This window comes from Oncorhynchus nerka, linkage group LG7, assembly GCF_034236695.1.
Source record: "Oncorhynchus nerka isolate Pitt River linkage group LG7, Oner_Uvic_2.0, whole genome shotgun sequence".
NCBI classification, from domain to species: domain Eukaryota; kingdom Metazoa; phylum Chordata; class Actinopteri; order Salmoniformes; family Salmonidae; genus Oncorhynchus; species Oncorhynchus nerka.
Window position 1 is genome coordinate 75,978,751 of NC_088402.1, and position 72,089 is coordinate 76,050,839.

The 72,089-nt window shown below is 42.1% G+C and overlaps 1 protein-coding gene across 1 annotated transcript; it reads right to left on the reverse strand.

Annotated features, from left to right (window-relative positions):
• Positions 1 to 2,662: 2,662 nt before the first annotated feature.
• On the reverse strand, positions 2,663 to 57,674 carry LOC115132411 (sushi, von Willebrand factor type A, EGF and pentraxin domain-containing protein 1-like). Its single transcript, XM_065021090.1, has 27 exons — positions 57,582 to 57,674; positions 55,358 to 55,443; positions 54,993 to 55,181; positions 54,670 to 54,769; positions 54,303 to 54,376; positions 54,018 to 54,200; positions 50,162 to 50,335; positions 47,322 to 47,510; positions 47,001 to 47,100; positions 46,636 to 46,709; positions 46,351 to 46,533; positions 45,402 to 45,691; positions 40,626 to 40,958; positions 40,047 to 40,108; positions 39,757 to 39,959; positions 17,620 to 17,703; positions 17,264 to 17,452; positions 16,941 to 17,040; positions 16,575 to 16,648; positions 16,290 to 16,472; positions 15,422 to 15,595; positions 14,748 to 14,798; positions 6,448 to 6,489; positions 5,769 to 5,810; positions 5,261 to 5,306; positions 4,803 to 4,877; positions 2,663 to 4,459 (listed from the first exon to the last, which is right to left on the reverse strand). The coding sequence occupies exons 2-26, from the start codon at positions 55,431 to 55,433 to the stop codon at positions 4,817 to 4,819; spliced, it is 3,276 nt and encodes a 1,091-aa protein (XP_064877162.1). The 5' UTR covers positions 55,434 to 55,443; positions 57,582 to 57,674; the 3' UTR covers positions 2,663 to 4,459; positions 4,803 to 4,816.
• Between the last annotated feature and the right edge of the window lie 14,415 nt (positions 57,675 to 72,089).

Genomic DNA, 72,089 nt, shown 5'->3' on the forward strand with positions numbered 1-72,089 from the left:
CTCACAATCTTTGTGTGTTTCTCTATAATCTGTTATTATCCTTAATCTATGTGTGTGTACTTGTACTTTCTATGATTAGAAATACAGGTACCTCCCGTTAATTTCCTCTAGGATCTTAGAATAATTATTTGACTTTTGATAGATTATTAGGTCTCACATGTATACAACACCAGAACTCTCACGTTCAATAAGCTATTTCCCAGGGGTTGTAAGGTCCTGGTTAACAGCCCATTTAACCGTTGTTTCTTATGACTTTCAACTGGTTAATATATCTGTCTTAGACGCAAGTAATTATCTTCTTATCCTCGTTGAAAACTGTCTGTGTGTGCGTTTTTATTTTCTAACTCTTATTACTAGTTATTTCCCAATGTGTATTCTCTCTGTGTGTGTACCTCCTTTCATGGAATAATCAGACCTCTTTTGCGCCCTTCCGGTAGATCTCGACTATCCCTACCAGAATTCTTACGTTCACCAGAACTCATACATTCGCAGCCTAATATATATTTTGACCAGGTTTCCTCTTAGTTCTCAATATTAGCTAGTTTAAATCGAGTGGCCACAGATGCCTAGGGTCATTAAGGACCCCCTCCCAGAACTATTATGTTCAATTTGGATCTATGTCCAATTCCTGCCTTCCATTTGCACAGAATACTTGGTTCCCTTTAAAACATTTTTCTCCACACAAAATTCTAAAGACAGGTCACCAGACATAGACACTGGAATATCAGAGTACATTAAAATCCTTTACATCATAATGCAATCATACAGATAATATCCCCTGTGAATACAGAGCAATGACCTTATTTTTTTGCAGCTGAGGTTTCAATGTTGGTTGGATCTCGTCACCGTTTCTGTCGTATACCAGTTCGCCACCGGCCTGTAAAGAACCCTCCGAATGGGGCCAGGTCTTTAATCTACGGATATTTCGTCCTCCCGTGCACTGATCAGCCCAGAACTACACGGAAGGACCTGGTCAATGACCTGAAGAGAGCTGGGACCACAGTCTCAAAGAAAACCATTAGTAACACACTACGCCGTCATGGATTAAAATCCTGCAGCGCACGCAAGTTCCCCCTGCTCAAGCCAGTGCATGTCCAGGCCCGTCTGAAGTTTGCTAATGACCATCTGGATGATCCAGAGGAGGAATGGGAGGTCATGTGGTCTGATGAGACAAAAAGAGAGCTTTTTGGTCTAAACTCCACTCGCCGTGTTTGGAGGAAGTAGTCCACAACCCCAAGAACACCATCCCAACCGTGAAGCATGGAGGTGGAAACATCATTCTTTGGGGATGCTTTTCTGCAAAGGGGACAGGACGACCGCACTGTATTGAGGGGAGGATGGATGGGGCCATGTATCGCGAGATCTTGGCCAACAACCTCCTTCCCTCAGTAAGAACATTGAAGATGGGTCGTGGCTGGATCTTCCAGCATGACAACGACCCAAAATACACAGCCAGGGAAAGTAAGGAGTGGCTCCGTAAGAAGCATCTCAAGGTCCTGGAGTGTCCTAGCTAGCCTCGAGACCTGAACCCAATAGAAAATCGGTGAAGGGAGGTGAAAGTCCGTATTGCCCAGCGACAACCCCGAAACCTGAAGGATCTGGAGAAGGTCTGTATGGAGGAGTGGGCCAAAATCCCTGCTGCAGTGTGTGCAAACCTGGTCAAGAACTACAGGAAACGTATGATCTCTGTAATGGCAAACAAAGGTTTCTGTGCAAATATTAAGTCCTGCTTTTCTGATGTATCAAATACTTATGTCATGTAATAAATTGCAAATTAAATACTTTAAAAAACATACTTGATTTTCTGGATTTTTGTTTTAGATTCTGTCTCTCAAAGTTGAAGTGTACCTATGATAAAAATTACAGACCTCTACATGCTTTGTAAGTGGGGAAAACCTGCAAAATCAGCAGTGTATCAAATACTCTCCCCACTGTATAAGTAGCATTCAGGATTAGACCCACCCGCTGTATAACAGATAACAGCTAGTAAGATATTCCGTGTGTGGAACCTAAACAAGCATTTCCACTCTAGGGCAGGAATTACGTCAAAATGGGGGTGGCATTTGCTTCTGGTGGGCAAATTTAAATTTCTATCAAGCATCACTGATAGATTGAATATTTGTCTTTAAGATCCCCATTACTCTTCCTGGGGTCCAAAGTTAAATCACATCATAAAACAATAGAACATACAAGACATCACTATATTAAATGTACAGTATAAAATCCACAATATTACAATGTGTGTAAAGTGAGTGAGTGTTTGTCTCCCAACAGTCCACGTTGTGCCATGAGGTGTTTTATCAGTTTTTTAAAATCTGATTTTACTGCACACTTGAGTTACTTGTTGTGGAAGACAGAGCCATGACTACATGGAACTATGTAGTAAGTGCTGTGTGTTTCCCAGAATCTGGGGGACTGTGGAAACCTCTGGTGGCATGTCTAGTAACATGTACATTCTTTTCATGATGTATGACCGCATTTCCTTCAGCAAAATAAAATATTCACAACCATAGTTTTGGCAAGATAACGCAGACCAATCTGAGATGTGTAAATATTAGGTCAAGAACCAACTGCCATGACCCAAATCACAGCATAATGTAACAGTAAATATAGATACTAGTTCAGTATCAAGAGTAAAGCATGGCCAAAGACAGGATGCCGGTTCATGTTAAAATGATTGCTGTTTAATTGATTAACTTCATGTACAAACAAGTGCTAAAAATATTTTTCATTACTGGCTAACCACAACATAACAGTTGTGGTCCCACACTGAATTTAACAGATTACAGGCACACTGACACCAAAGACAAGTACAGAGCATAGGAAGCGTGAATCAAATAAAGACATTGTTCCAGCTTTAGCAGCAACTGCATTCCCAGTAAACGCTGCATGTCAACCAATCAGAAATGACCTTTACATTGTGCAATCTGTAATGCTTCAGCAATACAGATTGAATAGAGCCACTACAGAATACATTTTACTCTGTTGGAAATAGTGGTTTCAAAGATCAAGTGAAAGACGACATTCTGGAACATGTATTTTCATTCCATTTTGAAAACATGGCAAGTGGGGTCGTCTTGTTTGGATATGTTGAACACCGCGCTGCTTAGTAGGGTACATTGATCAGAATAAAGCAAAGTCACTGTAGGCTATACAATAGACATCAAACTCCAAAATATTCTTCATTACAAGGCATAGTGAAGAATCCAGAGCACATTGAGCGTTCAAAATGCACTAAGCTGAGCCTGATATTACAGAGAGCTGCAGGTTTCTTTCCTATAGAACACCATGACCCAGATAGTCTTGCACTGTGGTTAATGTCACTATGTACATTTACTCAAGGCAGTAATTCAACTGTTGGGTATGGTGGATGTTATATTACAAGTGGTTGAATAGCAGATCTCCAATACATTTGCGCAATCTGCTTAAATCAGTTCCCAGTTATTCTTACACATGCAATGTGAGCCAATTACACACAAATCCAGAACAGTTTAGAGGGAAAATGTGTCACAGAAACATGACTCATCTCTGAAAATAGACATAACATTGTAAGCATTTATTTTCCCCATTTAACTTCATTAAAACAAGATGCATTTACATTCTTTTAAATACATCTTTCATTATCTTATCTACAATATAACTCCCAGACAATACAAATAGGCTATAAGTGCAAATAAAGATTCCAAAGCTGGATCATGAGTCCTTGATCCCTCAAAGAACTAGCACACTTTACAAAATAAGTATACTACATCAATTCCATGGTCTCCTTATAAAACCAACCTTTTTAAATTAACCTGACATTTACACAATTAAAGACCAAGGCCAATGATTAGAGCTAAAGTTAGTGAGCGCCCATTGATTCTCTGAACCAAATTTTGTTAATGAACTCCAGGTTACATTCAACACATCTGCAACCTAGTCTATGAAACCAGTGTTGACCTTTGGTGGTATGACTTTATCAAGACATTGGTGTCAAACTGCATGATATATTGTGAGGTTTTTTTATATTGCAAAGGATATCATTTCCTTAAATCTTATTTCAGAGGGGGTAAAACTGGCTTTGTGATGCATGGTCGCTCTAAAGAGCAGCTTCCATACATATGTGGGACTTTTAACATCAGAATGTAGGCAATGAGATGAGGCAGGCTTAGATTAAGAAAAAGTGATATGTGAAGTACTCTGGAAACATGAATAGTTATTAACTTATCAAGGCCACTCCTTATGCACAAGCTTCCAAATGGGAGAGAACCAATACATTCGTCATGAGGTTCCTAATCATCACGTAATAAAGCTTCCTTTGAAAGGATATGAACCATTCCCGGTAATTGGGAAGGGCTGCTGCGTTCATAAGCGGGAGGGTAGTAGATGATTCGGAGGCACCGTCACACAGCAGCCAGTTCTCTGTGACTCCTTTCTCAATGAAGCAGGAGACGACTAAGGAAAATTAGGCTACTTGGCACTAAAAATAAAAACAAAACATCAAAATAAAATTGTTAGACAACTCCTGAAAAAATATTTATTTATATACTGATAATAACTATCTACCCAGCTAAACAAAAACCAACATGGACGTGTGGAACACAAACTGGATAAAATCTGTTGGACTTTGACACATATCACTGAACAGCTGCCACAACATGTCAGCTTGAAGCCAAGTTTGAGATGATTGTTTCAGTTCAAGGTTCATGCTCACCCTTCAAAAAAACTAAACATTTTGCATTTCACTGCCAATTCATTCTCAAATCACATACCACCCACCTTTTCTTATTAAATAAAAACTGTGTGCTCAGAAGCCTTCTTACCATGACAGAGGATGCTACAACTCATTGTCTTCAGAGTTTTTAGCGGCCACATTTGATGAGTAGCCACTTCGAGAGCTGTAACCCAGAAGTCGAGCACCCGTCATCATCCGCTATTTCTCAACCTTAGAAAACCGCCACCATTGCCCACCACCTAAGTGACTACCCCTCTAGACCTCTTCAATGACACACACCAACCAGCTCAATGCTAAAAGAGCAATACACTTCTGACATGGCCATTGCTTTTCACTTTGCTCCACTACTGTGACTGGTGTATTGATATCAAAACACCAGAAAGCTTTACAAACGTAAATGATGCAGCTTTGGCAGAAACCGGCATCAGTGGTAACAGTGCAAGAACAGATGAAACTGAGCTCCAAACATTTATGAAGAAAAGAGGGAGGAGCCATGACGAAGCAAGCTTTGGTTGGATGTTAGTTAATGAAATGAGAACTTCTTACCTTTGTTTAACTTTGTAGACTGCAAATACTGCACCACAAATAATGGCTAGAAAGAAAGAAATATGAACCCATAAGGTATTATTCTGTTTAACATCAGAGGCAGTTCATTTTTACTTGGCATACATTTTAAAACAAAAACATTCCTGCTCCTTTTCCCTTATTGTGAATATAATGAAAAAAACAATATTGGTATGCCAGTAACAATAGCAAATTATTATTAAATAACTCAGTTCTGCACAAGAAACATAAAAAGTCTACACATTTGTGAGTATGTTAGAAAATTATTTAATAGTACAGCAACAAGTACACAATTGTTGAACGATAACTTGATTTGAAAAGAAAGTTGCCAATCCAATGAAACTCTTCAGAAGAATAGTTCTGTGAATTTGACCAAATTCCCACTTATTAGCATAACGCTAATGTTAGACTTCAATAGAGTACAGTATCTTCCATGATTGATGTTATCCACATAGCTCGTCATTCAAAAACAACATCTGCTGCAACTTACCAAGTCCACCTACAACACAGCCTGCTATTACCCCAGTGTTGTCTGTAAATAAATAAGCATACACAGAAGGAAGGTGACATGAATTTGCAGTGAAGATGACTCAATAGTCTAAATACTGCTTGAACCATCAAAAGATTCCATCCTGTTGTGCAACAATCGATAGATAACATTAGAAATGGACATGGTTATTCAAATATAAATGGAGTTGTAGATATCAGACAGGGAGCGCTGAAAAATAACCTCAATTAGTCAAGCTACTTTAGCTAGCTAGCTTAACCACAATTTGATGCAGTCAAGGCACTATCAGATGGTATGATAACTTAAGGCAGCAACAAGTTTGTCGAACTAGCGCGAGTCGGTTTGGCTACTTTCTCGGTCTTGCTCTCCCTTCTGTGCCACACAGACGGTCAGATCGCAGCACACAGGCTCTCTCTCGTCATGCGAGCATTGAAGTAAACAGAAATAACACCAACATTTTCTTTAAAACATCTATTTCGACTCTCCGGATATCTGAATATGATATTATTTGAATACTGAAATAATTTCAAATGCCCATCCTTACATCACCAACCGACTGCATTGTCGGGGGCTCATAAGTAAGCATTTCACTGTTGTAGTCGGCACGTGACTAATAAAATGTTATTTGATTTAGATAGATGGCAACTGGGGCACAGCTTACCGTTGGCCTTTGGGGTTAGATCAGTGGGACGGGGTACACGATCTGTAACATAAAGAAGTGACATTGGGGTTAACACACATACTAATACAACATTCTGATGTTGGATAAAACAAATCAAAACAATGTAGTGAAAGAATGGAGGTGGTGTTAAGTGTTAGAGCTCGGCGATATGGGAAGAAAATATCCATATTGCGATACATTTCCTGAATTGATGCGATACACATTATGAACTTATTGTTCTATTGTTAAATCTATATTTATTATCATCCTTTAAACTAAACTACCAGTGTGATGGTTGTAGCCATCAATTGTCCCATTAATCATCCATATTAGCAAAAATGTCAGTTCAAACCTTCTGTAGTATAGGCTACTTAACGTAATGAACGATATCAACAAAACGCGATATGGTCGCTGTAGAGAAGTTTATCATTCCAGCTCTAGTTAGTGGCATACTAGTCAACAAACTGGAGTTACATTTCAACACATTCAACACTTTATTTCCGTGTTAGAGGCCATGAGCTCACATAGCTCAAGGTAGGATTCAGCCGTTTGTGAGGACATAGTGAGGATTACTTCATGCATTTGATATGGGTTAAGATTTTCTCCATGACCACTTGACAGGTACATTGTTACATATATTCAGATCACAATCAATCCTTTGTTTCAGGTGAAGGAGAGTCTGGAGAAAAGACACCATAAACTACCACTGGATGCCGTCCAGATTACATTTGAACGTATAATTCAAGTGTCAATGGAAGTTTAGACAAATAACTAGGGGAATTTAGTGAGCATACTAGGCTGTGTATACCACACAGAACCAATGACGATTCTTTCCCTCAGCCAGACTCTGACATTAACTCGGTGTTAAGGTCATTCAAAAGCCTCAGACTATTACCACAAAGGATCAAAGGTTAGGCTAATACAATGAGTTAATGTGTTCGGTGACAAAGTCTTCTCTCTGTCAACACTAAAACAAATATGTGAAGGTCATTCAGCTGTACAACAGGCACTCTGATTTCCTGTAGGCTAGGTAACGATAGGGGTCAGAAGCTAAGCCATCGCAAGCACACATACATATGTGGACACCCCTTCAAATGAATGGGTTAAAAGGTGCGTAAAAATCGAGCCATGCAATCTCCATAGACGAACATTGGCTTACTGCATCACAAATGGCCATGATTGGGAGTCCCAGGGGGCCAGCATTGTCCGAGTTTGGCCAGTGCAGGCAGTCATTGTAAATAATTTGTTCCTAAATAGACTTGCCTAGTTAAATAAAAGGTTCAAATAAAATAAAAATACTGAAGGAGCTCAGTAACTTTCAATGTGGCACCGTCATAGGCTGTTATTGTGAAGTGGAAACATCTAAGAGCAACAGCTCAGCAGTTCACACAAGCTCACAGAACAGGACCGCCGAGTGCTGAAGTGTGTAAAACTCATCTGCCCTTGGTTGCAACACTCACTAAAAAGTTCCAAAATGCCTCTGGAAGCCACATCAGCTTCATGAAATGGGTTTCCATGGCCAAGCAGCCACACACAAGCCTAAGATCACCATGTGCAATGCCAAGCATTGGCTGGAGTGATGTAAAGCTTGCCGCCATTGGACTCTGGTTCAGTGGCAACACATTCTCTGGAGTGATGAAACATGCTTCACCATCTGGCAGTCTGACGGACGAATCTGGGTTTGACAGATGCCTGGAAAACACTACCTGTCCGAATGCATAGGGCCAACTGTAACATTTGGTGGAGGAGGAATAATGGTCTAGGACTGTTTTTCATGGTTCGGGCTAGGCCCCTTAGTTCCAGTGAAGGGAAATCTTAACGCCACAGCATAAAATTACATTCTAGACGATTCTGTGCTTCCAACTTTTGTGGCAACCGTTTGGGCATGGATCTTTCCTGTTTCAGCATGACAATGCACCAAGCGAAGCCCATACAGAAATAGTTTGTTGAGATCGGTGAGGAAGAACTTGACTGGCCTGCAAAGAGCCCTGACCTCAACCCCTTCGAACACCTTTGGGATGAATTGGAACACCGACTGCAAGCCAGGCCTAAATCGCCCAACATCAGTGCCTGAGCTCACTAACGCTATTGTACCTGAACAGAATTAAGTCCCCGCAACATTGTTCCAACATCTAGTGGAAAGCCTTCCCAGAAGAGTGAAAGCTGTTACAGCAGAAAGTGGGGGGGGGGGTTCAACACCATATAAATGCCCATGATTTTGGAATGAGATGTTTTTTTAAAATTTACCCCGTTTTCAGGGTATCCAATTGTTTTAGTAGCTACTATCTTGTCGCATCGCTACAACTCCCGTACGGGCTCGGGAGAGATGAAGTTTGAAAGTCATGCGTCAACCGATACACAACCCAACCAAGCCGCTTCTTAAAACAGCGCGCATCCAACCCGGAAGCCAGCCGCACCAATGTGTCGGAGGAAACACCGTGCACCTGGCAACCTTGGTTAGCGCGCACTGCGCCCGCCCGCCACAGGGGTTGCTGGTGCGCGATGAGACAAGGATATCCCTACCGGCCAACCCAGGACGACGCTAGGCCAATTGCGAGTCGCCACACAGACCTTCCGGTCGCGGCCGGTTACGACAGAGCCTGGGCGCCAACCCAGAGTCTCTGGTGGCACAGCTGGCGCTACAGTACAGCGCCCTTAACCACTGTGCCACCCGGGAGGCCCCAGAATGAGATGTTTGACGAGCAGTTGTCCACATACCTTTGGTCACACGCAAACATTAGGCCTGACCGCATTTAGTCGACTGTTGATTTGCCTAGTCGAGCAGTGGCAAATGTAGTAAAAAAAAAAAAAATATATATATCTTTTTTCAAATGTATGGCACATGAGACACCAGTCTGATTCACGCCTGTCTGGAGTGGACTAATCCATTGCGGAGGCCGCAGGGAAGGCACACCGGTATCTACAGTGGTACATTTACCGTTAATTACCATAATCTCATAATCGACAATGTTAATTTGGTTACGGTATTTTCGGTTAATGCATTCAATATATTATTATTATTACAGTCTTACTGTTGTCATTGTAGGAGTGGACACAGTGGTGGCCGAGTGCACAACCTAGGCTAGACTTGAGGAAAATCTATTGGTTTATGCCATTCCATTGTCAATGGAATGACATACATTTATTCATTGGCTTTTGTTTGGAGCACTCCTACAGTGGTACGTCCTTTAAAAGTTGCAGGGTACTGCGGCACAGCTTGCATGGCGCCACAGAATTCTATGGCACGTTATTTAAATGTGAACAACTGGTACCATTAATGCAAATGACATTTTATTAGTCACATGTTCCAAATACACCCGGTGTAGACCATACAATGAAAAAATACGGATAAAGAAAGAGAGATTAAAGTAACAAGTAATACAAGAGCAGCAGTAAAAAATAATATATACAGGGGGATGCAGGTACAGAGTCAATGTGCAGGGGCACCGGTTATTTGAGGTAGTATGTACATGTAGGTAGAGTTAAAGTGACTGCATAAGTGACAACAGAGAGTGGCAGTGGTGTGGAGAGGGGGATGCAAATAGTCTGGGTAGCCATTTGACTAGATGTTCAGGAGTCTTATGTCTTGGGGATAGAAGCTGTTTAGAAGCCTCTTGGACCTAGACTTGGTGCTCCGGTACTGCTTGTCGTGTGGTAGCATGGAAAACAGTCTATGACTAGGGTGGCTGGAGTCTTGACAATTTTTAGGGCCATCCTTGTATACACCGCCTGGTATAGAGGTCCTGGATGGCAGGAAGCTTGGCCCCAGTGATTTACTGGGCTGTACGCACTACCCTCTGTAGTGCCTTGCGGCGGAGGCCAAGCAGTTGCCACGTGAGGCAGTGATGCAATCAGCCAGGATGCTCTCGATGGTGCAGCTGTAGAACCTTCTGAGTATCACAGGAACCATGTAAAATCTTTTCAGTTTCCTGAGGGGGAATAGGTTTTGTCGTGCCCTCTACACGACTGTCTTGGTGTGCTTGGACCATGTTAGTTTGTTGGTGACGTGGACACCAAGGAACTTGAAGCGCTCGACCTGCTCCACTGTAGCCCCGTCGATGAGAACTGTGGCATGCTCGGTCCTCTTTTTCCTGTAGTCCACAATCATCTCCTTTGGCTTGATCACATTGATGGAGAGAATGTTGTCCTGGCACCACACGGCCAGGTCTCTGACCTCCCTATAGGCTCTCTCATTGTCGGTGATCAGGCCTACCACTATTGTGTCATCGTCAAATTTAATGGTGGTGTTGGAGTCTTTCCTGGCTGTGCAGTCATGAGTGAACAGGGAGTACAGGAGGGGACTGAGCACACACCCCTGAGGGGCCCCTGTGTTGAGGATCAGCATGGCGGATGCGTCGTTACCTACCCAAGCCACCTGGGGACGGCTCGTCAGGAAGTCCAGGATCTAGTTGCAGAGGGAGGTGTTTAGTCCTAGTGTCCTTAGCTTAGTGATGAGCTTTGAGGGCACTATGGTGTTGAACTCTGAGCTGTAGTCAATGAATAGCATTCTCACATAGGTGTTCCTTTTGTCCAGGTGGGAAAGGGCAGTGTGGAGTGCAATAGAGACGGCATCATCTGTGGATCTGTTGGGGTGGTATCCAAATTGGAGGTCTAGGGTTTTTGGGATGTGTTGATGTGAGCCATGACCAGCCTTTCAAAGCACTTCATGGCTACAGACATGAGTGCTACAGGTCAGTAGTTATTTTAGGCAGGTTACCTTAGTGTTCCTGGGCACAGGAACTACGGTGGACTGCTGAAAACATCTTGGTATAACAGACTCAGACAGGGAGAGGTTGAAAATGTCAGTGAATACACTTGCTAGTTGGTCAGCAAATGCTCACAGTACATGTCCTGGTAATCATTCTGACCCTGCGGCCTTGTGAATGTTGACATGTCTAAAAGGTCTTACATCGGCTACGGAGAGCATGATCACAGTTGTCCGGTAAAGCTGGTGCTGTCATGCATGTTTCAGTGTTAATTCCCTCGAAGCGAGCAAAGAAGTAGTTTAAATCGTTCGGTAGGGTCGTGTCACTGGGCAGCTCCCGGCTGTGCTTCCCTTTGTAGTCTGTAATGGTTTGTAAGCCCTGCCACATCCGACGAGCATAAGAGCCGGCGTAGTAAAACTCGATCTTAGTCCTGTATTGTCGGTTCATCAGAGAGCATAGTGGGATTTCTTATAAGCTTCCGGATTAGAGTCCCGCTCCTTGAAAGCGGCAGCTCTAGCCTTTAGCTCAGTGCGGATGCTGCCTGTAATCCATGGCTTCTGGTTGGGGTATGTACGTTCGGCCACTGTAGGGACGACGTCATCGATGAAGCCAATTGCAGATGTGGTGTACTCCTCAATGTCATTGGAGGAATCCCGGAACATATTCCAGTCTGTGCTAGCAAAACAGTCCTGTAGCTTAGCATCTGCTGCCTCTAACAATTTTTTTGTTTCTCTAGTCACTGGTGTTACCTGCTTAAATTTTCGCTTGTAAGCAGGAATCAGGAGGATGGAATTATGATCAGATTTGCCAAATGGAGGGTGAGGGAGAGCTTTGTATGCATCTCTGTGTGTGGAGTATAGGTGGTCCAGAGTTTCCCCCCCTCTGGTTGTACATTTAACATGCTGATAGAAATTTGGTGAAACGCATTCAAGTCCCTGGCTACTAGGAGCGCCGCCTCCGGGTGAGCGTTTTCTTGTTTGTTTATGGCCAAATACAACTCATTCATACAGCTCATTCATAGTATTTGGAATTTGTCTGAGTTGTCGTGACCGCTCTTTTCTGTGGATTTCTGAACATACTTTAGTTTGGCGCATTATTTTTATATCCAAAATAACCTTTATGGATCAAAAGGAACATTTGTGTAACTGGGAGTCTCGTGAAAGGTAAACGATTAATTTGATTGCTTTTCTGATTTGTGACCAAGCTACTTGATGCCAAGAGTACATAATGTTTTGTCGAGCGATCGATAAACTTACAAATGCTTGGATTGCTTTCGCTGTAAAGCAAATTTTCAAAATCTGACACGACAAGGGGATTAACAATTTGATTTTGTCTGGACCTAGTGATCGCGCCTCATGAATTTGGATTACTGGACTAAACGCGAACAAAAAGGAAGTATTTCGACATAAAATTGACATTATCGAACAAAACAAACATTTGTAGAACTGGGATTCCTTGGAGTGCATTCTGTTGAAGATCAAAGGTAAGTGAAGATTTATAATGCTATTTCTGACTTCTGTTGACTCCAACATGGCGGATATCTGTATGGCTTCTTTTTGTGTCTGAGCGCTGTACTCAGATTATTGCACGGTGTGCTTTTTCCGTAAAGTGTTTTTGAAATCTGACACAGCGGTTGCATTAAGGAGAAGTGGATCTAAAATTCCATTCATAACACTTGTTATGAACACTTGTTATGTTTTTCTGTAAATTGATGTGGCTCTCTGCAAAATCACCGGATGTTTTGGAACTACTGAACATAACGCGCCAATGTAAACAGATTTTTGGATATAAATATGCACTGTATCGAACAAAACATACATGTATTGTGTAACATGAAGTCCTATGAGTGTCATCTGATGAAGATCAAAGGTTAGTGATTCATTTCCTCTATTTCTGCTTTTTGTGACTCCTCTCTTTGGCTGGAAAAATGGCTGTGTTTTTCTGTGACTAGGTGCTGACCTAACAATCGTTTGGTGTGCTTTCGTCATAAAGCCTTTTTGAAATCGGACACTGTGGCTGGATTTACAACAAGTGTATCTTTATAATGGTGTAAAATACTTGTATGTTTAAGGAATTTTAATTATGGGATTTCTGTTTTGAATTTGGTGCCCTGCAATTTCACTGGCTGTTGTCGAGGTGGGACGCTACTGTCCCACTTGTACCAGAGAGGTTAACACCCCCTATGACCTCCTTTCCACAGCAACCAGTGATCTGGGTCAACAGCACCAATGGGATAAACTTTTTTTCTACGACTACAAATCCCTTTCTTGTCGTCAAATCCCTGCCAAGTCAGGTAACCTAAGCGCTTCCAAATATGGAGTTGCAGGTTTGCCATATCTGTCATGTTTGTGCATCTCTTATGTGCAAATCTTTATGGCAGTCATTTTACTTAAGGACCTTGGAAATGCAGTTATATATAAAAACAAATATTGTAATATATAAATTTACAAATACAAAAAAGGTGTTTGTTTTTGGATAATGAACTGCATTTGTGGATAGTGATTTACATTTGTGAATTGGTACTTATTTTGTACTGATCATGATACACAAATACAAAATGCATGCTGTGAGTTGATATCATGATATTGATGCCATACGCTCCTGTCAATTTTGAGTAACAACAAACCTGATTATGCATACAACTAGGCCTAAGCTACCTGGCCTAGGCTACCTGGCCTGCACACAAAAATGTGCCCGTTTGGGGATCTGAAACTATATCCGATTGTCTTAACGCACAATCACCGTGGAGCTTCTAAAAGTAATTGTTCTTCGCCTCAAAAAGCAAGTAAACAAAGTCCGTTTTTACATTCATTGAGAATGAAAATAGCTCCTCAATGCAGCATAATTGAAAAATATTGCCAGCTCTTTCCCTTTTCATAACTACTAAGCAAGAAAGGGCAGAAAAAGAATCACTCTGATCTGGTGGAAATTGAATTAAAAAGGCCTGATTACTTATCCAGCATATTTCATACAAGGTTGCAAGTTCACTAGTGCAAGCTTCAGGCAGGACCAAAGTTAAATATTTGATACAATGTTTCAAGTTCCTTGCAAACAGGCCATGCATAGCCAATGTGATTTATAGGATTTATTTTGATCAGGATATTTTCTACCTGCGGCGCTGCAAAGTTTTTATTTGTTGGCTTTATGTAGGCTATTTTTACATATTGGCAATGGCAATAGAAGTTCCTTTTAAATTTCTATCATTTTCATTTTAGATAGAATTTTGATTAACCACATGACATTGAGTTTCAGATATAAAGACTATTTTAAATTAAATTAAACCGTTCCACAAAAATCTGCATATGAAAACCATAACTGGCACGCAGATCAGGAACAGTTTATGATTCTGGTTAGGCTATATTGATTTCTGGATCCTTCTTCAGTAATGTGTGTCTTAGTTTTTAATTGCAGTGCTTAAAGCATCAGGCAAAGTAGTCTACACATAGGTGATTTTATTCAAACATATATAGACACTCTAGGTAAAAATGCATGTTTTAAAATTTCGACCAATCGACTCAGTCTATCCAATAATTTAATTTTGGGGACAGCCCTAAAAACACACACACGCACGCACAAGATTCAAATGGACTCTACCTTGGATTGTGGTTCTCTTTGTAGTAGTGGGCTTTGTGGTAGTCAGAAGGGCTATAAAGACATGACATATAATTAGGCCAGTAAATTAACTATTCTTGTGCAGTCTGTCACAACACTTTACTGCTGTGATCCCTCAAATGCTTTAGTCAGCCAGTGTGGTCTGAGTAGTAGAATGGTCTTGGACAAGATGGTCAACCTCTCAAAGTGTGAAGGTAGCAGAGGTCAATGGAAGGTAAGCAGCTCACTAGACCATCGGGTTATTTTAATGGGTAAAATATTGAACTTCAACACCAGTTTGTCTTCAATCGTAACCAGCTTTGCTACTAAAAATGCAGAGGCCAGTATCAAGGAATGGATCAAAAACAGAACAGAAATCGATGGAAACTAAAGTGACCAAATCCAAACTTATAATGCATACAGAGAAAATAACTACTTGAGATTGCTATGCACAAGCATGCATATGGTGAAAATAACAATTAGCATGAACATGAATTCAAATACCATCTTGTCTCATGAAAAGTAATTGTGTTTATATGAGTAGAGGTCAGTTCCATAAAAAAAGCCAGTTTGTCGACACATTGGTCTTCTGGTCATAAACACCAAATGATGCAAAATATCTGAGCTAAAGTATATGCTGAATTGTGTTAAATAACAAACAGTGAAATCAGTCTTACCTTTGCATGTTGGGTAAGGAGCTGACCAGCCTTCTATTTCACAGGTCAGACTGGCTTTTCCCTCCATCTCATATCCAGCATTACACCTATACGTCACAAAAGACATGTACGTATAGGGGGGACGGCCGTCAATCCGAACACCATTCTCAACAACAGGATTAGGACATGACACCACTGCAGACGTAAACAAAGATATGTCATTAGCTGCTGTTTTGAGGTGAACAACATGACAAAAGTATATTATTTATTGGTTTTAGACTACTTGAAGCAATAAACAATGTTATAATCACCCATTTATGAATAATGCAACTAATCATTATCTATCAAATAGTGTAGATTCTATTGGAACCTACATCCTCTGGTAATTAGATTAGGCCTACACATTAAACATGCTTTAGACTGCTTGCTTAGCCTGTCTCATGCACATCTGTGATAATGTTTGATTTTATTAAGCTAGATACTGTGATATTTACACATTTATCTTTCAGAGGAGGTCATCTGGAACTTGATCATGACTGTGTGGTGGAGGAAAAAAATTGGAAGCCCAAATAGATTTTATAATAATATGTAAGCAACTTGTGTCAAACTCATTCCATGGGAGGCTGAATGTCCGCGGGTACTCCTCCCTTGTACTTGATTGATGAATTAAGGTCACTAGTTAGTAAGGAACTCCCCCCTCATCTGCTCATCTTAATTGAAAGGAGAAACCAGTACATTTACATTTAAGTCATTTAGCAGACGCTCTTATCCAGAGCGACACTAGGCCCTCCATGGTGTGAGTTTGACACCCCTGGTGTAAGCAGTTCATTATTGTTTTGTTAACAATCATACTTATAAAAACAGGGGAAAAGGAAAGCTTTCAACATACTTTTACACTCAGGTGGAGCTGGCTGGAATTCTCCATTCTCACTGCAGGTTATGGATTTAGTTCCAACCAGAGTGTAATCCTTCTCACAGTCATATTGCACGACACTTCCATAGTCATACGTATCATCAGGTGGGACAACAGGCCCACCGTTGACAATGTTTGGGGGCTTTCCACACTTCACCACTGCAGATTAGAGCACAACAGCAGTTATAAAGAGATGATTCAGGCACATGTACAGAACTGTTAATGTTATTTTCACTTGACATGCTCCTTCAGATTACCAACCTTCACATACAGGAACTCTGCCATCCCAGCCTCCAGCCATACAGGTCCTTACACCGCTGCCCACAAGCACATAGCTGAAATATAGAAAGATTAGACAATACGAGACACTTTTTACAACTTTGCTTTCAGGATAGTAAGGGTTACAGAGACTGTTCACAGCTCTGATCAAAATAGTAAAAACAGATAATATGCCTGAAATTGAATGACTTTTTGTTTAGCTTTTAGGGAGGGGAAGTTTGATTAAGGCCTATTTGGAAAAAAATCACTAAATTAGGCCAACAAATGAACAGCTTTGTGAAAATGTTGACATGTTAATTCTAAAAAAATAAAAATGTAATTACATCTAAGACTCAAGAAAGCACTGACCCAGTATTACAGGTAGCAACTACCTGGTCTCCAAACAAGACCCCCTCAGAGAGATTAAACTGTCCGTTCGTCACTTCTCCTGGGCTGCCACACGACTTCCCTGAAACAACCATAGAGAAAACCAGTCAGATTTTCAAAATGACAGAGTGAGAAAGAGTTGAATGTTAGCACAAAACAGGTTCAAATTCCAGGCTAGTATTTCAATTAGATTTAAGGATGGGCAATGAATATATCAAGTTTCGAGTGGGTAAGTAAAAACTGGAAATATTTACAAGAATATGGCACAACTTTCCAGAACAAAAATAAATAGACGATTATATTACTTTCGCATTTCAGTTTCACTTCACTCCACACGCCAGCAGTACAGGTGACTGGCGGAGACCATCCTGTACTGGCATATCCAATTGCACACTGAAAAGTGACTTTTGCCCCATCTACAAATGTCTCTTGCGTGATGAAGGCATCTGACAAAACCATGTTTGGCCCTCCTATGGGTTTGGTACAGGTTTTAGCTGAAAGAGGTGGAGACAAAATGGAATTCTATGTTAATGACCAAGATGAACAAATACAGGAGACAACATTTTCAATTCAACCCACAAACTGTAGTAGTTTAAGCTTTAAACCACCATCTAGACAGAGAGATAAAAAGAAATAGGATTCTATACAGAAATGACCCCACCTTGGACAGTGAGAACAATCAAGGCCAGCTGGACCATCCATATCGTCAAGGACCAACAGATGTTAGAGGGCTGCATGGCATATTATTTTACTGTAACAAGCAGCAGCACACAATTTCCTGGATTGGTTGGTTTGCTTGTACTGTAAAGTTTTTTTCAGATCGCCACCTACGCAGACAAATCTCTAAATATCCACTTGCAGTAATCACGCTGTTGAGAAGGAAAAACACACACTGTCATACAAAAATCTGTGAGTTGGGGTAGCCATACAGATAACTAACTTTAGCTAGCCTAACTGGTAACGTTATTAGTTAAGCCTGGGACAAAGCACAGACATTCAAACTTGCCCAAAACAATGTAACTGCCATGGAAACGCGTGGGGGAAAGGGCCATGGGGGAAATATCCCGAATCTCCTCATTGCCCCAAGCAAAATTTACCCACATTTAGGCTATTGTTTGTGTGCAATTCAGACTGTGGGGGATAGGGGGGATTACACTTGTATGGATGTTTACCCCAACACATGTTCATGTCATCATTGACATGACTACCAATAGCTGTATGCTAGCTATGCTAACCAGCTTATACGAACAGGAGTAAGCATTTAGCATTCACTTCTAAATCTGAAAAAGGGACAACTTCTATGTTATACAGCGAAAAACAGCCCAATGCACTATACACTACTCAAAAAAAATAAAAGGGAACACTTAAACAACACAATGTAACTCCAAGTCAATCACACTTTTGTGAAATCAAACTGTCCACTTAGGATGCAACACTGACAATAAATGTCACATGCTGTTGTGCAAATGGAATAGACAACAGGTGGAAATTATAGGCAATTAGCAAGACACCCCCAATAAAGGAGTGGTTCTGCAGGTGGTGACCACAGACCACTTCTCAGTTTCTATGCTTCCTGGCTGATGTTTTGGTCACTTTTGAATGCTGGCGGTGCTTTCACTCTAGTGGTAGCATGAGACGGAGTCTACAACCCACACAAGTGGCTCAGGTAGTGCAGCTCATCCAGGATGGCACATCAATGCGTGCTGTGGCAAGAAGGTTTGCTGTGTCTGTCAGCGTAGTGTCCAGAGCATGGAGGCGCTACCAGGAGACAGGCCAGTACATCAGGAGCCGTGGAGGAGGCCGTAGGAGGGCAACAACCCAGCAGCAGGACCGCTACCTCCACCTTTGTGCAAGGAGGAGCAGGAGGAGCACTGCAAAATGACCTCCAGCAGGCCACAAATGTGCATGTGTCTGCTCAAACGGTCAGAAACAGACTCCATGAGGGTGGTATGAGGGCCTGATGTCCACAGGTGGGGGTTGTGCTTACAGCCCAACACCGTGCAGGACGTTTGGCAAATTCTCCACTGGCGCCATGTGCTCTTCACAGATGAAAGCAGGTTCACACTGACTACGTGACAGTCTGGAAACACCGTGGAGAACGTTCTGCTGCCTGCAACATCCTCCAGCATGACCGGTTTGGCGGTGGGTCAGTCATGGTGTGGGGTGGCATTTCTTTGGGGGGGCCGCACAGCCCTCCATGTGCTCGCCAGAGGTAGCCTGACTGCCATTAGGTACCGAGATGAGATCCTCAGACCCCTTGTGAGACCATATGCTGGTTCGGTTGGCCCTGGGTTCCTCCTAATGGAAGACAATGCTAGACCTCATGTGGCTGGAGTGTGTCAGCAGTTCCTGGAAGAGGAAGACATTGATGCTATGGACTGGCCCGCCCGTTCCCCAGACCTGAATCCAATTGAGCACATCTGGGACATCATGTCTCGCTCCATCCACCAACGCCACGTTGCGCCACAGACTGTCCAGGAGTTGGCGGATGCTTTAATCCAGGTCTGGGAGGAGATCCCTCAGGAGACAATCCGCCACCTCATCAGGAGCATGCCCAGGTGTTGTAGGGAGGTCATACAGGCACGTGGAGGCCACACACACTACTGAGCCTCATTTTGACTTGTTTTAAGGACATTACATCAAAGTTGGATCAGCCTGTAGTGTGGTTTTCCACTTTGAGTGTGAATCCAAATCCAGACCTCCATGGGTTGATAAATTTGATTTCCATTGATCATTTGTGTGATTTTGTTGTCAGCACATTCAACTATGTAAAGAAAAAAGTATTTAATAAGAATATTTCATTCATTCAGATCTAGGATGTGTTATTTTAGTGTTCCCTTTATTTTTTTGAGCAGTGTATATAGACCAAATTATGTGGACAACCATACAAATGAGTGGATTCGGCTATTTCAGCCACACTTGTTGCTGACGGTTTATAAAATCGAGTGTACAGCAATGCAATCTTTATAGACAAACATTAGCAGCCTTACGGAAGAGCTCAGTGACGACTTTCAACGTGGCACTGTCATAGGATGCCACATTTCAAACAAGTCAGTTTGTCAAATTTCTGCCATTGGACTCAGTGGCAACACGTTCTCTGGAGTGATGAAACATGCTTCACCATCTGGCAGTCCGACCGTCAAATCTGGGTTTGGCGGATGCCAGGAGAACGATACCTGCCCAAATGCATAGTGCCAATTGTAAAGTTTAGTGGAGGGGGACGTTTTCCTGGTTCGGGCTTAGCCCCTTTTTATTTCACCTTTATTTAGCCCCTTAGTTCCAGTGAAGGGAAATCTTAACGCTATAGCATAAAATTATAGTCTGGACAATTCTGTGCTTCCAACTTTGTGACAACCATTTGGGAAAGACACTTTCCTGTTCCAATGAGGAATGCCTCCGTGCACAAAGAGAGGTCCATACAGAAAGCGTGTCGAGATCAGTGTGGAAGAACTTGACTGGCCCGCACAGAGCCCTGACCTCATCGAACACCTTTGGGACAAATTGGAGCACCAACTGCGAGCCAGGCCTAATCGCCCAACATCAGTGCCCAACCTCACTAATCCAAGCAAGTCCCCGCAGCAATGTTCCAACATCTTGTGGAAAGCCTTCCCAGAAGAGTGGAGGCTGTTATGGATAAAAGTAGGGACCAACTCCATATTAAATGCCCATGATTTTGGAATGAGATGTTCGACGAGCAGGTGTCCACATGCACTACATGACCAAAAGTATATCCAAAATCAGACTCAAGTAATTAGTTACGGTTTTCCATACCATCTAGAGCATTTGTGACTGTAGCAGGATCTAGCAACCATTTCATTCATTTTTTTGCCGATCTTCACTGACAGCCGTCATATTCAATGCGTGTTGCACATTCGTATATTCATCAGTTATTCAGCGCTCTGACACACAAACGAGAGTTCTCTGAAATCAGAGTAGATAGCCAAAATGAGTTTACGAAGTTTATTCTCAAAGTCGCGGGGATGTCACGTCCTACTTTTATCAGTACACTCATAACCTAAGCATTAAAAAATATCTATTAAATCAAATAACTGTATGTCGCAAATAAGCCATAAATGTTTTTGTTGACCAGATTCAACACTCCATACAAAAAGTCATTTTTTGGTGAGCGAAAAATCACCACCTGCTGGAGGGAGACAGATTCTCCGCTGAGTTGGGCCCCTCTCTTTGGGTGCGTTCGTAAATTTACTCTGGTATCTACTACTATTTCAGATAACTCTCGTCTGAGTCTGCCAGAGCACAAGAATGCGCAACACCAGTTGAATGTGAGCAAACGTTGGCAAAAATACTTAATTAAAATTGTTGCCAGCAGTACAGTTACAACGCTCTAGATAACATGAACAGTCTAATCAGCTCTACTAGTGTGAGTAAAATTGTCAGTGTGCAGTGTTCTCTCGGTGTCTGGAAGTAGCTAGCAAGCTAGCCAACTTTTGCCAGTTAGCTTGGGTGCTTAACCGACGTGAGGTCAGAATGGTCGAATCAACCCCACTTCTCGGCCAGTGTGCACTCACGAGTAGGCTGGACAATGGAACAAGTCAAAATTCACCCAAGAATGAAAAACGACCAAAGAACGTTGAACAATGACTGTTCTGGCTGTTTAAAAATCGGTCACATATTGAAAAAGAGGACAGGGACATGTTTTGTTTAGGGTATACACCGTTTTCTGAAGAAGAAAATCATTAACCATGGAGCAGAAACATTTTGAATTTGATGGCTATGTGACAGCCATCGCTAATACTGTGACATGGAACCCAAACCGGCTGCGTGCGTGCACCATCGTGCATAAATGTATTTTGTCCCCCCACAACAAATGCGATCATGACAAGCAGGTTAAAATATCAAAAACTCAACCAATTACATTAAATTTGGGGACAGGTCAAAAGGCATTAAACATGTATGGCAATTTAGTTAGCTAGCTTGCACAGGCAACTAATTTGTCCTATTTAGCTAGCTTGCTGTTGCTAGCTCATTTGTCCTGGGATAAACATTGAATTGTTATTTTACCTGAAATGCACAAGGTCCATTACTCCACACATAAAACGGTCAACCAAATAATTTCTAGTCATCTCTCCTCCTTCCAGGCTTTTTCATCTTTGAACTTAACGTAAACTCACCCCCTTCGTACAAATGTGCACAACCGCAACATTCAAATGAGGCTACAAAGAAAACTAATGGGACTGTAGCGACTGTGTTGACATCAAAATCTTGGGTGTGAACTAGGTTTCTACTCAAGTTGATCAACATGGTAATGGCACTATAGTATTGGAGAAAAGTTGAAAAAAACTGACCCTCCGTTACATCGTGACGTGTCATGTCATAACATACAGCACGCATAAAGCAACTATTTCTGTCTTACGATCTCCATCCACCAGGTGTAGCACAGTCATTTTTTGTGTCATCACTGCATGTGATCATCATTCCCAAAGCCGCTGTTTACTTCTAAGATCACTTTAGCACCGCACTAAAAACCGATTCAAATTCGACAAAAACCTTAAAATTAGGTATGCATTCACACATTATATAAACTCTTTATAGTGTTTTATTTACATTTAGAGGCGATTAGGTGACGAGTTGGACAGATCGAGTGAAAAAAAAAGCTATTTTCCCACACAACATCTCTCCTTTTCACGATCACGCATTAGTTTCGCTTCCCCACCTGCCATTTTTTTAAAAGACCCGACGAGACTCATTGCCTGCTTGAATTATGCAGAAACGGGCAGCATTTAGGTCATGTAATTGAATCTGTTGGAAAGGGGAGAAATTGTGCTTTACAATGGTATTGACATTACAGTTGATCTGGAAGTATTACGTTTTGGGTGCTAAAATAAGGGCAATTGTACGGACCAAGGCGATGTACGAGTTTACGTTATATGGTGATTGGCATCTAAACTTTCATAGCATTACCACTACAACGGCAAAACAGTTTGTCTTTCAATCACCCACGTGGGTATAACCAATGAGGAGATGGCACGTGGGTACCTGCTTCTATAAACCAATGAGGAAATGGGAAAGGCAGGACTTGCACCGCGATAAGCGTCAGAAATAGGAATTACTTATATTTTAGCCCTTGGCAACGCAGACGCTCGTTGGCTCAATAATTGAATAACAATAATTGCACACAAAGTAGACTACACCTGTCAATAATAAGGTAGCCGCAAAAAGGTCTAAATGCCAACAATAGCGAGGCAGGCATTGTGACACAAAACAATCGGCTGGGAATAGAACATTCGGAAGGCGAGTCCAATAGAACTAATGAGCTGGCATGGTGTAAAATGCACTAAAAGTGGGCATGTATTTTTCGCGATTTACTATAGAACTACGGCAAGCAGCTGGGACATATTAGTAATATTACTTAATTAACTGTGTTCCACGACGCATGCAATTAAATATATTTTTATAAAAGCGTTACAAATGGAATGTGTCCAGCCTATACACAGGTAGCTACACCGCCCAAAGTATTCGCAACCCAACGCCACCGTGATGCTAACGGTACAACAGCTAACTAATTAGCCAGGCTAGCAAAACCGTAGTCAAATAGTATGTATCTACTGCGTTACCTAGCTTTGTTATTTTGTATTTTCGTGATTTTATTGAAAATAGTTCAGCAATATGGCACGAGGGGTGTGACATGTTATGGCCAAAAGAGAACAGCAATGACGTATTGTAGGCACAAACTCCGCCATGCCATGGTTCGTTGGGAAAAGCCTATAGACAGAGCGGAAGAGGTATTGTGTTTGTAAATTCACTCCGGAGTGCCAGAGTGCGCTCTGGGCGTTCGTAAATTCAGAGCGTTGTCAATGTCCATTTGTAAATGCAGAGCGTTTTCGCTCTCTGACTAGTCGTATTTGATCAACTCCATTGATGTCTAGTTTGAGGAAACACTCGGATATTGTAGCTGGATCAGCTTGCTACCGTGTTAGTGTCCATTGCTAGCTAGCACTTTCTCTAATTTCAAATAATGATCATCTATGGTATTTGGAAGTCTTACCTTATTGTTCAAATGGTCCGTCCACTTTCTTTAAAAATCTGCTCCGTCGAATATTTATTCTAACTCACTGTTCTGGCTTCTTCTTCTATGCTATCATGGCGGTCCGCAAACAATCGACAATCGTTTAAGTGCATGCCGCCACCTACTGGGCTGGAATGTACGATCAATCATGATATTCTGTACTACCATGAAAATAAAATCGAAAACCAAATAAATCCCTATCAACTTCTACCCCCCCCAAAAAAAAAACTCCACCTCCCCAACACCCCTACCCCATTCAACTGTGTGTATATATATATATATATACATCATGATGAAACACTCCCCGCTTAGAATTGTTCAGCACGTCAACAACCATTTCAACGGTAAACATCTGTTACCCCGAATATCTATTTTGTCGTCTCAACAATAACCTTCAAGCTGGCATTTCTGCTTTCCACAACAGAGTCGTATTGATAACCTTACCAATAAAAGCTAGTCAACTTTATTCATTATCAAAGTGTCCTTTGACACTGCACGTTCATGAGCACAACATTTCTGAACAGGCCTCCAAACCATGCCAGGACCAGCAGAAACACCAGTCCCAACATTAGGTCCACTTACTACAGGAGCAGCCATGGAAGCTCATAATGTAAAAAAAATATATTAAAAAATTAATCTAAATCAAACTTTGTCACATGCGCCAAATACAACAAGTGTAACCTTACCGTTAAATGTTATCTTTATTTCACTAGGCAAGTCAGTTAAGAACAAATTCTTATTTTCAATGATGCCTAGGAACAATGGGTTAACTGGGGCAGAAGGACAGATTTTTACCTTGTCAGCTCAGGGATTTGATCTTGCAACTTTCCAGTTACTAGTCCAACGCTCTAACCACTAGGCTACCTGCAAGCCTTTAACCAGTAAACAGTGCAGTCCACACTGTAGTCTTACAGCAACTGCTTACGATATATCATGACTAATTCTATATCTCTGAGCCTCTCTGCACCTGGCATCCACCAAATGCTGCACTATGTTCCACCCCCATAATTACAACGCTTAACCTTCACATTGCTACCACATTCACCGTAACCACGTTCCCTTCCACACCTGGCACAGCTTTTACTTCCTTTACATTGAACAGCTACATGTCCCATTCTTTTGCATTTATAACACCTTAATGGGGATGGGACAAATGATCTGACATTGAATTTAAGGAATCCTATATGTACTTTCCCAGGCATAACCTTCTTTAACCTCAGCAGCACTGATAGGCTTTCATTTCTTTGATCTTCTTTCCTACAGACTAACATTTTGGCCACTCTTTCTCAATTTTTTTCTTAAATATCATCTATGGATATATATTGGTACCTCAGTGATGACTCGCCTCAATCTAGCATAAGCACCAGGGACATGGCTTTTAATCTTCTTCCCATTAAGCTTTTCCATTGTCAGAATCTTCTCTTGCTGAGCCTGGCAACCACAAAATGTTAACAATATACCATTTCCAATTAACCAAGCTAATTTCACTTCTACAGCATTAGTTAGTCAGATAGGGTGTAAGTGAGGCCCTGTGGTCTCATCAAACACTATCACTACTTTTCACTCCAACACATCATTACTCTTGCTTCCTACCTTGGCCCTCTTTATGCTTTTGTTTTACTATGATCTCTCTTCTACCTGTCTTAATATTTGTTTTTATATAACTAGGCAAGTCAGTTAAGAACAAATTCTTATTTACAATGACAGCCTACCCCAGCAGCGCTGGGCAAATTGTGCACCGCCCTATGGGACTCAGCCAGATGTGATACAACCTGGATTCGAACCAGGGACTGTAGTGACGCCTCTTGCACTGAGATACAGTGTCTTTGACTGCTGCACCACTCGGGAGCCTAATCCAACCCTTCCGGTCCTTGACCCTCATCCTCCCGCTCCATACCATCAGAACTGACACCCATATTGTTGGCATTTCAACACAGCTGTTACTTCACCAACTTTTTCCAAATTACATCTGCACTACTCGCTGCCATTTCCGACCGGTGGCTCCTTCGTCTTTAAGGTTTTATGGCAGACTGCACCCATTGGTGTATTGCTGCCACCTACTGTACAGCTATTGAACAAAAAAAGTTGAATATCCCTTGCGGGAAACGGGGTGGGGAATACCACCATTTTATACGATACAAAAATAAAATAAATCCCAAAAGGCCCCACCCTACTCCTTCAGTGATAATCCAAATCACATCCCTACACAGGCTCAAGGGCCTGTGTGGACGGAACATTCATCGACAGGATTCCTTGTAATGCCTCTGCTGTTAAATCTCTGAGTCCCAAAAAACTTTCAGCCACACTTACAACGATGCCTATTTTCTTTAAGATTTCTTTATTTGCGCTGTGCGGTTTATAACGAATGCAATAAATGATACAAAGTCCACCTTTAACATGCAACATGTCAGGATCCTGTTGGCGAGTAACATTTACTGATGTCTCTAATCCAACATAACCTCACATAACCCAAATATATGTACGAAGGGAGAGACTTCTTCAAAGAACAAAATAATGCTATTTTCAGGTCTCTACAGAGATGTTCGATCAAGGTCTGGCTGGGCCACTCAAGGACAAACAGATTTGTCCCGAAGCCACTCCTGCGTTGTCTTGGCTGTGTGCTTAGGGTCATTGTCCTGTTGGAAGGTGAACCTTCGCCACAGTCTGCGGTCCTGAGCACTCTGGAGCAGGTTTTCATCAAGGATCGCTCTGTACTTTGCTCCTTTCATCTTTTTCCCTGAAAAACATCCCCCGCAGCATGATGCTGCCAGCACGATACTTCACCGTAGGGATGGTGCCAGGTTTCCTCCAGATGTGACACTTGGCAAAAAGTCCTTTAGGTTCCTTTTGGCAAACTCCAAGCGGGCTGACATGTGCCTTTTACTGAGGAGTGGCTTCCGTCTGGCCACGCTACCATAAAGGTCTGATTGGTGGAGTGCTGGATTAGGGTTAACAACAACGCTCTATCAGAGTGACCATTGGATTCTTAGTCACTTTGCTGACCAAGGCCCTTCTCCCCCGATTGCTGAGTTGGCCAGGCGGACTGCTCTAGGTGGTTCCAAACTTCTTCCATTTAAGAATGATGGAGGACACTGTTCTTGGGGACCTTCAATGACACAGAAATGTTTTGGTACACTTCCACAGATCTGTGCCTCGACACAATCCTGTCTCGCAGCTCTATGGAAAATTCCTACAACCGCATGGCTTGGTTTTTGCTCTGACATGCACTGTCAACTGTGGGACCTTATATAAACAGGTGTGTGGCTTTCCAAATCATGTCCAATCAATTTAATTTACCACAGGTGGACTCCAAGTTGTAGAAACATCTCAAGGATGATCAATGGAAACAGGATGGACTGAGCTCAGTTTCGAGTCTCATAGCAAAGGGTCTGAATACTTATGTAAATAAGGTATGCTTTTTTTATACATTTGCAAACATTTTAAAAACCTGTTTTCGCTTTGTCATTATGGGGTATTGTGTGTAGACTGACAAGGATTTTTAAAAACTTAATCCATTTTTTAATAAGGCTGTAACGAAACAAAATGTGGGAAAAGTCCAGCGTCGTCTGTGTTTGGCCGGGGAAGGGCGTCATTGTAAATAAGAATCTGTTCTTAACTGACTTGCCTAGTTAAATAAAGGTGACATTTTTTTGAAAAATAAAGAAAGATCTGTTTGTCATGTATGCTAGAAGAGGTTTAAAAACAACAGCTGCATATGCATTTTAGCCAAAACATATGGCATGCAATACAATCTTCTCTAAAAACAGTTGTACAATGGGCTCTGCAATAAGATAACCAGTTTGGTGGGCTTGCATAATGTTGAATGCATTGGAATATATGATAACGAGCCTATAGGATTATAGAAAAAGCAGCTGGGTAAATTAATGTTAGAGTTTCAAATGTTAGATGTTCAGTGGCTGAGTATATTTATGTGGTTAAATGATTAACATTCCTACTAAACTTCTAGTGCCCACACCGTCCTCAGAACAGCATCAGTGTTGCAGTTCTTTACAAAACCAGTGTGCCTGGCACCTACTATTATACCCCGTTCAAAGGCACATCTTTTGTCTTGCCCATTCACCCTCTGAATGGCAGATAACCTCTCTTCTCCCCTTCATCTACACTGATTGTAGTGGATTTAACAAGTGACATCAATAAGAGATTATAGATTTCACCTGGATTAACCTGGTCAGTCTATGTAATGGAAAGAGCAGGTGTTCATAATGTTTTGTACACTCAGTGTATATCAACTGCCGTGAAGAGTACAATCTTACAATGTTGCAGTCCAGAAACAAGAGCTTTAAATCTATGCTAAAAGCCTGGGCCTCTGATGGAGACTGTAGAACTGTCATCAATGCATGCTTCAGTATTCCCCCTTCTTTCTAGGAGCATTTGTGTGACCAGGCCCCATAGGCATATCGAAAGGATCCCACCCACCCTGGTCACCAATGTAACTGACCGATATAGAGAGAGACAATTGCCTTGTGTGGTCCAGAGACGAGATCTCTACCGTCTATGGCAAAAGCCTGGGCTACTAACAGGGACAATAGAATTCTCCCCACTGCATGTTACAATTGTAAAGTAATCTCGGTCACCTGTTAAACTAAATCTACATTGAATTTAGTCTTTGAGATGTCTCACAAGTCTTCAACTGGCAGCTTCATTAAATAGTACCCGCGACCGGGAGGTCCATGGGGTGACGCACAATTGGCTAGCGTCGTCCGGGTTAGGCCAATAGGGATATCCTTGTCTCATCGCGCTCTAGCGACTCCTGTGGCGGGCAAGGCGCAGTGCGCGCTGACCAGGTCTCCAGGTGCACAGTGTTTCCTCCGACACATTGGTGCTGCTGGCTTCCGGGTTGGATGCGCGCTGTGTTAAGAAGCAGTGTGGCTTGGTTGGGTTGTGTTTCGGAGGACGCATGGCTCTCGACCTTCGTCTCTCCCGAGCCCGTACGGAAGTTGTAGCGATGAGACAAGACAGTAACTACTAACAATTGGATACCATGAAATTGGGGAGAAAAAGGGGGGGTATTTAAAAAATTAAAAAATAAATAAATAGTTCCCGCAAAACACCAGTCTCAACGTCAACAGTGAGAGGTGACTCCGGGATGCTGGCCTTCTAGGCAGAGTTCCTCTGTCCAGTGTCTGTGTTCTTTTGCCAGTCTGAGAGATGGCTTTTTCATTGCAACTCTGCCTGGAAGGCCAGCATACCTGTGTCGCCTCTTCACTGTTTGAGACTAGTGTTTTGCGGGTACTATTTACTGAAGCTGCCAGTTGAGGACTTGTGAGGTGTCTCTTTCTCAAACTAGACACTCTAATGTACTTATCCTCTTGCTCAGTTGTGCACCGGGGCCTCCCACTCCTCTTTCTATTCTGGTTAGAGCCAGTTTGCGCTGTTCTGTGAAAGGAGTAGTACACAGCGTTGTACGAGATCTTCAGTTTCTTGGCAAGTTCTAGCATGGAATAGCCTTCATTTCTCAGAACAAGAATATACTGACCAGTTTCAGAACAAAGGTCTTTGTTTCTGGCCATTTTGAGCCTGTAATCGAACCCACAAATGCTGATGCTACAGATACTCAACTAGACTAAAGAAGGCCAGTTTATTTGCTTCTTTAATCAGCACAACCACTTTCAGCTGTGCTAACATAATTGCAAAATGGTTTTGTAATGATCAATTAGCCTTTTTAAAATGATCAACTTGGATTAGCTAACACAACGTGCCATTGGAACACAGGAGTGATAGTTGCTGATAATGGCCTTCTGTACGCCTATGTAAACATTCCATTAAAAAAAGCTGCCATTTCCAGCTACAATAGTCATTTCCAACATTAACAATGTCTACACTGTATTTCTGATCAATTTGATGTTATTTTAATGGACAAAAAAAATGTGCTTTTCTTTCAAAAACAAGGACATTTCTAAGTGACCCCAAACTTTTGAACGGTTGTGTACATTCAGTAATCTTGCTCTGATTTGTCATCCTTAGGGTCCCAGAGATAAAATGTAGAATAGTTTTGTTTGATCAAATCAATTTTTATGTTCAAATGTAGGAACTGGGGTCTACAGTTTGACCCCACGGCTGTCTCTGGCTTCACTCCCCTCCCGGCCATCTAGATGTGTGAAAGTTGGTGCATAAGCTAATGATCCATCATTTATGACTTTCCTGGGGGTGTGTAAACGTACATTTTTTATTACCATAGCATTTTTGTTTGTTCTCTATAGTTACATTTTCAAGTATATATCAATTGACCAATTCGGCACATTTGGGCAATCTTCTGGCAGACTTGATACAAAATATTGTATTCTTGTTGTATAGTAACTAGCCACCTAGCAAGCTAGATACGTTACAGTTGCTGCATTCTAATTAGGGAGTAATAGTAAACACCAGTGGTGTTTAGTACCTAGATACGGAGAACTTGATTGGCAGACGTGATTAGCAGAGATGGTACCTGGATAGTAGTTATGGGCATTCCGAATCTTTCTGTGAGCTGGCTCATTTGGCTCTGTTCACACAAAAGAGCCGGATCATTTGTGTCCCAAACGATTCGTCGTTCAAAATGCTTCTGAATTTACCTAGAACCATGAAAAAAAATAACAAATCTCCAATGTCAGATCGTGAAATGCGAGTTCAAATACATTACCTTGCCAAATTGCAAAAATAATCAGCGTGGACCAGAGAGCATCATGAAGAACAAGGAACACACCAGGCAGGTCCGAGATACTGTTGTGAAGAAGTTTAATTCCGGATTTGGATACAAAAAGATTTCCCAAGCTTTAAACATCCCAAGGAGCACTGTGCAAGCGATAATATTGAAATGGAAGGCGTATCAGACCACTGCAAATCTACCAAGACCTGGCCGTCCCTCTAAACTTTCAGCTCATACAAGGAGAAGACTGATCAGAGATGCAGCCAAGAGGCCCATGATCACTCTGGATGAACTGCAGAGATCTACAGCTGAGGTGGGAGACTCTGTCCATAGGACAACAATCAGTCGTATATTGCACAAATCTGGCCTTTATGGAAGAGTGGCAAGAAGAAAGCCATTTCTTAAAGATATCCATAAAAAGTGTTGTTTAAAGTTTGCCACAAGCCACCTGGGAGACACACCAAACATGTGGAAGAAGGTGCTCTGGTCAGATGAAACCAAAATTGAACTTTTTGGCAACAATGCAAAACGTTATGTTTGGCGTAAAAGCAACACAGCTCATCACCCTGAACACACCATCCCCACTGTCAAACATGGTGGTGGCAGCATCATGGTTTGGGCCTGCTTTTCTTCAGCAGGGACAGGGAAGATGGTTAAAATTGATGGGAAGATGGATGGAGCCAAATACAGGACCATTCTGGAAGAAAACCTGATGGAGTCTGCAAAAGACCTGAGACTGGGACGGAGATTTGTCTTCCAACAAGACAATGATCCAAAACATAAAGCAAAATCTACAATGGAATGGTTCAAAAATAAACATATCCAGGTGTTAGAATGGCCAAGTCAAAGTCCAGACCTGAATCCAATCGAGAATCTGTGGAAAGAACTGAAAACTGCTGTTCACAAATGCTCTCCATCCGACCTCACTGAGCTCGAGCTGTTTTGCAAGGAGGAATGGGAAAAAATGTCAGTCTCTCGATGTGCAAAACTGATAGAGACATACCCCAAGCGACTTACAGCTGTAATCGCAGCAGAAGGTGGCGCTACAAAGTATTAACTTAAGGGGGCTGAAACATTTTGCACGCCCAATTTTTCAGTTTTTGATTTGTTAAAAAAGTTGGAAATATCCAATAAATGTCGTTCCACTTCATGATTGTGTCCCACTTGTTGTTGATTCTTCACAAAAAAATAGTTTTATATCTTTATGTTTGAAGCCTGAAATGTGGCAAAAGGTCGCAAAGTTCAAGGGGGCCGAATACTTTCGCAAGGCACTGTACTATCGCCGCATTGACCAGAGTTATAAAAATGTCATTTCTGAAGTGGATTATCCCTTTAAAGATCAATTCCGATTGAGTGGACATCTGCAGCGTTTGTAATGCGATCTCTGTGACCGAGGTTACATTGCATAGCCGTGGTTTTGCAGTTAGGGTGCATAACTGAAAAGGGCCGATGTTAAGGGAATTTTTATCAATGACTAATTATGTAATCAGGACTGACTAATCAGAATACTATTATGTTACTGTATATGTATGAATTTTATTTTTAATCCTAGTACTGAATATAATGTGTGTAAATATAATCAAGAATTAGAACAATGACTGTCTGTTCCTTGGTAGAAATGAATGAACTATATCGCCAGACTGGCTAGAATGCTTATCTACACAGGCTGACCTTGGCTCTAGGCGAGGTGGGAAGGCATGAAAACTATAGAGCTTTTCTACCAGTGTCAAGAAGAGACGGAACATTTAGAAAACGCTGACGTCATTTTCAGTTTATAACCTGTGGTAAAATGTGTAATGAGCAGTACTCTCGAGAATAAACGCAGCTGGTTGATTTCAAAGGCTGGTCTCTGTCCATGTTATACCAATAAGGGTCTTACAACCCCTTATGAATTGACAGAGTGATTCATTTTAATTAATCAACAGCCGATGAGATTGAATCCCGGCCTTACTTTGGAAGTGTTTTTCCTTGTGAAACCTCTACTAGCCTACTGTAATCTACTGCCTCAAAAAATGTCTCATCGCATATACTGTATTTCCATGATGTATGACCATGTTTCCTTCCCTTCAGCTAAATAATAAAACATTATCCCCAAAGCAGTTCCAGGTTTGGCAAGATAACACAGACCAATCTGAGATGTGTAAATATCAGTTAAAGAACCAAGGACTGCCAAGACCCAAACACAGCATACTGTAACATTAACAATGGATGCTAGTTCAGTATTATGCAGAGACAGAGAACTCTATTGCCCAAAAGCCAGATTTTGTGTAACCGATGTGAAATGGCTAGCTAGTTTGCGGGGTGCGCGCTAATAGCGTTTCAATTGGTGACATAACTCGCTCTGAGACCTTGAAGTAGTTTTTCCCCTTGCTCTGCAAGGGCCATGGCTTTTATGGAGCGATGGGTAACAATGCTTTGAGGGTGGCTGTTGTCGATGTGTGCAGAGGGTCCCTGGTTCGAGCCCAGGTAGGGGCGAGGAGAGGGACGGAAGCTATACTGTTACATTTGCATGGGCAGCGTTAGAGGACTTTCACCATTTTGAACTAGTCAACTGGGAAGGACTTCCTATGGGTTAAGGAAGGATCACATAATTCCATCCAGGTCACCGGGAGGGATCAGCCCATAGAGAATGCTAGAGAAAGCATCCCTATATAGTTCCCATTATGGTGTCTGTAAGCACACGGGAAGAACCTTCATTCCGAAGTAGTCAATTTGTCATGATTAGCTGATCCCTCCTGATGACCCGGTTGGGCATGACTACAACAGGATTACTGGGATGGAACAGCCAATAAAGTTGGAAGTACCACCCAGCTGACTACATACAAATAGGGGAAGCACTCAATAGCACTGCCCATGCTAAAACTGCCTTTTGGCCACTAGAGGCATCTATCAATCTCTATTGGTCATCCAAATAATTATACGTGTGTGAACATTCCACAACTGCAGGTGGCAGTAAATCACAAACCTTGGCTTTGTACCTGCTCAAACAACACACTTCAGGTGGCAGTATGCACCCTTTATGTTAGTTTACCAAATCATAGATGTAGAAGAAAACTGACTACTTCAAAATGGAGATGGTCTCAGTGGCGCTGCCTATGCTCTCACAGATGCCATAATGGGAGAGATATCCCCTGCAATTTATCCAGAACGCCATAATCGGACAGATACAAAGATGGAGCCCACCTGGTGTTCAACCTTCCAAAGTTCTCCCATGTCACCCTGCTCCTTCGCACAGTTCCTCCACTGGCTTTCAGTCAAAGCATGCATGCACTACAAGACCATGGTGCTATACCTAAACCTTGAGCCACCTTTGATCTCTTGGCCCTTATGACTGAGAAGTTGTTGTCCCCTCTAGCTCACTGTAAGGGCTGGATTCAATCCATATCGCAGAAGATCTGTGTTAAAATGTAAAGGTAATTTGCAATTGAGCTGACATATGCAGTGTTTGCGTGAATGCGGTCTCCACAACCGCCGGAACATTGCCTTTAATTGTCAATTGCACTATTAAGCGGATTTTCAGCGCTACGGATTGAATAGTGCGATAAGTCAATCTGGATGAGAACACTGCTAAATTACAAATGTACATTTACACACTAAGATGCGATGCCTAAGTCTATGGTATCAATATTAACCCGTGGAGAAAGATGGAGGTTTAATTGATTGGTACATTAAGTTCATTTTAATCAAACAAGTGCAACAAACATGTTTCATAACTGGCTGCCCACAACATACTAGTTTAAAGTGGTTCCACACTGATAATTGAACAGGTTCCAGACACAGACTGAAACCAAAGAGAAAAGTACAGCATATAGGGACAGAGGTGAGATCCACAGAATACTTCAAACACACATTAATACTTCATTTTGTGAATTCTGTGCTCCTCTGTTGGATATTGTAGTTTCAAAGATCAAATGAAAGAGGACATTTATGGAAAAAGGATGAAAATTGTCTTGTTTGGTTATGTTTAACACCGATCTGCTTACTTAGTAAGGTACATTGATGAGAATAAAGCTAATTCAAATGGACTATACAATAGACACTGAACTCCAATATTGATTATACTTTTATTTGCAACATTCTAAACTTGCCCTACTAAATAAGAACCTGGTTTCATATGTGAAGCAACCCCTAGTGTTATGAAAACAAGTGCTATTAGTTCTCACACAACATATTAAATCTGTTACTTTCATTAGGACAGCCTGTAAAAGAGCAATGGAATAAAAAGGGCAGTGGGAAATGTCAAGATAATATAAAATAAATAAAAGGCTACAACTGCAGAATGTTCGGTATTTTCCCTTGACATAGTGAAGAATCCAGAGCACGTTGAACATTCAAAATGCACTAAGCTGAGCCTGATATTACCGAGAGCTACAGGTTTCCTGCCTATAGAACGCCATGATCCAGTGGTCCTGTTGGAAGAGACTCTTGCAACATTTTCATTCAAACTTATTTACATTAATTTACAAAATAGATATTTAATTGGCTTATCTACAGTAGAACTGCAAAATAATAGTGCAAATAAAGACTCCAAACCTGGATCATGAGCAAGAGTCCTTGATCCCTCAAAGAACTAGCACTTTACAAAATAAGTATAAAGCATCAATTCCTTTAGCATTCATTGTCTCCGGTGTTCCAAGAGTTATCCTAATAAATCCAAGCTTTTCAGATTCACGTCACAATAACACAATTAAGACTTATCAATGACTAGAGCAAAACTTGGTGAAAGCCCATTGAACCAGATGTTCATGAGCTATAGGATAGGTTCAACACATCTGCAACCTGGTCTATCAAACCAGTGGTGGCCTTTGTTGGTATGACTTACATATAAAGACCTTGTGGGTCTTGTATGAAAATGTATGCACTCACTACTGTAAGTTGCTCAACTAAATTACAAATGTTTTGTTTATCTTAACAGATATGATTTCCTTCAATTTCTCCCCCCCCGAGGTGGCAAAATTGGCTTTGTGAGGCACGTTCACCCAGAAAATCAGAGACCCTACATATGGGTGAATTTTAACATGAGAATGTTGCAATGAGTTAAATCAGGATCAGACTAGGAGTGATTTGTGAAGTACACTGGAAACATACAAGTAATCAAGTTAGGCCACTCCTTAAGCACAAGCTTCCAAATGCAAGTGAACCAATACATTCTTTATCGGGAGGTTTCTAATCATCGTGTAATAGAGATTCCTTTTAAAGTATATGAACCATTCCCGGTGTTTGGGAGGGTGGTAGATTCAGGGGACATCACAGCAGCCATTTTACTGTAACTCCTTCCTTCTCAATGAAGCAGGAGGAGACTAAGGTAAAGTAGAAGACTTGGCACTGCAAAAGAAGACACCACAAAAATAAATGTCTTTATACACTGAAAATAACCATCTGCCCAGCATTTTTTTTTTTACAAAACCAACGTGGACCTGTGGAGCACAAACGGGATAAATCTGTTGGACTTTGACACATATAATCACTGAACAGCTGCCACAACATGTCAGCTTGAAGCCAAGTTTGAGATCATTATGTTTCAGTTCAAGGTTCAAAAAGTAATCATGCTCACCATTCCAAATAAACATTTTGCATTATTCTAATTCATTCTCAATCACCCATCTTTCCTTATTATCTCAAATTAAATTAAAATGTATGCTCATAAACACTGTCGGAGTTTTTAGTGGCCACATTTCCTGAGTAGCCACCGAGAGCTGTAACACAAAAACTCTAGTAATCATGACAATTTCTAGATGACCAGGTAGCCAAGCCCTCACAAAACCACCAGTTTTGCCCAATGCTCACCACCTGAGCGACTTCCCCGGCAAGTAGCCTAGCAGTTAAGAGCGTTGGGCCAGTAACCACCAGCTATACTGCTCGTTCTGTGCGTGATTTCCTGCAATCCAGGAATGTCAGTGTTCTGCCACAGCCAGCAAAGAGCCAGGATCTCAATCCCATTAAGCACGTCTGGGACCTCTGATGTTGGACTGTAATAGACTATAGTCTCTTCCTTGACTGATATTGTTATCCACATTGCTCGTCATAAAAAAAATAAAAAATGTTTTATAACAAAAGAATCTGCTGAAACTTACCAAGTACACCAACACTGCCTACTATTTTCCCAGCATTGTCTGTAAATGAACAAACAGAAGGAAGGTGACATGAATTTGCAGTGAAGCTGAAATCACCGAAATAAGACTTGAAATCAAAGAGAAAATGATATAGCTACAACAAAAAGATGAATAGCAACTGGGTGATCGCTTACTGTTGGTGTCTGGGGTTGTATGAGTGGCGTCAGGTACACAATCGGTTACATAAAAGTGATAGAGAACACACAGATTTAACAATTACTAATACAGAATACGGATGTTGGATAAAACAAATCAAATAATGCAGTGAAAGAATGAGGTAGTGTTAGTGGCTTGGCATGCTGGTGAAGAAACTAGTGTTACATTTCAACACATTCAACACTTTATTTCCGTGTTAGAGGCCATGAGCTCACATAGCTCAAGGTAGGATTCAGCCGTTTGTGAGGACATAGTGAGGATTACTTCATGCATTTGATATGGGTTAAGATTTTCTCCATGACCACTTGACAGGTACATTGTTACATATATTCAGATCACAATCAATCCTTTGTTTCAGGTGAAGGAGAGTCTGATGGAGAAAAGACACCATAAACTACCACTGGATGCCGTCCAGATTACATTTGAACATATAATTCAAGTGTCAATGGAAGTTTAGACAAATAACTAGGGGAATTTAGTGAGCATACTAGGCTGTGTATACCACACAGAACCAATGACGATTCTTTCCCTCAGCCAGAGACTGACATTAACTCGGTGTTAAGGTCATTCAAAAGCCTCAGACTATTACCACAAAGGATCAAAGGTTAGGCTAATACAATGAGTTAATGTGTTCGGTGACAAAGTCTTCTCTCTGTCAACACTAAAACAAATATGTGAAGGTTATTCAGCTGTACAAAAGGCACTCTCTGATGAAATGAAAGTTTGTCACGTGCGCCGAATACAACAGGTGTAGACCTTACAGTGAAATGCTTACTTTCAGGTTCTAACCAATAGTGCGAAAAAAAGGTGTGTGTAGGTAAGTAATGAAATAAAACAGTAAAAAGTCATTTGAAAATAACAGTAGCAAAGCTATATACAGACACCTGTTAGTCAGGCTAATTGAGGTAGTATGTACATGTAGGTATGGTTAAAGTGACTATGCATATACACTGCTCAAAAAAATAAAAGGGAACACTTAAACACAATGTAACTCCAAGTCAAATCACACTTCTGTGAAATCAAACTGTCCACTTAGGAAGCAACACTGATTGACAATAAATGTCACATGCTATTGTGCAAATGGAATAGACAACAGGTGGAAATTATAGACAATTAGCAAGACACCCCCAATAAAAGGAGTGGTTCTGCAGGTGGGGACCACAGACCACTTCAGTTCCTATGCTTCCTGGCTGATGTTTTGGTCACTTTTGAATACTGGCGGTGCTTTCACTCTAGTGGTAGCATGAGACGGAGTCTACAACCCACACAAGTGGCTCAGGTAGTGCAGCTCATCCAGGATGGCACATCAATGCGAGCTGTGGCAAGAAGGTTTGCTGTGTCTGTCAGCGTAGTGTCCAGAGCATGGAGGAGCTACCAGGAGACAGGCCAGTACATCAGGAGACGTGGAGGAAGCCGTAGGAGGACAACAACCCAGCAGCAGGACCGCTACCTCCACCTTTGTGCAAGGAGGAGCAGGAGGAGGACTGCTAGAGCCCTGCAAAATGACCTCCAGCAGGCCACAAATGTGCATGTGTCTGCTCAAACGGTCAGGAACAGACTCCATGAGGTTGGTATGAGGGCCCGACGTCCACAGGTGGGGGTTATGCTTACAGCCCAACACCATGAAGGACTTTTGGCAATTGCCAGAGAACACCAAGATTGGCAAATTCGCCACTGGCGCCCTGTGCTCTTCACAGATGAAAGCAGGTTCACACTGAGCACATGTGACAGACGTGACAGAGTCTGGAGACGCCGTGGAGAACGTTCTGCTGCCTGCAACATCCTCCAGCATGATCGATTTGGCGGTGGGTCAGTCATGGTGTGGGGTGACATTTCTTTGGGGGGGGCCGCATAGCCCTCCATGTGCTCGCCAGAGGTAGCCTGACTGCCATTAGGTACCGAGATGAGATCCTCAGACCCCTTGCGAGACCATATGCTGGTGCGGTTGGCCCTGGGTTCCTCCTAATGGAAGACAATGCTAGACCTCATGTGGCTGGAGTGTGTCAGCAGTTCCTGCAAGAGGAAGGCATTGATGCTATGGACTGGCTCGCCCGTTCCCCAGACCTGAATCCAATTGAGCACATCTGGGACATCATGTCTCACTCCGCCCACCAACTGACTGTCCAGGAGTTGGCGGATGCTTTAGTCCAGGTCTGGGAGGAAATCCCTCAGGAGACCATCCGCCACCTCATCAGGAGCATGCCCAGGCGTTGTAAGGAGGTCATACAGGCACGTGGAGGCCACACACACGACTGAGCCTCATTTTGACTTGTTTTAAGGACATTACATCAAAGTTGGATCAGCCTGTAGTGTGGTTTTCCACTTTGAGTGTGAATCCAAATCCAGACCTCCATGGGTTGATAAATTTGATTTCCATTGATAATTTGTGTGATTTTGTTGTCAGCACATTCAACTATGTAAAGAAAAAAGTATTTAATAAGAATATTTCATTCATTCAGATCTAGGATGTGTTATTTTAGTGTTCCCTTTATTTTTTTGAGCAGTGTATGATGAACAGAGTAGCAGTAGCGTAAAAAGAGGGTTTGGCAGATGGTGGGACACAATGCAGACAGCCCGGTTAGCCAATGTGCATGGCACTGGTTGGTCGGACCAATTGAGGTAGTATGTACATGAATGTATAGTTAAAGTGACTATGCATATATGATAAAACAGAGCGTAGCAGCAGCGTAAAGGAGGGGTTGGGGGAGGCACACAATGCAAATATTCCGGGAAACCATTTGGTTACCTGTTCAGGAGTCTTATGGCTTGGGGGTAAAAACTGTTGAAGCCTTTTTGTCCTAGACTTGGCACTCTGGTACCGCTTGCTATGCGGTAGTAGAGAGAACAGTCTATGACTGGGGTGGCTGGGGTCTTTGAAGCTCTCAACCTGCTCCACTGCAGCCCCGTCGAAGAGAATTGGGGCGTGCCCAGTGCTCCTTTTCCTGTAGTCCACAATCATCTCCTTAGTCTTGGTTACGTTGAAGGATAGGTTGTTATTCTGGCACCACCCGGCCAGGTCTCTGACGACCTCCCTATAGGCTGTCTCGTCGTTGTTCAGGCTGTTGGGTCATCTGCAAACTTAATGATGGTGTTGGAGTCGTGCCTGGCCATGCAGTCGTGGGTAAACAGGGAGCCTGAGCACGCACCTCTGGGGTGCTCCAGTGTTGAGGATCAGCATGGCAGATGTGTTGCTACCTACCCTCACCACCTGGGGGCGGCCCGTCAAGAAGTCCAGGATCCAGTTGCAGATGGAGGTATTTAGTCCCAGGTTCCTTAGCTTAGTGATGAGCTTTGAGAATACTATGGTGTTGAAGGCTGAGCTGTAGTCAATGAACAGCATTCTCACATAAGTGTTCCTTTTGTCCAGGTGGGAAAGGGCAGTGTGGAGTGCAATAGAGATTGCATCATCTGTGGATCTGTTTGGGCGGTATGTAAATTGGAGTGTCTAGGGTTTCTGCGATAATGGTGTTGATGTGAGCCATTACCAGCCTTTCAAAGCACTTTGGACGTGAGTGCTACGGGTCTGTAGTCATTTTGGCAGGTTGCCTTAGTGTTCTTGGGCAAAGGCACTATGGTGGTCTGCTTGGAACATGTTGGTATTACAGACGCAATCAGGGACATGTTGAAAATGTCAGTGAAGACACCTGCCAGTTGGTCAGCACATGCCCGGAGCACACATCCTGGTAATCCGTCTGGCCCCGCAGCCTTGTGTATGTTATACTCACGTCGGTTACAGAGTGCGTGATCACACAGTTGTCCGGAACAGCTGATGCTCTCATGCATGCCTCAGTGTTGCTTGCCCCGAAGCGAGCATAGAAGTGATTTAGCTCGTCTGGTAGGCTTGCGTCATTGGGCAGCTCATGGCTGTACTTCCCTTCGTAGCCTGTAATAGTTTGCAAGCCCTGCCACATCCGACGAGCGTCGGAGACGGTGTAGTATGATTCAATCTTAGCCCTGTATTGACGCTTTGCCTGTTTGATGGTTCGTCGCAGGACATAGCGGTATTCCTTGTAAGCTTCCGGGTTAGAGTCCCGCATCTTGAAAGCAGCAGCTCTACCCTTTAGCTCAGTGTGAATGTTGCCTGTAATCCATGGCTTCTGGTTGGGGTATGTACGTACAGTCACTGTGGGGACGACGTCCTCGATGCACTTATTGATAAAGCCAGTGACTGATGTGGTGTATTCCTCAATGTCATCTGAAGAATCCCGGAACATGTTCCAGTCTGTGATAGCAAAACAGTCCTGTAGTTTAGCATCTGCTTCATCTGACCACTTTTTTTACATACCGAGTCACTTGTGCTTCCTGCTTTAATTGTTGCTTGTAAGCAGGAATCAGGAGGATAGAGTTGTGGTCGGATTTACCAAATGGAGGGCGAGGGAGAGCTTTGTACGCGTCTCTGTGTGTGGAGTACAGGTGATCTAGATTTTTTCCCCCTCTGGTTGCACATTTAACATATTGATAGAGATTTGGTAGAACTGATTTAAGTTTCCCTGCATTAAAGTCTCCGGCCACTAGGAGCGCCGCCTCTGGGTGAGTGGTTTCCTGTTTGCTTCTTTCCTTATACAGCTGACTGAGTGTGGTCTTAGTGCCAGCATCTGTTTGTGGTGGTATATAAACAGCCACGAAAAGTATAGCTGAGAACTCTCTAGGCAAGTAGTGTGGCCTGCAACTTATCACAATAGAAATATTCAGGCGAGTAAAATCTAGAGACTTCCTTAGATTTCTTGCACCAGCTGTTGTTACCGGAGTCTTACCGGAGTGTGTGGTTCTATACTACCGGTGCAGCGTATATCCTGCTAGCTGAATATCCATGTCGTAATTCAGCCACGATTTAGTGAAACATAGGATATTACAGTTTCTGTCCCATTGGTAGGATATTCGTAATCGTACCTCGTCTAATTTATTGTCCAATGATTGCACGTTGGCGAGTAATATTGACTGTAACGGCAGCTTTCCTACTTGACTTCTCCGGGTAGGCTAGGTAATGCTATGGAGAAGAACATGAGGGGTCAGAAGCAAAGCCATTGCTCGGCTATATACAGTACACCGAGTGTACAAAACATTGAGTCGCACCCCCTTTAACCATCAGCATAGGTTCTACAACATGTTGAAAGCGTTCCACAGGGATGCTGGTCCATAGCTGGTCCATATTGACTCCAATGCTTCCCACAGTTGTCAAGTTGGCTGGTTGTCCATTGGGTGGTGGACCATTACACACGGGAAACCCACTGTTCCTAGGCCGTCATTGAAAATAAGAATTTGTTCTTAACTGACTTGCCTAGTTAAATAAAGGTAAAATAAAATAAACTGTTGAGTGTGAAAACACAGTAGTGTTGCAGTTCTTGACACACTCAAAACGGTGCGCCTGGCACCTACTACCATACCCCATTCAAAAGGCACATAAATATTTTGTCTTGCCCATTCACCATTTCAATGGCACACATACAGAATCTGTCTCAATGCTTAAAAATCCTTTAAACGTTCTCCTCCCATTCATATACACTGAAGTGGATTTAACAGGTGAAATCAATAAGGGATCATAGCTTTCACCTGGATTCACCTGGTCAGTCATGGAAATATCAGTTCATTAGGTACACCCATTAGTACCAGGTCAGACCCCCCTTTGACTCCAGAATAGCCTGAATTATTCGGGGCATTATACAAAGTGTCGGAAACATTCCTCAGGGATGTTGGTCCATGAAGAAGCGACAGCATCACGCAGTTTCTGCAGACTGGGCGGCGGCACATTCATGCTGCAAACAGCCGGTTTCATTTAAACCCAAAGATGCTCTAATGGGTTGAGGTCTGTGGACTGCACAGGCCACTCAAGTAAACTGAACAAACTGTCATGTTCCAGGCAATGTTTTTCCACTCCTCAATTATCCAGTGTTGGTGATCACGTGCCTCCTCTTGTTTTTAGCTGATAAGAGTTGGACCTGGTGTAATAGCCCATCCGTGACCGATGAGTTGTGTCTGTCCGAGAAGCCGTTCTACATACCACTGTTGTACTGTTATTATTTGCTTGTTGCCTGCCTGTTAGCTTACATGATTCTTGCCATTCTCCTTCAACCTCCCTCATCAGCAAGCTGTTTTCGCCCACATGACTGCCGCTGACTGGATGTTTTTTTGCACGTAGCACCATTCTTGATAAACCCTAGACACTGTTGTGCGTGAAAAGCCTAGTGCGGGAGAAGCCCGGCTACCGTTTCTTAGATACTGGATCCTGCGCACCTGGCACTGACGATCACACCACGCTCAGTCGCATTGGTCACTCTTTTTACCCATTCTAAATGTTCAATCGAACAGTAACCGAATGCCTCGATATAGCAAGCCACGTGACTCACTATCTATAGGAACGATCCTTTTTCGTGACTGGGTGGTACCTAATAAACAAAAGTAAGTGATTTTTATATATATAAAAAACAAACAGATTAGGATTGTGCCAAGCATTATCAAAACGCTCTTACTGTGGACATCTTTGTAGTAGCCACAGTAGTGGGGTTTGTTGTAGTCAAAAGGGCTATAAAGACATTACATATACAGTTGAAGTCAGAAGTTAACATACACCTTAGCCAAATACATTTAAACTCAGGTTCACAATTTCTGACATTTAAAATCAGAGTAAAAATTTCCTGTCATACAGGCTGACCACCGCTTGTGTCGCATGCGCTGCAAAATAAAGTTAGAAATCTATATTATTCAATTATTATGCGCGCGCCAACCAGCATCTGCGTTGCCAAGGCCTAAAATAGAAGTCAAAATGCATTTATGCACGATGGCGTATGCGTGCAGCCGGATTGGATTCAGTGATAGGTCACCACTTTATTAGGATCACCACTTTATTTTAAGAATGTGAAGTGTCAGGATAATAGGAGAGTGAATTATGTATTTCAGCTATTATTTCTTTCATCACATTCCCAGTGGGTCAAAAGTTTATATACACTCAATTAGTATTTGGTAGCATTGCATTTAAATGGTTTAACTTGGGTCAAATGAGTCAGGTAGCCTTCCACAAGCTTCCCACAATAAGTTGGGTGAATTTTGGCTCATTCCTCCTGACAGAGCTGGTGTGAATTAGTCAGGTTTGTAGGCCTCCTTGCTCGCACATGCTTTTTCAGTTCTGCCCACAAATTTTCTATGGGATTGAGGTCAGGGCTTTGTGATGGCCACTGTAATACCTTGACTTTGTTGTCCTTAAGCCATTTTGCCACAACTTTGGAAGTATGCTTGGGGTTATTGTCCATTGAAGACCCATTTGCGACCAAGCTTTAACTTCTTGACTGATGTCTTGAGATGTTGCTTCAATATATCCACAATTTTCCTCCTCATGCTGCCATCTATTTTGTGAAGTTCACCAGTCCCTCCTGCAGCAAGCACCGCCACAACATGATGCTGCCACCCCCGTGCTTCACGGTTGGGATGGTGTTCTTCAGCTTGCAAGCCTCCGCTTTCTCCTCCATAACAATAGTCATTATGGCCAAACAGTTCTATTTTTGTTTCATCAGACCAGAGGACATTTCTCCAAAAATACAATCTTTGTCCCCATGTCCCCTTTTTTTAATGGTGGTTTTGGAGCACTGACTTCTTCCTTGCAAAGCGGACTTTTAGGTTATGTCAGTATAGGACTAGTTTTACTGTGGATATAGATGCTTTTGTACTCGTTTCCTCTGGCATCTTCACAAGGTCCTTTGCTGTTGTTCTGGGATTGATTTGTACAATAATCTATATGAGACAGAAGGCGTCTCCTTCCTGAGCGGTATGACGGCTGCGCGGCTATGGTGTTTATACTTGCTTACTATTGTTTGTACAGATGAACGTGGTGTTTGGAAATTGCTCCCAAGGATGAACCAGACTTGTGGTCTACATTTTTTTCTGAGGTCTTGGCTGATTTCTTTTGATTTTCCCATGATGTCAAGCAAAGAGGCACTGAGTTTGAAGGTAGGCCTTGAAATACAGCCACAGGTACACCTCCAATTGACATGGCAGAGTAAACTTAGCGCATGTAAAGTTCTGACCCACTGGGATTGTGATACAGTGAATTATAAGTGAAATAATCTGAAAACAATTGTTGGAAGAATTGGGTCATGCACAAAGTAGATGTCCTAACCGACTGGCCAAAACTATAGTTCGTTAACAAGAAATTTGTGGAGTGGTTGAAAACGCGTTTTAATGACTCAAACCTAAGTGTATGTAAACTTCCGACTTCAACTGTAATTAGGCCACTAACTATTCTTGTCCGGTCTGTCATAACACTTTACTGTTATGATCTCTTAAATGCTTTAATGAGCCAGTGTGGTCCAAGGAGTAGAATGGTGTTGGACCCAATAGCTAGTCCATCACAAATAAAGTGCAAAAAGGGAAAATAAATACCAGAGGTTGCTATGCACAGGCATGCATATGGAGAAAAACAACAACTACCATGAACACTAACACATGTACCATCTTTTCTTATCAAAAACACCTCAATGTGTTTATATGAGTAGAGGTCAATTCCATTAAAAAAAGACAGTTTGCTGACACATTGGTATTCCCGTCATAAACACCAAATGATGCAAAATATCTGAGCTAAAGTATATGCTGAATTGTGTTAAATAACAAACAGTGAAATCAGTCTTACCTTTGCATGTTGGGTAAGGAGCTGACCAGCCTTCTATTTCACAGGTCAGACTGGCTTGTCCCTCCATCTCATATCCAGCATTACACCTATACGTCACAAAAGACATGTACGTATAGGGGGGACGGCCGTCAATCCGAACACCATTCTCAACAACAGGATTAGGACATGACACCACTGCAGACGTAAACAAACATGTGTCATTAGCTGCTGTTTTGAGGTGAACAACATGACAAAAGTATATTATTTATTGGTTTTAGACTACTTGAAGCAATAAACAATGTTATAATCACCCATTTATGAATAATGCAACTAATCATTATCTATCAAATAGTGTAGATTCTATTGAAACCTACTTCCTCTGAGCTTAATGTTGCATCATGATTATTAGATTAGGCCTACACATTAAACATGCTTTAGACTGCTTGCCTGTCTCATGCACATCTGTGATAATGTTTGATTTTATTAAGCTAGATACGGTGATATTTACACATTTATCTTTCAGATGAGGTCATCTGGAACTTGATCATGACTGTGTGGTGGAGGAAAAAAGTGGAAGCACAAATAGATTTTACAGGGTAAGCAACTTGTGTCAAACTCATTCCATGGGGGGCTGAATGTCTGCAGGTTCTCCTCCCTTGTACTTGATTGATGAATTAAGGTCACTAGTTAGTAAGGAACTCCCCCTCATCTGCTCATCTTAATTGAAAGGAGAAACCAGTAGACACTAGGCCCTCCATGGTGTGAGTTTGACACCCCTGGTGTAAGCAGTTCATTATTGTTTTGTTAACAATCATACTTATAAAAACAGGGGAAAAGGAAAGCTTTCAACATACTTTTACACTCAGGTGGAGCTGGCTGGAATTCTCCATTCTCACTGCAGGTTATGGATTTAGCTCCAACCAGAGTGTAATTCTTCTCACAGTCATATTGCACGACACTTCCATAGTCATACGTATCATCAGGTGGGACAACAGGCCCACCGTTGACAATGTTTGGGGGCTTTCCACACTTCACCACTGCAGATTAGAGCACAACAGCAGTTATGAAGAGATGATTCAGGCACATGTACAGAACTGTTAATGTTATTTTCACTTGACATGCTCCTTCAGATTACCAACCTTCACATACAGGAACTCTGCCATCCCAGCCTCCATCCATACAGGTCCTTACACCACTGCCCACAAGCACATAGCTGAAATATAGAAAGATTAGACAATACGAGACACTTTTTACAACTTTGCTTTCAGGATAGTAAGGGTTACAGAGACTGTTCACAACTCTGATCAAAATAGTAATAACAGATAATACACCTAAAATTGAATTACTTTTTGTTTAGCTTTTAGGGAGGGAAGTTTGATTAAGGCCTATTTGGAAAAATCACTAAATTAGGCCAACAAATGAACAGCTTTGTGAAAATGTTGACATGTTAATTCTAAAAAATAAAAAACATTTAATAACATCTAAGACTCAAGAAAGCACTGACCCAGTATTACAGGTAGCAACTACCTGGTCTCCAAACAAGACCCCCTCAGAGATATTAAACTGGCCGTTCGTCACTTCTCCTGGGCTGCCACACGACTTCCCTGAAACAACCATAGAGAAAACCAGTCAGATTTTCAAAATGACAGAGTGAGAAAGAGTTGAATGTTAGCACAAAACAGGTCCGAATTCCAGGCTAGTATTTCAATTTGATTTAAGGATGGGCAATGAATATATCAAGTTGAGTGGGTAAGTAAAAACTGGAAATATTTACAAGAATATGGCACAACTTTTCAGAACAAAAATAAATAGACGATTATATTACTTTCGCATTTCAGTTTCACTTCACTCCACACGCCAGCAGTACAGGTGACTGGCGGAGACCGTCCTGTACTGGCATATCCAATTGCACACTGAAAAGTGACATTTGCGCCATCTACAAATGTCTCTTGCGTGATGAAGGCATCTGACAAAACCATGTTTGCCCCTCCTATGGGTTTTGTACAGTTTTTAGCTGAAAGAGGTGGAGACAAAATTTAGTTCATGTTAATGACCAAGGTGAACAAATACAGGAGACAGTCTTACAGGCTGACTACACGAGCTTGTCACATGCGCTGCAAAGTAAATGTAGAAATCTATATTATTCAATAATTATGCGCGCGCCAACGAGCATCTGCGTTGCCAAGGCCTAAAACAGAAGTCAGTTCTATTTGTGACGCAGATCGCTCTGCAAATCCTGCATCTTCCATCTCCGCATTGGTTTATAGAAGCAGATGGCACGTGCCATCTCATTGGTTATACCCACGTGGGTGACTGAAAGACGAACGAGGTCAGTGGCGGTAATGAACCGAATTTATTAAAGTTGCCAATCACAATATAAAGTCAAGGAAAGAAAAAGCCTGGAAGGAGGAGAAATGACTAGAAACGAGTCGGTTGATCGTTATGTGTAGATTAATTGGCGGAGTAGAGGACCTTGTGCATTTCAGGTAAAATAACTAAATGTTTATATCACAGGACAAATTAGCTAGCAACAGCAAGCTAGCTAAATAGGACAAATTTGCTAGCAAGTGCAAGCTAGCCATCTAAATTGCCATAAATATTTAATGTTTTTTGACCTGTCCCCAAATGAATATAATTGGTTCAGAGTTTGTTTTGATATATTTTAACCTGCGCATCAGGATCACGATTGATGTGAGGGGGGGGGGGGATGCATTTATGCACGATGGCGCACGCGTGCAGCCGGATTGGATTCCGTGATAGGATCACCACTTTATTTTAAGAATGTGAAGTATCAGGATAATAGGAGAGTTAATTATTTATTTCAGCTATTATTTCTTTCATCACATTCCCAGTGGGTCAAAAGTTTATATACACTCAATTAGTAATTGGTAACATTGCCTTTAAATGGTTTAACTTGGGTCAAATGAGTCAGGTAGCCTTCCACAAGCTTCCCACAATAAATTGGGTGAAGATTGGCCCAATCCTCCTGACAGAGCTTTTGTAACTGAGTCAGGTTTGTAGGCCTCTTTGCTCGCACACACTTTCAGTTCTGCCCACACATTTTCTATAGGATTGAGGTCAGGGCTTTGTGATGGCCACTGTAACACCTTGACTTTGTTGTCCTTAAGCCATTTTGCCACAACTTTGGAAGTATGCTTGGGGTTATTGTCCATTGAAGACCCATTTACGACCAAGCTTTAACTTCCTGATTGATGTCTTGAGATGTTGCTTCAATATATCTACATACATTTTCCTCCTCGTGATGCCATCTATTTTGTGAAGTTCACCAGTCCCTCCTGCAGCAATGCACCCCCACAACATGATGCTGCCACCCCCGTGCTTCACGGTTGGGATGGTGTTCTTTGGCTTGCAAGCCTCCCCCTTTTTCCTCCAAACATAACGATGGTCATTATGGCCAAACAGTTCTATTTTTGTTTCATCAGACCAGAGGACATTTCTCCAAAAAGTACAATCTTTGTCCCCATGTCCCCTTTTTTTAATGGTGGTTTTGGAGCAGTGGCTTCTTCCTTGCAAAGCGGACTTTTAGGTTATGTCAGTATAGGACTCTTTTTACTGTGGATATAGATACTTTTGTACTCGTTTCCTCTGACATCTTCACAAGGTCCTTTGCTGTTGTTCTGGGATTGATTTGCACTTTTTGCACCAGAGTACAATCATCTATATGAGACAGAAGGAGTCTCCTTCCTGAGCGGTATGAGGGCTGCGTGGTCCCATGGTGTTTATACTTGCGTACTCTTGTTTGTACAGATGAATGTGGTACATTCAGGCGTTTGGAAATTGCTCCCAAGGATGAACCGGACTTGTGGCCTACATTTTTTTAACCCCCTGAGGTCGTGGCTGATTTCTTTTGATTTCCCCATTATGTCACGCAAAGAGGCACTGAGTTTGAAGGTAGGCCTTGAAATATATCCACAGGTACACCTCCAACTGACTCAAATGATGTCAATTAGCCTATCAAAAGCTTCTAAAGCCACGACACAATTTTCTGTTATTTTCCAAGCTGTTTAAAGGAACAGCAACTTAGTGCATGTAAAGTTCTGACCCACTGGAATTGTGATACAGTGAATTATAAGTGAAATAATCTGTAAACAATTGTTGGAAGAATTGAGTCATGCACAAAGTAGATGTCCTAACCGACTGGCCAAAACTATAGTTTGTTAACAAGAAATTTGTGGAGTGGTTGAAAACGCGTTTTAATGACTCCAACCTAAGTGTATGTAAACTTCCGACTTCATCTGTAATTAGACCACTAACTATTCTTGTCCGGTCTGTCATAACACTTTACTGTTATGATCTCTTAAATGCTTTAATGAGCCAGTGTGGTCCAATGAGTAGAATGGTGTTGGACCCAATAGCTAGTCCATCACAAATAAAGTGCAAAAAGGGAAAATAAATACCAGAGGTTACGATGCACAGGCATGCATATGGAGAAAAACAACAACTACCATGAACACTAACACATGTACCATCTTTTCTTATCAAAAACACCTCAATGTGTTTATATGAGTAGAGGTCAATTCCATTAAAAAAAGACAGTTTGCTGACACATTGGTATTCCCGTCATAAACACCAAATGATGCAAAATATCTGACCTAAAGTATATGCTGAATTGTGTTAAATAACAAACAGTGAAATCAGTCTTACCTTTGCATGTTGGGTAAGGAGCTGACCAGCCTTCTATTTCACAGGTCAGACTGGCTTGTCCCTCCATCTCATATCCAGCATTACACCTATACGTCACAAAAGACAGGTACGTATAGGGGGGACGGCCGTCAATCCGAACACCATTCTCAACAACAGGATTAGGACATGACACCACTGCAGACGTAAACAAAGATATGTCATTAGCTGCTGTTTTGAGGTGAACAACATGACAAAAGTATATTATTTATTGGTTTTAGACTACTTGAAGCAATAAACAATGTTATAATCACCCATTTATGAATAATACATCATTATCTATCAAATAAATAGGGTAGATTCTATTGAAACCTACTTCCTCTGAGCTTAATGTTGCATCATGATTATTAGATTAGGCCTACACATTAAACATGCTTTAGACTGCTTGCTTAGCCTGTCTCATGCACATCTGTGATAATGTTTGATTTTATTAAGCTAGATACTGTGATATTTACACATTTATCTTTCAGAGGAGGTCATCTGGAATTTGATCATGACGGTGTGATGGAGGAAAAAAGTGCAAGCACAAATAGATTTTACAGGGTAAGCAACTTGTGTCAAACTCATTCCATGGGAAATCAAATTTTATTTGTCACATACACATGGTTAGCAGATGTTAGTGTGAGTGTAGCGAAATGCTTGTGCTTCTAGTTCAGACAATGCAGTAATAACCAACCAGTAATCTAGCTAACAATTCCAAAACTACTACCTTATAGATACAAGTGTAAGGGGATAAAGAATATGTACATAAAGATATATGAATGAGTGATGGTACAGAGTGGCATAGGCAAGATACAGTAGATGGTATTGAGTGCAGTATATACATATGAGATGAGTATGTAAACAAAGTGGCATAGTTAAAGTGGCTAGTGATACATGTATTACATAAGGATGCAGTCGATGATATAGAGTACAGTATATACGTATGCATATGAGATTAATAATGTAGGGTAAGTAACATTATATAAGGTAGCATTGTTTAAAGTGGCTAGTGATATATTTACATCATTTCCCATCAATTCCCATTATTAAAGTGGCTGGAGTTGAGTCAGTGTGTTGGCAGCAGCCACTCAATGTTAGTGGTGGCTGTTTAACAGTCTGATGGCCTTGAGATAGAAGCTGTTTTTCAGTCTCTCGGTCCCAGCTTTGATGCACCTGTACTGACCTCGCCTTCTGGATGATAGCGGGGTGAACAGGCAGTGGCTCGGGTGGTTGCTGTCCTTGATGATCTTTATGGCCTTCCTGTGACATCGGGTGGTGTAGGTGTCCTGATGCGTTGTGCAGACCTCACTACCCTCTGGAGAGCCTTACGGTTGTGGGCGGAGCAGTTGCCGTACCAGGCGGTGATACAGCCCGACAGGATGCTCTCGATTGTGCATCTGTAGAAGTTTGTGAGTGCTTTTGGTGACAAGCCGAATTTCTTCAGCCTCCTGAGGTTGAAGAGGCGCTGCTGCACCTTCTTCACGATGCTGTCTGTGTGGGTGGACCAATTCAGTTTGTCTGTGATGTGTACGCCGAGGAACTTAAAACTTACTACCCTCTCCACTACTGTTCCATCGATGTGGATAGGGGGGTGTTCCCTCTGCTGTTTCCTGAAGTCCACAATCATCTCCTTAGTTTTGTTGACGTTGAGTGTGAGGTTATTTTCCTGACACCACACTCCGAGGGCCCTCACCTCCTCCATGTAGTCCGTCTCGTCGTTGTTGGTAATCAAGCCTACCACTGTTGTGTCGTCCGCAACTTGATGATTGAGTTGGAGGCGTGTGTGGCCACGCAGTCGTGGGTGAACAGGGAGTACAGGAGAGGGCTCAGAACGCACCCTTGTGGGGCCCCAGTGTTGAGGATCAGCGGGGTGGAGATGTTGTTGCCTACCCTCACCACCTGGGGGCGGCCCGTCAGGAAGTCCAGTACCCAGTTGCACAGGGCGGGGTCGAGACCCAGGGTCTCGAGCTTGATGACGAGCTTGGAGGGCACTATGGTGTTAAATGCCGAGCTGTAGTCGATGAACAGCATTCTCACATAGGTATTCCTCTTGTCCAGATGGGTTAGGGCAGTGTGCAGTGTGGTTGAGATTGCATCGTCTGTGGACCTAGTTGGGCGGTAAGCAAATTGGAGTGGGTTTAGGGTGTCAGGTAGGGTGGAGGTGATATGGTCCTTGACTAGTCTCTCAAAGCACTTCATGATGACGGAAGTGAGTGCTACGGGGCGGTAGTCGTTTAGCTCAGTTACCTTAGCTTTCTTGGGAACAGGAACAATGGTGGCCCTCTTGAAGCATGTGGGAACAACAGACTGGGATAGGGATTGATTGAATATGTCCGTAAACACACCAGCCAGCTGGTCTGCGCATGCTCTGAGGGCGCGGCTGGGGATGCCATCTGGGCTTGCAGCCTTGCGAGGGTTGACACGTTTAAATGTTTTCCTCACGTCGGCTGCAGTGAAGGAGAGTCCGCATGTTTTAGTTGCGGGCAGTGTCATTGGCACTGTATTGTCCTCAAAGCGGGCAAAAAAGTTATTTAGTCTGCCTGGGAGCAAGACATCCTGGTCCGTGACAGTGCTGGTTTTCTTTTTGTTATCCGTGATTGACTGTAGACCCTGCCACATACCTCGTGTCTGAGCTGTTGAATTGAGATTCTACTTTTTCTCTATACTGACGCTTACCTCTTTGATTGCCTTGCGGAGGGAATAGTTACACTGTTTGTATTCGGTCATGTTTCCAGTCACCTTGCCGTGATTAAAAGCAGTGGTTCGCGCTTTCAGTTTCACGCGAATGCTGCCATCAATCCATGGTTTCTGGTTTGGGAATGTTTTAATCGTTGCTATGGGAACGACATCTTCAACGCACGTTCTAATGAACTCGCACACCGAATCAGCGTATTCGTCAATGTTGTCGTCTGACGCAATACGGAACATATCCCAGTCCACGTGATGGAAGCAGTCTTGGAGTGTGGAATCAGATTGGTCGGACCAGCGTTGAACAGACCTCAGCGCGGGAGCTTCTTGTTTTAGTTTCTGTCTGTAGGCAGGGATCAACAAAATGGAGTCGTGGTCAGCTTTTCCGAAAGGAGGGCGGGGCAGGGCCTTATATGCGTCGCGGAAGTTGGAATAGCAATGATCCAAGGTTTTTCCCGCCCTGGTTGCGCAATCGATATGCTGATAACAAGAATCCCTAAATTTTTTCAGATTAGCCTTGTTAAAATCCCCAGCTACAATGAATGCAGCCTCCGGATATATGGATTCCAGTTTGCAAAGAGTCAAATAAAGTTCGTTCAGAGCCATCGATGTGTCTGCTTGGGGGGGGGAATATATACGGCTGTGATTATAATCGAAGAGAATTCCCTTGGTAGATAATGCGGTCTACATTTGATTGTGAGGAATTCTAAATCAGGTGAACAGAAGGACTTGAGTTCCTGTATGTTGTTTTGGCCACACCACGTCCCATTAACCATAAAGCATACGCCGTCTCTCCAGTGAGCCATGTTTCCGTGAAGCAAAGAACGTTACAGTCTCTGATGTCCCTCTGGAATGCTACCCTTGCTCGGATTTCATCAACCTTGTTGTCAAGAGACTGGACATTGGCGAGGAGAATGCTAGGGAGTGGTGAATGTCTGCGGGTTCTCCTCCCTTGTACTTGATTGATGAATTAAGGTCACTAGTTAGTAAGGAACTCCCCCTCATCTGCTCATCTTAATTGAAAGGAGAAACCAGTAGACACTAGGCCCTCCATGGTGTGAGTTTGACACCCCTGGTGTAAGCAGTTCATTATTGTTTTGTTAACAATCATACTTATAAAAACAGGGGAAAAGGAAAGCTTTCAACATACTTTTACACTCAGGTGGAGCTGGCTGGAATTCTCCATTCTCACTGCAGGTTATGGATTTAGTTCCAACCAGAGTGTAATCCTTCTCACAGTCATATTGCACGACACTTCCATAGTCATACGTATCATCAGGTGGGACAACAGGCCCACCGTTGACAATGTTTGGGGGCTTTCCACACTTCACCACTGCAGATTAGAGCACAACAGCAGTTATGAAGAGATGATTCAGGCACATGCACAGAACTGTTAATGTTATTTTCAATTGACATGCTCCTTCAGATTACCAACCTTCACATACAGGAACTCTGCCATCCCAGCCTCCAGCCATACAGGTCCTTACACCACTGCCCACAAGCACATAGCTGAAATATAGAAAGATTAGACAATACGAGACACTTTTTACAACTTTGCTTTCAGGATAGTAAGGGTTACAACAGAGACTGTTCACAGCTCTGATCAAAATAGTAAAAACAGATAATATGCCTGAAATTGAATGACTTTTTGTTTAGCTTTTAGGGAGGGGAAGTTTGATTAAGGCCTATTTGGAAAAATCACTAAATTAGGCCAACAAATGGACAGCTTTGTGAAAATGTTGACATGTTAATTCTAAAAAAATAAAAATGTAATTACATCTAAGACTCAAGAAAGCACTGACCCAGTATTACAGGTAGCAACTACCTGGTCTCCAAACAAGACCCCCTCAGAGAGATTAAACTGGCCGTTCGTCACTTCTCCTGGGCTGCCACACGACTTCCCTGAAACAACCATAGAGAAAACCAGTCAGATTTTCAAAATGACAGAGTGAGAAAGAGTTGAATGTTAGCACAAAACAGGTCCGAATTCCAGGCTAGTATTTCAATTTGATTTAAGGATGGGCAATGAATATATCAAGTTTCGAGTGGGTAAGTAAAAACTGGAAATATTTACAAGAATATGGCACAACTTTCCAGAACAAAAATAAATAGACGATTATATTACTTTCGCATTTCAGTTTCACTTCACTCCACACGCCAGCAGTACAGGTGACTGGCGGAGACCATCCTGTACTGGCATATCCAATTGCACACTGAAAAGTGACTTTTGCCCCATCTACAAATGTCTCTTGCGTGATGAAGGCATCTGACAAAACCATGTTTTCCCCTCCTATGGGTTTGGTACAGTTTTTAGCTGAAAGAGGTGGAGGCAAAATTTAGTTCATGTTAATGACCAAGATGAACAAATACAGGAGACAACATTTTCATGTCAACTCACAAACTGTAGTAGTGTAAGCGACAAACTACCATCTGTAGAAAGAGGGAGATACAAAGAAATAGGATTCTGATTCTATACAGAAATTACCCCACCTTGAACAGTGAGAACAGTCAAGGCCAGCTGGGCCATCCATATCGTCAAGGACCAACAGACGTTAGAGGGCTGCATGACGTCTTTTCTGTAACAAGCAGCACACAATTTCCTGGTTTGCTTGTTCTGTACTGTTCGTTTTGCTAGATGCCCACCTAAGCGGATCAACTTCTCACAATATCCACTAGCCGACTAAACTCAACGATTTATGATGGAGCTGAGCAGCGTCTAGCGTGCCGATACGAGCTCTGGCGTCGCAAATTGAAGTTATCAAAAACGACAGATTTCAGCACCCAAATAATAGCACGCATGATTATATGTGATGTCGGAGTTTCAGTCCACCCACATTTGTCGCCACTCAACTCAATTTTAAATTGTAGCGTTTGATCGGCTAGCTAAATATCCACTTGCCTTAATCACACTGTTGGCAAGGAAATACACATATCACTCACAATAAGGTTTGCCAAATGTTAACGAACGTTACTGGACTCTGGGACCTAGCTAGCCCAAGAATGTACTCATAAGGAGCCTACAGTTATTCATTGAAGCCTTTACTGCTTAAAGGAGTAGTTCGCTATTTTAAAGCTTGATGTTAGATGACTCCTCACCCTGAAAGTAGTCTATGGGCCAGGAGAAACTAATCCATGGTTTAGTTCTTTATACAGCCATTACAAACTTCAGCCAACCCTAGATAAAAATCAATGGAAGTGATGGAGGGCATGTGAGCATGTTGTGTTATGGCCAAATCACCTTAAAAAAAGGTCAATCAAAACAAATATAGAGAGTTGATTTTAGGTGATTGACATGTTTCTCATGATCACTTCTATTGATTTTAGCTAGCAGTTGCTAACGTTTGTAATGGTGGTTTAAAAACAATTGTACCACAAATTACAGTTTCTCCTGGTCCATAGACATTTTCGCAGGGTAAGGAACCATCTAACAGTTGTAAAATTGTGAACTTGTCAAGGACTTTGCATGTTATTTCCAAAACATCCAAATACTATAAAATGTGAATCGATTCTAAACTGCGATAACGTTACGGTTCTAAAAACAAAGTCCTTTACTTTCATATTACAAATGCAAAATATACACTTAGTTTTAACTTGCTTTATAACATTTGCGGCCGACAGCATTTTTTCCCAGTTACAACACAGACATTAAGAGAATGCTAGAACGCTAATTACCCTTTTTTTGTAAACACATGCTGTAAAATGGAGATGTGTTCGTGTGGGAACTCTGACCCTAGTAAAAGGTGTGTAGTAATTGAACCTTTTTATTATTTCTAGCTGTCATGAAATATAGTTCAGACTGGTATCAGACTAGACGTAACATAGTATAATCAAGGACACTCAAATTAATATTGTAATGACCCTGGTTTATATGCGGCAGAGTCGATGTCCGCGCTTATAAACCCAGGGTCGTTAGTTTAACCAAGGACACTCAAATGAGTATTGTAACGAACCTGGGTTTATAAAACGCGGAAATCGACTGCCGCATATAAACCAGGGTCATTACAATATTAATTTGAGTGTCCTTGATTATACTATGTTACGTCTAGTCTGAGACCAGTCTGAACCATCTTTCATGACAGCTAGAAATAATAAATATGTTACAATTGGTATGGTTACATATGGTAGAAGGTTGCTTAAGGCAAGCGTGTTGCGTGTTCGAATCTCATCATGGACAACTTCCGCAGCTTCGCAACTACTTAGTATGTTGGAGAACCCTTCCTCTAATCCCGAAAACTAGCTAACACTAGCAGTAACCACCTAACTAACTAACGTTAGCCACAACAAATGGGAATTTGTAACATATGTTTCGCAAAAAAAATACTGTACCAATTGCAAATATTGTACGAAACGGATGATTGACGTTCACAAATGAATACATGAATACATACCATAAGAAAAGTAACATAATACTAAAGAAACTGTCGTAGATGTATGTAAAGAATCATATGAAATGCCCACGTTGGATAGCTACGTTCCTTATGTTTTAAAAACGGTACCGCAAACGATCACATCAAGCGTCTGGGAGGAAGATACCACATACTGTACTGTCTTTGAAGATACCTTAATCAAAAAGCAATACAGGTAGGTCGCGTCTATGAATGGGGTAGGACCGCCGGGCAAATTGTACCTGAATTGTCTAGCTACCGTGTTTGCGTACATGGCACTTTCTATAATAATTTACAATAATTATCAGCGTTATTTGGAAAAATCTTACCTTATTGTTCAAATGGTCTGTAGGCTTTCTTCACCTAGAAACTATATCTGCCTGGCTAGCAACATGACGTTTGTGTTACACCTGTGTTTTAGGGCATTGCTCCTCCCTTTCAGGAGCAAGGGGCCGTGTCCTTAATAAAGAGACAGTAAGCAAGCAATTCATTTTTATATATATATTTTTAAAATGGAACCTTTATTTAATTAGGCAAGTCAGTTAAGAAAAAATTCTTATTTACAACGATGGCAGAATCCGGACGACGCTGGGCCAATTGTGCACCGTCCTAGGGGACTCCTAATCACGGCCGGATGTGATGCAGCCTGGATTCGAACCAGGGACTACAGTGACACCTCTTGCACTGAGATGCTGGTGCCCATTTCGATTTGGGGAGAAAGGGCAGTGGGCACAAAAAGGTATAGCACATAAAAACACAAATAGAAGTGATTGTCAGGGCGGTGGGAGACTCCCCAAACATATGTACGAAGGTACTCTGGTCAGATGAGAATTGAGCTTTTTTGGCCATCAAGGAAAACGCTATGTCTGGCACAAACCCAACACCTCTCATCACCCAGAGAATACTATCCCCACAGTGAAGCATGGTGGTGGCAGCATCATGCTGTGGGGATATTTTTCATCACCAGGGTCTGGGAAACTGGTCAGAATTGAAGGAATGATGGATGGCGCTAAATACAGGGAAATTCTTGAGGGCAACATGTTTCAGTCTTGAGACTTGAGACTGGGACGGAGGTTCACCTTCCAGCAGGACAATGACCCTAAGCATACTGCTAAAGCAACACTTGAGTTGTTTAAGGGGAAACATTTGAAATGTCTTGGAATGGCCGAGTCAAAGCCCAGACCTCAATCCAATTGATAATCTGTGGTATGACTTAAAAATTGCTGTACACTAGCAGGAACCCATCCAACTTGAAGGAGCTGTAGCAGTTTTGCCTTGAAAAGTGGGCAAAAATCCCAGTGGCTAGATGCCAAGCTTATAGAGACATATCCCAAGAGACTTGCAACTGTAATTGCTGCAAAAGGTGGCTCTACCAAGTATTGACTTTGGGGGGGTGAATAGTTATGCACGCTCAAGTTTTCTGGGGATTTTGTCTGTTTTTTTGTCTTATTTCTTGTTTGTTTCACAGTAAAAAAATATTTTGCATCTTCAAAGTGGTAGGCATGTCGTGTAAATCAAATGACACAAACCCCCCCAAAAATCCATTTTAATTCCAGGTTGTAAGGCAACAAAATAGGAAAAATGCCAAGGGGGTGAATACTTTCGCAAGGCACTGTATGCATGAGGCCTAGGCCTACATACTTTTAGAACATTGTCTGTCATCCAGCAAACAGCATCTAAGTGTTGTTCTGTGACAGTTAAACAATTAATGAACACTATGCCAGCTATTGATGCCAGATGCTCAGATCTGATAGTGATCCAATCATTAACAAATTAGTACACATCTTCCTTATACCAGGTAAGAACAGTCCAGGTCATCTCAATATGAACTGAAGGATTGGAATGCTGAGCCACAAAGTGTCAGCATTGTAAAATAATGTATGATCACCACTTTGGTATTTAGAAACACAAGTGAACGTGGTGTGTAGAACAATCCTCAGTTTGACTCATGCTGAGTAACAGAACCTTTCACCATTTCCTGACACTCCTTTTTGCACTGACACAATCTGTCCAAGATATAGATATGCTTCCAACTACCTGGGGAAAGTATTTGCATCTTTTAGGCATGTTTCCAAGAAGTAAGATACTGCAAATAGTCTCGTCTTTTTGTGGTTAACACAATATTGTCACCACTTCCTTCCTCGTGAACAGTTTTGCTATATCCAAAACAGTTACAGCAAATACATTCCTTACAGAATATTTTACCAACAGGTTTACATCTGATATGTTAATATACAGTATTCAATCATCTATCACACACTAGACACCACTATGGAAAACTTATGTTGAGGTTATGAGTTTAAAGAATGGGTGGCAACTGGAAGTGGTTTGTCATTTCTGGGCAACGTCTAGAGGGTTTGGCTTTCCATTGTTTTGAGTGTCGACATTGAAAACAAATTCTCATGCTGTGACCATGTCTTATTGTATGAGTCCCTGGGAAGGATAGAATATAATGTCTTATTGTATGACAGAGTTCCTGGGAAGGATAGAATAACAATCATCATGGAATTGGAAATGAATCCTAATCTCATCACCACGTCACACACAACTCAGTATTTTTCCGTTGTAACAAACTAAATTGTAATAACTTATCCATTACAGATTATTTCATAAAGTGTCAGTTTGACTTAAGCTATTTCAGTTCCATTTACTTTTCTCTGGCTTTTTCTTGATGGAAAATATTATCGGTGTCTCTGACGAACATAATAGATAAGGCTTTTATACAGGGCAATAAAAGCTTGATTGAGAAAGTCATCGGACAAGTTAATCAATCACAGGAAGAACATACGCATTATGAATTCCTGAGAAATGCAATGAAAGTCACCTGACTCATAAAGCAACATTTGTTTATTTTATAATATCATTCACAGTAAGGGAGGAGACTTCCTGTTTTACAGTCACAATAGATATGGTTTAGATGTAAGGTTCTGTATTTCCTTAGTCAACCTTGTGTTCTGTTTCGTTGTGTTCTTGAGCGTAGCCCTGTTTCTTTGTGTTCTTGAATGTAGCCCTGTCTTTAATTTTTGTTCATTGATTTCACCTGTGTTAGTTACTCACCTGGTCTCATCAGCTCCTTATTTAATTCCGTTCATTCTGTTTGTGCCTTTAAGGTATTGTTAGTTTTGACTCTACTAAGCCTTTTCCTAGCTTGTTTGTGAGAACCAGTTATAGCCTTCAGTCCTAGATTTGATTCGCCTGCCTGTTTGCCTACCTGTGTATGACCATTGCCTGCCTGTGACCACGGTTCCTGCCTTCTGGAAAGGTGAAATAAACACTTGCTGCGCTCTGCGTGTGACGCTACACCTTTTTCTCCCTGAGAATTCATTACAGATGATCAATACAGGCAAATGAATAGGCCTACCCTAAGACAAATAATTGATGGAAATGTATGAACAAGACTATGTATTTTGCAGCTAAAATATATGATAAAATAACACATCCCCCCTGCAGACCAGACAGGATCTGGTGGCTGTTGGGTAGGGAATTAGTATCTGTCTCAGGTAAATACATGTAAAAAAAAAACTCCAGTCTCCCTGTAAAAAACAATATTAGTAGATTAATATTAGATTAGATTAGGTGATTGTGTCATTATGATAAATGCAAATGTTTATTTTAGGATTACATGATGTCACTTAAGGTCCTTTCATAATGTAAACCATATTGAACATGTGATGTTTCAAACTTCCATAACACTATCATTACTGCCCTCCTGTAGCTAACTGTAACTCTTCACATCCTCACTGGCACCTAGATTTAAACTATTATTTTGTGTCAAGACAATTTAAAATATATTTAAAATATATTAAATATAATATAATCCTACCTTTAGCCTTTTGTATAGGTAAGTAGATGCACCTATTTACCTTGATGTAGATAGCCAATTCTATATTTTGAATGTCTCTGAAGGATGTTATATGTTATATGACGACAATGACAAAAGAGTTAGCTAAAGTACATATCTGTGACTAAGTAAAACAAAGTGGTCAGTTTGCCAAAGGAAACTTTCTGTTGTCATAGAGACTGTTGAATCACACTTGTGTAGGTCTGCACTTGTGCACAAGACACACAGCTGCTATCAGAGTAGCCAGGAAAAGCCAGCGCAGGACCTCATACCAAACAGGCAACAATGCCCATGCCCTGAAAAACAAACAAAAAGAGTTATGATTGAAAATCGCTAATTGAAAATGAAATTCCACATTACATACAGCAGTAGTCTAAAGATTTAATTCCCACAGCAGCATACACAGTACAATTGTTAAGAGTTCACAGTACATCCTTTATTTGAAAACTGACACCTTCATCTATACCCAGTGGTGGAAAAAGTACCCAAATGGCATACTTGAGTAAAAGTATAGATACCTTAATATAATGTTACTCAAGCAAAAGTCACCCAGTAAAATACTACTTGAGTAAAAGTCTGAAAGTATTTGGTTTTATATATACTTAAGTATCAAAAGTAAATGTAATTGCTAAAATATACTTAACTATCTAAAGTAACAATATAAATCATATAAAATTCCTTATATTAAGGAAAGGCAACGGCACCATTTTCTTGTTTTTAAAATGTAGTGATAGCCAGCAGCACACTCCAACACTCAGACTCTATATTTTTTAAATCATACGCTGACCAACTGGCAAGTGTCTTCACTGACATTTTCAATCTCTCCCTGTCCGACTCTGTAATACCAACATGTTTTAAGCAGACCACCACAGTCCCTGTGCTCATGAACACTAAGGTAACCTGCCTAAATGACTACCAATACGTAGCACTCACATTTGTAGCCATGAAGTGCTTTGAAAGGCTGGTCATGGCTCACATCAACACCATCATCCCAGAAACCCTAGACCCACTCCAATTTGCATACTGCCCCAACAGATCCAATGATGATGCAATCTCTATTGCACTCCACACTGCCCTTTCCCACCTGGACAAAAGGAACACCTATGTGAGAATGCTATTCATTGACGACAGCTCAGTGTTCAACACCATATTGCCCTCAAAGCTCATCAATAAGCTAAGGACCCTGGGACTAAACACCTCCCTCTGCAACTGGATCTTGGACTTCCTGACGGGCTGCCACCAGGTTGCTTGGGTAGGTAACAACACATCCGCCATGCTGATCCTCAACACAGGGGCCCCTCAGGGGTGAGTGCTCAGTCCCCTCCTGTACTCCCAGTTCACTCATGACTGCACGGCCAGGCACGACTCCAACATCATTAAATTTGCCGATGACACAACAGTGGTAGGCCTAATTACTGACAACGACAAGACAGCCTATAGGGAGGAGGTCAGAGACCTGGCAGTGTGGTGCCAGGACAACAACCTCTCCCTTAACGTGATCAAGACAAAGGAGATGACTGTGGACTACAGAAAAAAGAGGCCCGAGCACACCCCCATTCTCATTGACGGGGTTGCAGTGGAGCAGGTTGAGAGCTTCAAGTTCCTTGATATCCACATCACCAACAAAATAACATGGTCCAAGCACACCAAGACAGTCCTGAAGAGGGCATGACAAAACCTATTCCTCCTCAGGAGACTGAAAAGATTTGGCATGGGTACTCAGATCCTCAAAAGGTTCTACAGCTGCACCATCGAGAGCACTGGTTGCATCACTGCCTGGTATGGCAACTGCTCGGCCTCTGACCGCAAGGCACTACAGAGGGTAGACTCCTGAACATCTAGTCAAATGGCTACCCAAACTATTTGCAGTCCCCCCCCCTCCACTGCTACTCTCTGTTTTCATCTATGCATTGTCACTTTAATAACTCCACCTAAACTCAGCAACATCAAAAAAACATCCTCTCACTGTCAACTGCGTTTATTTTCAGCAAACTCAACATGTGTAAATATTTGTATGAAAATAACAGGAATCAACCACTGAGACATAAACTGAACAAGTTCCACAGACGTGACGAACAGAAATGGAACAATAGGTCCCTGAACAAAGGGAGGGTCAAAATAAAAAGTAACAGTCAATATTGCGTCTCCTCCTCGTGGACTGCATCAGATTTGCCAGTTCTTGCTGTGAGATGTTACCCCACTTTTCCACCAAGGCACCTGCAAGTTCCCGGACATTTCTGGGGGGAATGGCCATTTTCCCTGGTGAGACAAAACCGCGACTCGTCAGTGAAGAGCACTTTTTGCCAGTCCTGTCTGGTCCAGTGACGGTAGATTTGTGCCCATAGGCAACGTTGTTGCCGGTGATGGCTGGTGAAGACCTGCCTTACAACAGGCCTACAAGCCTTTTGTCCAGCCTCTCTCAGCCTATTGCGGACAGTCTGAGCACAGATGGAGGGATAGTGTGTTCTTGGTGTAACTCGGGCAGTTGTTGTTGCCATCCTGTGAGGGTGTTGTTACACGTGGTCTGCCACTGCGAGGACAATCAGCTGTCCGTCCTGTCTCCCTGTAGCGCTGTCTTAGGCGTCTCACAGTATGGACATTGCAATTTATTGCCCTGGCCACATCTGCAGTCGTCATGCCTCCTTGCAGCATTCCTAAGGCACGTTCACGCAGATGAGCAGGGACCCTGGGTATCTTTCTTTTGGTGTTTTTCTGAGTCAGTAGAAAGGCCTCTTTAGTGTCCTACGTTTTCCTAACTGTGACCTTAATTGCCTACCGTCTGTAAGCTGTTAGTGTCTTAATGACCGTTCCATAGGTGCATGTTCATTAATTGTTTATGGTTCATTGAAGAAGCATGGGAAACAGTGTTTAAACCCTTTACAATAAAGATCTGTTATTTGGATTTTTATGAATTATCTTAGAAAGACAGGATCCTGAAAAGGGGAAGTCTATTTTTTTGTTGAGTTACATGTACAGTCGTGGCCAAAAGTTTTGAGAATGACACAAATATTAATTTTCACCAAGTCTGCTGCCTCAGTTTGTATGATGGCAATTTGCATATATTCCAGAATGTTATGAAGAGTGATCAGATGACTTGTAATTAATTGCAAAATCCCTCTTTGCCATGCAAATGAACTGAATCCCCCAAAAACATTTCCACTGCATTTCAGCCCTGCCACAAAAGGACCAGCTGACATGTCAGTGATTCTCTCGTTAACACAGGTGTGTGTTGACGAGGACAAGGCTGGAGATCACTCTGTCATGCTGATTGAGTTTGAATAACAGACTGGGAGTTTCAAAAGGAGGGTGGTGCTTGGAATCATTGTTCTTCCTCTGTCAACCATGGTTACCTGCAAGGAAACACATACTGTCATCATCGCTTTGCACAAGAAGGGCTTCACAGGCAAGGATATTGCTGCCAGTAAGATTGCACCTAAATCAACCATTTATCGGATCATCAAGAACTTCAAGGAGAGCGGTTCAATTGTTGTGAAGAAGGCTTCAGGGCGCCCAAGAAAGTCCAGTTCTCCTAAAGTGATTCAGCTGCAGGAACGGGGCACCACCAGTACAGAGCTTGCTTAGGAATGGCAGCAGGCAGATGTGAGTGCATCTGCACACACAGTGAGGCGAAGACTTTTGGAGGATGGCCTGGTGTCAAGAAGGGCAGCAAAGATGCCACTTCCCTCCAGGAAAAACATCAGGGACAGACTGATATTCTGCAAAAGGTACAGGGATTGGACTGCTGAGGACTGTGGTAAAGTCATTTTCTCTGATGAATCCCCTTTCCGATTGTTTGGGGCATCCGGAAAAAAGCTTGTCCGGAGAAGACAAGGTGAGCGCTACCATCAGTCCTGTGTCATGCCAACAGTAAAGGATCCTGAGACCATTCATGTGTGGTGTTGCTTCTCAGCCAAGGGAGTGGGCTCACTCACAATTTTGCCTAAGAACACAGGCATGAATAAAGAATGGTACCAACACATCATCCGAGAGCAACTTCTCCCAACCTTCCAAGAACAGTTTGGTGATGAACTTTTCCAGCATGATGGAGCACCTTGCCATAAGGCAAAAGTGATAACTAAGTGGCTCGGGGAACAAAACATCAACATTTTGGGTCCATGGCCAGGAAACTCCCTACACCTTAATCCCATTGAGAACTTGTGGTCAATCCTCAAGAAGCGGGTGGACAAACAAAATAAAATTCTAACAAACTCCAAGCATTGATTATGCAAGAATGGGCTGCCATCAGTCAGGATGTGGCCCAGAAGTTAATTGTCAGCATGCCAGGGCGGATTGCAGAGGTCTTGAAAAAGAAGGGTCAACACTGCGAATATTGACTCTTTGCATCAACTTCATGTAATTGTCAATAAAAGCCTTTGACACTTATGAAATGCTTGTAATTATACTTCAGTATTCCATAGTAACATCTGACAAAAAATATCTAAAGACCCTGAGGCAGCAAACTTTGTGAAAATTAATGTGTGTCATTCTCAATACTTTTGGCCACGACTTTACATACTACGTCAACTAACCAGTGCCCCCGCACATTGACTCTGTATCGGTACCCCCATGTACAGTGCCTTGAGAAAATATTCACCCCTTTGGCATTTTTCCTATTTTGTTGCCTTAAAACCTGGAATTAAAATAGATGTTTTGTGGGTTTGTGTCATTTGATTTACACAACATGCCTACCACTTTGAAGATGCAAAATATTTTTTATTGTGAAATAAGACAAAAAAAAGCAGGAAACTTGAGCGTGCATAACTATTCACCTCAAAGTCAATACTTTGTAGAGCCACCTTTTGCAGCAATTGCAGCTGCAGGTCTCTTGGGATATGTCTCTATAAGCTTGGTACATCAAGCCACTGGGATTTTTGCCCATTCTTCAAGGCAAAACTGCTCTAACTCCTTCAAGTTGGATTGGTTCCTGCTGGTGTACAGCAATCTTTAAGTCATACCACAGATTCTCAATTAGATTGAGGTCTGGGCTTTGACTCGGCAATTCCAAGACATTTTAATGTTTCCCCTTTAAAACACTCGAATGTTGCTTTAGCGGTATGCTTAGGGTCATTGTCCTGCTGGAAGGTGAACCTCTCAAATTTCTGGAAGACTGAAACAGGTTTCCCTCAAGAATTTCCCTGCGTTTAGCGCCATCCATCATTCCTTCAATTCTGACCAGTTTCCCAGTCTCTGCCGATGAAAAACATCCCCACAGCATGATGCTGCCACCACCATGCTTCACTGTGGGGATTGTGTTCTCGGGGTGATGAGAGGTGTTGGGTTTGTGTAAGACATAGTGTTTTCCTTGATGGCCAAAAATCTCAGTTTTAGTCTCATCTGACCAGAGTACCTTCCTCCATATGTTTGGGGGAGTCTCCCACATGCCTTTTGGCAAACACCAAACGTGTTTGCTTATTTATTCTATAAGCAATGGCTTTTTTCTGGCCACTCTTCCGTAAAACCCAGCTCTGTGGAGTGTACGGCTTAAAGTGGTCCTATGGACAGATACTCCAATCTCCGCTGTGGAGCTTTGCAGCTCCTTCAGGGTTATATTTGGTCTCTTTTTTGCCTCTGATTAATGTCCTCCTTGCCTGATCAGTGAGTTCTGGTGGGTGGCCCTCTCTTGGCAGGTTTGCTGTGGTGCCATATTCTTTCCATTTTTTAATAATGTAATTAATGGTGCTCCATGGGACGTTCAACGTTTCTGATATTTTTTTATAACCGAACCCTGATCTGTACTTCTCCACAACTTTGTCCCTGACCTGTTTGGAGAGCTCCTTGGTCTTCATGGTGCCATGGTGCGCACCTTGCTTAATGGTTTTGCAGACTCTGGGGCCTTTCAGAACAGGTGTATATATACTGAGATCATGTGACAGATCATGTTATACTTAGATTGCACACAGTTGGACTTTATTTAACTAAATATGTGACTTCTGAAGGTAATTGGTTGCACCAGATCTTATTTAGGGGTTTCATAGCAAAGGGGGTGAATACATACAGTGGGGAGAAAAAGTATTTGATACACTGCCGATTTTGCAGGTTTTCCTACTTACAAAGCATGTAGAGGTCTGTAATTTTTATCATAGGTACACTTCAACTGCGAGAGATGGAATCTAAAACAAATATCCAGAAAATCACATTGTATGATTTTTAAGTAATTAATTTGAATTTTATTGCATGACATAAGTATTTGATACATCAGAAAAGCATAACTTAATATTTGGTACAGAAACCTTTGTTTGCAATTACAGAGATCATAAGTTTCCTGTAATACTTGACCAGGTTTGCACACACTGCAGCAGGGATTTTGGCCCACTCCTCCATACAGACCTTCTCTAGATCCTTCAGGTTTCGGGGCTGTCACTGGGCAATATGGACTTTCAGCTCCCTTCAAAGATTTTCTATTGGGTTCAGGTCTGGAGACTGGCTAGGCCACTCCAGGAACTTGAGATGCTTCTTACGGAGCCACTTCTTAGTTGCCCTGGCTGTGTGTTTCGGGTCGTTGTCATCCTGGAAGACCCAGCCACGACCCATCTTCAATGCTCTTACTGAGGGAAGGAGGTTGTTGGCCAAGATCTCGCGATACATGGCCCCATCCATCCTCCCCTCAATACGGTACAGTCGTCCTGTCCCGTTTGCAGAAAAGCATCCCCAAAGAATGATGTTTCCACCTCCATTCTTCATGGTTGGGATGGTGTTCTTGGGGTTGTACTCATCCTTCTTCTTCCTCCAAACACGGCGAGTGGAGTTTAGACCAAAAAGCTCTATTTTTGTCTCATCAGACCACATGACCTTCTCCCATTCCTCCTCTGGATCATGCAGATGGTCATTGGCAAACTTCAGACGGGCCTGGACATGTGCTTGCTTGAGCAGGGGGACCTTGCGTGCACTCCAGGATTTTTAATCCATGACGACGTAGTGTGTTACTCATTTTTCTTTGAGACTGTGGTCCCAGCTCTCTTCAGGTCATTGACCAGGTCCTGCCGTGTAGTTCTGGGCTTATCCCTCACCTTCCTCATGATCATTGATGCCCCACAAGGTGTGATCTTGCATGGAGCCCCAGACCGAGGGTGATTGACCGTTATCTTGAATTTCTTCCATTTTCTAATAATTGCGCCAACAGTTGTTGCCTTCTCACCAAGCTGCTTGCCTATCGTCCTGTAGCCCATCCCAGCCTTGTGCAGGTCTACAATTGTATCCCTGATGTCCTTACACAGCTCTCTGGTCTTGGCCATTGTGGAGAGGTTGGAGTCTGTTTGATTGAGTGTGTGGACAGGTTACCTTTATACAAGTAACGAGTTCAAACAGGTGCAGTTAATACAGGTAATGAGTGGAGAACAGGAGGGCTTCTTAAAGAAAAACTAACAGGTCTGTGAGAGCCGGAATTCTTACTGGTTGGTAGGTGATCAAATACTTATGTCATGCAATAAAATGCAAATTAATTACTTAAAAATCATACAATGTGATTTTCTTGTTTTTTGTTTTAGATTCCGTCTCTCACAGTTGAAGTGTACCTATGCTAAAAAAATTACAGACCTCTACATGCTTTGTAAATAGGAAAACCTGCAAAATCGGCAGTGTATCGAATACTTGTTCTCCCCACTGTATGCACGCACCTGTAATGAACACGATGGTAGACAGAGAGCTGGTTTCAAGTGCAGGGCGCAACAGGTGTTTATTTGTAAAGGACCACAGGAGGAGGCAGGTAGCTGGGTCCAAGGGCAGGAAGAAGGTCAGACACAGGGGGTCCAAAAAGGCAACAGTACTAAAAGGCTAGTAACGTCGTCCGTGAGATCAGAATATAGGTTGATAACAGTACAGGTAGTGAATAGGCAAAAGGGCGTTGTTAGTGAGGCAGGCAAAAATCATAAACGGGAGGAGTAACACGAAAAAGAAGTGTGTCACAAAACAACAATTCCTCACAGTGATGGGGTGCAAAGAAACTAACTAAATAGTGTGTGATAATGACATACAGGTGTGTGAACAGGTGATTAGAATTCAGGGGATTGGGATTTGGAGAGTGAACTGCATTCAGGGGATCTATGTGTTTGAGAGTGTGAGCTGGAAAGTGGGCTGGAAAGTGAGCTGCGTTCAGGGGATCTATGTGTTTGAGGGTGTGAGTTGGAAGCAGATGCTTTTCTTTGAAAAATTCATTTTTGTGCAATTTCTAGCTAGCTACTATTTGAAACTGTGACATGTGTCAGCCGGTTTTCACTGTCTGTCCTCGTGCATTTGTTATTTATACGTGCCTTCAAAATAAGTGTCCCACAAGCGCTGGCAGTTAAATCATTACATGAAGAGAGTATTCATTAATTAATTTGAATAACAAATACATTTTTTCAAAACTTTACTATCGCCAATTCTTTACGTGATCTGAGCATTATTCCACAGGCTGTATTGAATCAGGTCGCAGGTCGGTCTTTTCCCAGGCCTGGTCTACACCTCTGCAACCTTTCACAGCACTGTGCCTCTCTGGAAACATTCACTACACTGCAATCAAACAACGTACCACATTTGACCACTGCAAGGGGAAGTCTAACTGCACATGACATGTTAGTTTTAATGTTACATGCACAAGTACAGTGAAATGCCTATCTTGCTAGCTTTAACCTCAACAATGCAGTAATCAATAACAATGTAATACTAAAAATAACAAAAACGCGCACAATATAAAAATAAGAACACGATAAAGTAAGCATACTATATACAGGGTCAGTTCCAGTACCATATGTACAATGTCTAGGCTCCTGGATCGATAGCGGTAGATACAGTATGTATAGGGGTAAGGTGACTAGGCGTCAGGGTATATGATAATCAGAGTTGCAGCAGAGAAAATGATGATTGTATGTGAGTGGGGTGTGTTTCGAGTCAGTATTAATGTATGTGCATATTATGTGTTTGAGCAAATGATGGAGTGAGTGTTTTGTATGTGTGTTGGCGTATCAGTGTGTGTGGTGTATAGGGCCCTGTGAGTGTGCATAGTTAACACAGACAACCACAGTCACATCCCTCAAGTACTGGCCAAATTAGACATATCACCCGTTATTCTGGACCAATGATTGTCTGCTCTGGAACAATAATTGTATGAATGGACAAAGCTATCGATCACATGACACCATTCATTCCTACAGTACTTTTCGGAAAGTATTCAGACCCCTTGAATACTTCCACATTTTTTTACAGCCTTGTTCTAAAATGTATTCAATTGTCAATCTACACACACTACCTCATAATGGCAAAGCAAAAACAGGTTTTTAGAAATGCTTCAGTTTAGGGATTGTGCCAGGTCTCTTCCAGATGTGACATTTGGCATTCAGGCCAAGGAGTTCAATCTTGGTTTCATAAGACCAGAGCTTGCTCTTGTTTCTCATGTTCTGAGAGTCCTTTAGGTGCCTTTTGGCAAACTCCAAGCGAGCTGTCATGTGCCTTTTATTGAGGAGTGGCTTCGGTCTGGCCATTCTACCATAAAGGCCTGATTGGTGGAGTGCTGCACAGATAGTTGTCTTTCTGGAAGTTTCTACCATCTCCACAGGGGAATACATTTGCCAAATGTCTAAAAACCTGTTTTCGCTTTGTCATTATGGGATATTGTGTGTAGATTGATGGGGGAAATTTTTTATTTAATCCATTTTAGAAAATTGCTGTAACGTAACAAAATGTGGAAAAAGAGAAGGGGTCTGAATACTTTCCAAATGCACTGTGAATACAATAGTGCATTGATGCCATATTAAGTCAGTTAAGATGGCGTTTAATGGAGACATGCACAGTTTGAGCTATTTAACGACATACATCTGGTGTATTAGAAGCAGTTATTGGTACCGTGACTGTCTTCCAATTATTATTTTTTATTACACAACGATTGACCACGAAGATTGCCATTTTTCCATTTACCATAATGGAGGGGGTACTGTTTTCTGCTAACAATGCCTGCAGTACTGCGGTTGGCCTTGAAATTCCATGGCTTCCGTGAGAGGGGGCAGTCATTTTCAAATGCTCTGGACCCAGGAACCTGTCTTCACCTAGCAACCAAACACGGTGGAAGTCTCCAAGTGTCTAGATAACCTTTCATCTTTTTCAGCAATGGTAGACTATACAATAACTCCACATAGTTCAGTTGTCAACTTGACATGAGCTTGTAGCCTTTTTTGAGGTGAAGTATAGTGTCCATTTATCAAGTTGTTTAGCTAGCTTCATTCAGCACCAAATTATGTAGACATGCTGAAATGTACAGAGCTTACCCCAGGCTTACCTCCACAACATGTTAAGGCAATGCACATACACAAAATATGAAATTGGCTCAATGCAACGAATGAAGCAAAGCAGCAAGGCCTATGTTGACCCTATCCATCAACAGCCAACAGCCAATTTCTGTACTGAATGAAATATTACCACTACCTTTTTAAAACCATGTCTATTTTTATTTCCATAATAAAAAGCATGAGCTTGATTTAGTGTAGAGAAAATGATTTAGTGTAGAGGTGCTGACTAACGGCGAACAAACTGTAAGCTATAATAATATATACTGTATATATATATAAACTTCTATATATATAAACTTCCAGTAATTTATTGGGTAAAACACCAACTCTTTTATTTATATTTTTGTTGTTGTTGTATTTTACCCCCAATGGACTCAGGAGACGAAGGTCAAGTTATGTGTCCTCTGAAACATGACCCGCCAAACTGCGCTTCTTAACACCCACCCACTTAACCCGGAAGCCAGCCAAAACACCATTCAACTGATGACCAAGGTCAGCCTGCAGGCATCCGGCCGTCCCAAGGAGTCACTAGCGCGCAATGAGCCAAGTAAAACCCCCCCGGCCAAACCCTCCCCTAACCCAGATGACGCTGGGCCAATTATGCGCCGCCCTATGGGACTCCCGATCACAGCCGCATGGATCGAACCCAAGTCTGTAGTAGCACCTCCAGCACTGCGCTGCAGGTGTCTTAGACCGCTACGCCACTCGAGAGGTCCTTATTTTTATATCTTTATTTCCCA

Excerpts from the sequence above, each read along its gene's own strand:
- LOC115132411 (XM_065021090.1), bottom strand. The coding sequence starts at position 55,433 with ATGCAGCCCTCTAACGTCTGTTGGTCCTTGACGATATGGATGGCCCAG. Across the intron at positions 17,453-17,619 it reads GATTGTTCTCACTGTCCAAG|CTAAAACCTGTACCAAACCC; the intron begins GTGGGGTCATTT and ends CACCTCTTTCAG. Across the intron at positions 6,490-14,747 it reads AAAGAGAACCACAATCCAAG|ATCGTGTACCCCGTCCCACT; the intron begins GTAGAGTCCATT and ends TTTATGTTACAG.